At 31.7% G+C, this 61,609-nt stretch overlaps 2 protein-coding genes across 4 annotated transcripts; one reads left to right on the top strand and one right to left on the bottom strand.

Annotated features, from left to right (window-relative positions):
• Positions 1-2,811: 2,811 nt before the first annotated feature.
• Positions 2,812-6,482, top strand: islr2 (immunoglobulin superfamily containing leucine-rich repeat 2). The gene is made up of 2 exons (XM_051100299.1): positions 2,812-3,066; positions 3,518-6,482. Exon 2 carries the CDS (start codon positions 3,527-3,529, stop codon positions 5,663-5,665), a length of 2,139 nt encoding a protein of 712 aa, XP_050956256.1. The 5' UTR covers positions 2,812-3,066; positions 3,518-3,526; the 3' UTR covers positions 5,666-6,482.
• Positions 6,483-7,152: 670 nt separating this feature from the next.
• On the bottom strand, positions 7,153-44,015 carry stra6 (signaling receptor and transporter of retinol STRA6). 3 transcript variants are annotated; one of them, XM_051100380.1, is made up of 18 exons: positions 43,867-44,015; positions 36,308-36,396; positions 34,293-34,359; positions 31,568-31,650; positions 31,285-31,418; positions 27,745-27,911; positions 27,045-27,170; positions 24,959-25,029; positions 24,194-24,264; positions 21,385-21,446; positions 21,082-21,244; positions 20,657-20,732; positions 18,930-19,063; positions 16,335-16,452; positions 16,052-16,153; positions 13,872-14,035; positions 13,485-13,622; positions 7,153-8,080 (listed from the first exon to the last, which is right to left on the bottom strand). In XM_051100380.1, exons 2-18 carry the CDS (start codon positions 36,385-36,387, stop codon positions 7,827-7,829), a joined length of 2,010 nt encoding a protein of 669 aa, XP_050956337.1. In that variant the 5' UTR covers positions 36,388-36,396; positions 43,867-44,015; the 3' UTR covers positions 7,153-7,826. The 3 variants fall into 3 exon arrangements, with proteins under 3 accessions (XP_050956337.1, XP_050956339.1, XP_050956338.1); XM_051100382.1 differs by lacking the exon at positions 43,867-44,015 and adding an exon at positions 43,072-43,161; XM_051100381.1 differs by lacking the exon at positions 43,867-44,015 and adding an exon at positions 43,057-43,116.
• Positions 44,016-61,609: the final 17,594 nt, after the last annotated feature.

Raw genomic sequence — 61,609 nt, 5'->3', positions numbered from 1 at the left:
TATTTATTTATTTTTATTTTTATTTTTTTTTTTTTGCAAAAATTACAAATGTGATATTGATTTTACACAAGTTCAATAAACAAGAAGTTAATATGAAGAGACTTTGTTTTGCGTCTCTGAGTAACATGAGATGTTTCGAATGAATCAAGCGTTTAAATGATTCAGTTCAATCGCAATAACTCGATTAATAATATTGATTTGCTGCCACCCTCTGGCTGTTTTAATTCCCCACTTAAAGTACTTTTTCATTTTTTAAAATAATTTCAAATATCAGCATTCAACGTTTTGGGATTAAAATATAAAAACATTATTCTTGCATTTGTAACTGCAGGTTAAATGCATTCATGTACTGGGTAAATACATCTAAATGCCAATTCAGATGTTTGTGTTTCCTCTATATTGAAAAGATTAATTTTGTTAATAATTGTATTTGTGTCTTATTATTCTAAGTGACTTTATTGATTACATATAAGAATTTCAGGCAAAAGATAATGAACACTTTTTTTAGTGGCCACTAAAAAATGCCCATAAAAGGTAAAAATCACTTTAAACTTGTTTTCCTCGACTAGATATTTAATTAATAAAATACGTTTTTATCGTAGAATAAGGTTTTCTTAATGATAACAAGGACAAGACAAAATATGAATCATATTATATAAGGTTTATTTATTTATTCATTTATTTGTTTATTTATTTATTTATTTATTTTGGATGGGGTGGGGGGTCTGGTTAAAGGGGGCCCCCCAACAGCTTTGACACAATTCGAACACTGGGTAAATGTGTTCAAAAGTCTGAAAATCTGTGTGAATCATTAAGGAACACTTAACGTTCCAAAAATGTTATTCCATAACATTTAGTTTATTTATATGTGTACAACTGTTCAGAAATGTGCTAGCTAACCATGTGCTGATTAGCATGTTTGAACTAGGCTCAAAAGTATCTAAAACATTTTCTGAAACTTTGGTAGTGACATCCTTGTTTTTTGGGGTGTTATTCCCTAAAATTGTCAATAACAAACAGTCACAACCAAACCATGTCATCACTGTTTTGGTAGTGACAAAAAGGAACACATAATCCTTTATTTGGGGAAAATAAACTAGTACAGTTATGCAGATTTTTTGTATTTTAGTATGTTTTGGCAGTGTTTTGGTATGCAAGTTAAAATTCTGTAATGTGATGTGGTCACTACCAAAACATTACTGTCTACTACTGAAACATGGGATGTTTTGTCAAATATAAAGTATACTGAATTATCAACAAAGATGTTATGATACTGTTTGGTTCAATGTATATGCAAACTAATGAATCCATAAGATCAACTTTTTGCCTTTTACAATGAAAGAATTGGATTCAAAATCTCATAAATCACACTTCAAATATTGTTTAAATTGTAATTGATACTGTATTTTACTAGAAATGTGTACCTTGGATATTATAAAATGTGCATACATACAAAATTTGTGGGAAAAGACTTGTTTTTTTCAAGATGTTTCCAATTCTGACTTTGAACCAATTCTGTAGAATGGCATATTTATATGTGTGAATGTTCATGTTGCATGTTTTCTAGTTGATAAATGTATTACAGTGGTAAATTAAAAATTAAAAGTTAATGCTTTAGACTGTTTTTTCCCACATGCTGTAGGAGAATCAGAAATTATCCAAGAGTGCTGAAACTTTTTTTTCTTGTTGTGAAGTTGAAAGTTAACGATCCATGTGTTTATAGGCTACCAGACTTGACATTAAGCATTTAGTTGATGTGAAGTTGATGTCAACAAAATGCTTTCAAATGTGTCTGATGTTATGCATCATCACAATAAATGTAGCATAATTGATGCTACAACTCTAAATGACACAATGAATAGCATGCATTAAACAATGTTTAGTTATTATTGATTTAACGAATTAAAAGATAAATAAAATCATGATTTTTGGCATTAAAGAAAAAAACTTTTTATTTACAAAATTGCATTATGTTGTAGTTTTTTTCTGACGTGAAGGGAAGTTAAAAAAAAACGATCTGCTCAAATGAATAGCCTAACAACATCAAAAATGACACAAGTACATAAAATAACCACTAGATGGCAGCATATAAAAAGGTTTCGGGGTTCATCACAGCAAACCACAACAAAAAAAAAAAAGGCGATGAACAGACATAAACAAGGGTTGTGTGTCCTTCAGAGTTAAATGTATCCACATTTTCTTGTATTTCAGTCAGAAAAATCAGCTGTTTCTGAGCTCCATCATGTTGACATTGTTAATGCAGCTCAGTTTACTTGTTAATTTCTTTTTAATGGCCACTGGTTTGCTCATAGCGGCAAATATCACTTTAGGGACAACGGTAATGACAAAATATGCTGCACATTACAAATAACAATACAAAATAATAATATTATTTCAAATATCCAATCATTTATACGATTCTGTGTTCATTTTGAACAGAGGGTCACTAGACAAGAATAGCTGGACTTACTTTTAATGTCATTTTCATTTTTTAAAAGCTGAAATAAATTTAGAATTGTATGACCAATTTTTCTTTGTTGCTATTATGGATGAATTTTCATCTAAAAAGCTACTGACCTGTCAGATTTATACAGAAAATGCACAGTTAATACTGGGAAAAAGTATCATGTGGACATCGGTAATAATCGCGTCGAAAAGACAGACAAGGGCAAAGGTCATGTGATATAAATTATCAACTGTATCTAAATTATGAATAACCTTCATCTGGACTGCAAACTCCCTATGGCTTTAATGCGGAATTGAAGGGAGAGGCTGCGCGTTCACAATCCCTCCCCTTCCACTGTGGAGGCGGGAGCGCGCAGTGAATTCTGTCCGAACTCAAGCACAAGGAGAAAACAGCCTTTGGACTGCTCAGCTTCACACGGACACTAAAATGTATCATCTGCCGTCTGCTAACCAAAACAGCAGAGATTTCCAACGGGATATAAAATGCTGCATCATGTTTTGGGATAATTTTACGTCTGAGCATTAAATATATTGTCATTACATTTTATCAAGTGTCGTGTTGACTGAAATCCGCGGGAGTGTTAGGAATATCACTTACAGGTAAGGCGATATGAGAAAGTTAAATCTTTTAAGCTAAACTGTAAAAGTGTATTTCTTCTTGAAACTTTTAGCGAACGATTCGGCTTGTACGGTTAGGAAACACTGAAATGTCGAGAAGTTTAAAACATTCACAAAACACATTTTATGAAAACGCGTTTTCAGAACGCTGGACAGCGAACATGATCCAAGCGTTCCGTTCTCGAGTCTTTGCGGTAACACAGCAGAACGCTCGGGGACGTCCGATGTCTTTTTCGTTCTGCCTCATTCATCTCAGTCGATGAGAACTCGAAAAAACAGTCAAGAAATAATATAAAACCATACGGTTTTGGTAACTTTGTGCATGATGTCAGTTTGCGTTATCACTTTATGACTGCTACGTTTGTTTTTGAGCATGAAAAATATGTTTTAAAAATCATTCGTACTAATCTGCACCTTTGTGTGTGCTTGGCAGGTGCTGAAAATGGCAACCAAATACCTGATGCTTATTGCCTTGGGGACTGCAGTGTTTAGCGGTGCGCACTGTTGCCCTGAGCAGTGCAAATGCTCCGATAAAGTAAACCACCAGTTTACAGATTGTGCCTACAAAGACCTTCTGGAAGTACCCGTGGGCTTGCCATCCAATGTGACCACCCTGAGTCTTTCGGCGAACAAGATTAAAGCACTGAAATCCAAAAGCTTTATAAAGGTGACCCAGGTGACCTCTCTTTGGTTGGCTCACAATGAAATCGTCACCGTCGAGCGGGGCACCTTCGCTCCGTTGATCCAGCTGAAAAATTTGGATATTAGCTACAATAAAATTGTGCATTTTCCATGGGAGGACTTGACTAATCTCACCGCTCTGCAGTTGTTGAAGATGAACAATAATGAGATGGTCAGTATCTCCAAGGATACTTTCGCCAACCTGAAGGAACTGCGTTCGGTGCGTATTAACAATAACAAGTTTACCACCATTGTTCAGGGAACGTTTGATGCTTTGGTCTCCATGTCTCATCTTCAAATCTTCCACAACCCCTTCACCTGCTCATGCAACCTTGAGTGGCTTAGGGACTGGATCATCAATTCCTCAATCTCCATTCCTGAGCAAAACAACATCGTCTGCGAAGCTCCTTCTCACCTAAAAGGTACTCAGGTCACTAGCATGCCCAAATTGGACTGCAAAGCTCCAACGGTGTCCATCACATATCAGCCAAACATCGAAAAAACTGAACTTTATGAGGGATATATGGTCATGCTTTACTGTGAGACAAAAGGAACCCCTAAACCTGAGGTCATATGGGAGATATATGCTGGAAACCAGCTAATTACGTTTCCTTTACCGGCTGTTGTTGAAAAAATTGAGGTTCCGATTAACGGACCACCTACGAACACCAGGTTCCTTGTGTTTCAAAATGGGACCTTGATCATTCCTCACATAACCAAGAAGGAAGATGGAAACTACACCTGCTCTGCCATCAACGACATGGGGAAAGCAGAGCGCTCGGTGAGACTTGTTGTTGCGGCCGCCAAAAAGCACGCCATCAATTCCATGCTGGACCCAAAAGCGTCCAGCCATTTGCCAGAAGACAAACTTGGCTCAAAAGGCTCTAAAAATAGCGTAATTAGCATGTGGCCCAAATCTGAGGAGAAGACCAAGAGCCTTCCAACAGGAACATCTCTCATTACAGTGGATAAAGAGCAAGTGGAAGAAGGACCCGACACTTTGCCATTTGTTGGGAAATGCGGAATAAACGATGGCACGCAGTATATCTCCAACCATGCTTTCAACCTCAGCTTGGACGAACTCAAACAATACACGTTTGATTTCGGAGTTATTGCTTTGGAAGTTTCAGAAACTGAGGCGAAAGTTCAGCTGAACCCTTTCCAGATGGCTAACGCGAAGTCAAACATTCACCTCAGCCAACAGCAAGACCTCCAAACTGTGAATAAGGAGCCTTTTAGTCTTTACCAGACGTCCACCAAAAAGTCACCCCTGGATATGTTGTACCTTTGCGTCAGTACTGGCAATGGACATTCAGTGGTGCAGTGGTCCAAGATTGAGGAGGGCGTCAACGCCTACCGTTTCCAGGGCCTCAAGCCAGGCACTAATTACACACTGTGCCTCACCTATGGGGGCCAGGACTGTCAAGTCCAAGTGGTCTTCACAACTAGAAAGAAAATCCCATCTTTGCTAATTATAGTGGTCGTTAGCATTTTTTTGCTAGCGTTGGCAACCGTTCCCCTGCTGGGCGCCACCTGCTGCCATTTGCTCTACAAGTATCAAGGCAAGACCTACAAGTTGATTATGAAGACGCAAAACCCAGATCAGATGGAAAAGCAAATAGCGACGGATTTCGACCCTAGGGCGTCTTTTGTGGGATCCGAGAAGAACTTTAACCTGAGTGACCTTGGAGAAGGAGAAGGTGAGGCTGACGGCGAGGAGGGAGACGGAGAAGGTGAGGACGTCGAGGGAAGCGTGGTAACCGAGTCCATTCCCGAGTCGCAATCCAAAACACAGGAAGAGTTTGAAGTTGGATCCGAGTACAGCGATCGGTTGCCGCTCGGGGCTGAGGCGGTAAACATATCTGCAGAGATCAACGGTAATTACAAACAACCCCGTTGAGATGTTTGCCATTCGTTTGCTCTGAAACACAACACAAACCAGGTGAATACGGACTGTCATCTCACGTAATACAGACGCGCGAAAAACGCGCGCCCATTTTTACCTCAGTAAGTTAGCAGTGCATACGATGAGTGTTCATTATTACAAATAGGGTTTGTGAGATTTATCAAGTGGACTGGACTTAAATGGACAAATCTATCTTCAAAAAACCTCATAAAACAATTCACTTTAGCATAATCGTAAACGTAAATCGTCTCAAGTAGCATCGCGTTATTGTATAGTGGACATCGAGCGCTTCTGAGGGAAAAAAAAGTCACCCTGTTACTCTTTTCACAGCATGTGTGTGTCTGGAAAACCAACCAGGTCACCTTGAAAAAAAAATCGTTTGTTAAGTGTAATGTGGGATCCCAAAATGTGTGATTTTTGATCTCTTTGCGAACGGGTGCTTTGAAAATATCTCTCGCCTTTATGAACTGACTGAACGTCCTTTCTTCTCTTTGAGATAGCCTACTTGTTCGTGGCATGTCACACAAAAGTATTTTCCAGTGTGTTTTATTAGGATACTATAGAGTGTAGATATTAAATGTCGATTTGTGATGTAAGCCAAGTAACCTGAGAAGATGTTCTCTTTTTTTATATAAATATAAATGGTCCGTTTTTACCATCAGTCAAAAAAACATCGAGTGTCCAGTAAATTGACGCATAGTGGCTTGTTTCGTGTCCACCTGTCCAATGATGTTGTAAAAATACTCAGACCTTTTAAAGATTTTGATATGATTTTATGTACGTGACCTTAATAAAATATTGAACGAACAAATGTTTTGGACATTGTTTGAAAACGCAAAAAGGTGGTTATATAAATATGGACAAGTTCTCCAGCACAAACCACGGAGTTCAATAGCTGTAAAATCATAAAAAATATGAAATCCGTTCGCTGGACATTGAACGCCGGCAAGGGAACGTCTTGCAAAACGACGCCTGTAGGAAACTCAAAAGATTTGTTAGCTTTTATTTTGATTTGCAAAATTTACAAAGACCCGAATAATGTATGATTTATTTAGTTTTTTGTTTTTCTGAAACGAATATTTCAAAACAAATATATAAATAGTCTGAATCCATGATATTTCTTGAACATCTAAATTCACGAACTTGTGTTTTATACATTTATATACAATATAACGTGTAATAGTAGTGATTTTTCGTTATGGATATTCTTGAGAAAACTATTGTGTAGAACAAAGGAATGATGTGGTTGCGGAACAGTTGCGCTCTTTCAACATCTGTGCCGTCATATTTGTTTTAAACATTCGTAATAATCTTATAAATAATGCATTAGAGTTTTTTAAATCCCTGCATGGAAAAAAAAAATATTTTTTATTTATATGTACTGATTTAAACGGTTTTCATTTGGTTTCTTTAAAACGTAAAATCATGCGTCTTACGCAACGCAGGAAATGGAAACATTTCCCTTAATTTAACACAGTCGACATACCTTTATTTTTAATATTTATTTCATTTCAATCACAAATATGCCATAGGTAGCAGAACAAGACATAGAGGGAAATATCAAAATTAAGTGTCAATGTAACAGTGAGATAGATTGTATTCATATTTTGTCAAACAATTGTAATACAATTACAGCAGATGTTGTCTTAATGAAAACAGACACAGATCAACCCATAATGGACATTATTGGTTTTATCTATGATAAGAACATTCTCACCACTGAGTGCAAAAATGAAGATTCTGAGTGGAAATGAATAATTCATCAATTTGCAAAAGAGCAGAACCTGTACATTCATAAATAGTCACACATACTAACCTCGCATCAAGCAGTTAGATGGGAGTTCAGTGCCAAACTAAAATTCCTGATACGCTAAGTCCAAGACGGAGAGACGGTCTCACACACACATGCAACAAAAGACACAATCCATCCATCCATGCATTCACACACATGTGCAAAGGATCCGTTAACTACGACTGCATGAAGTTCTTCCTGAGGCACTGAGCTGTAAGTGCACTTAGCTAAAACACATGTGCTTCTCTGCTACACCAAAGCAAATAATACTATCATCGATATCTGGCCAGCAGCCATTAAGTATGAAGAGGCTGGGGGGGCAGGGAGGGCCGATCTCCTTCTCCGCATGGTGATTTTCAGTCCTCAGTTGTTGGTGGTGGCGCTTTCTGCCTCTTTGCTGGGCTCCTTGGTGCCGTCTTCCTTTTTGCTGCCCTCCTTGGAGGTCCGGTTGAGGGCTCCGTTGATGAAGCTTTCAGAACTCTGGCGTTGGAAATGTTTCCTGGTGCCCACCAGGGACGGGTTGTTGACCAGTGTGTAGAGGAGCTGCCAGTGCGCTCGTGCTCGCTTGGCGTTGGACACCTTGTTCTGTTTCTTCTCTTGCTGGACCAGTTGAATACCTTAAAATGTTGAACATGTAAAACGTTAAACCAACATGTAGCTTATGCAGTTTCACTCAATGTACCTGTAAATGGCAAGAAAAAATTATATCTATCTATACTGTACATATGTATTATTATAACATCATTATATATCACAACACACACACATATAATATATATATATATATATATATATATATATATATACACACACACACACATTATTATAATATTATATATAAACTTGCTATTCAAGTCACTGAATCAATCATCAGACTGAGAGGTAAGTCATCTTTTTGAGAAGTCATCCATTTATTAAAAGAACAGGATCATGGCTCATTCATTCAAAGTCGGTCTAGTTATGATTCACTACAAAGAACTGGCTCATTAGTGTCATTCGTTCGGAAGTTGAAATTCACTTGCACGCTCTGTTTATGATTCGCTACAAAGAACGACTCATAAGAGTCATTTGTTCGAAAGTCAAACTCCACTAGCACTCTGTTTACGATTCGTAAGAGTCATCCGTTCCAAAGTCGAACTCCACTTGCGCGCTCTGTTTACGATTCGCTACAAAGAACGATTCATAAGAGTCATTTGTTTGGAAGTTGAACTCCACTAGCACAGACTGTTTACGATTCACCACAAAGAAGTGACTGAGTCATTCGTTCAGAAATAAGAACCGGTTCATAAGAGTCATTCATTCTGAAGTCGAACTCCACTAGTGCTCTGTTTATGATTCGTAAGAGTCAATCGTTCCGAACTCAAACTCCACTAGCACGGTCTGTTTACGGTTCGCTACAAAGAACAACTCATAAAAGTAATTAGTTTGAAAGTTGAACTCCACTAGTGCTCTGTTTACGATTCGTAAGGATCATTAGTTCTGAAGTCGAACTCCACTAGCACTCTGTTTATGATTCGCTACAAAGAACGACTCATAAGAGTCATTCATTCTGAAGTTGAACTCCACTTGCGCTCTGTTTACGATTCGCTACAAAGAATGACGCATGAGAGTCATTTGTTCGAAAGTCGAATTCCACTAGCACACTCTGTTTACGATTCGTAAGAGTCATTCATTCCGAAATCGAACTCCACTAGCGCCCTTTGTTCACAATTTGCTACAAAGAACAACTCATGAGAGTCATTCGTTCGGAAGTTAAACTCCACTAGCGCAGTCTGTTTACGATTCACTACAAGAAACAGCTAAGAGTAATTTATTCGGAAATAAGAACTGGCTCATAAAAGTCATTCATTTGGAAGTCGAACTCCACTAGCGCGCTCTGTTTACGATTCGCTACAAAGAACGACTCATAAGAGTCATTTGTTCGAAAGTCAAACTCCACTAGCACTCTGTTTACGATTCGCTACAAAGAACGACTCATAAGAGTCATTTGTTCGAAAGTGGAACTCCACTAATGCTCTGTTTACGATTCGTAAGAGTCACTTGTTCGAAAGTTGAACTCCACTAGCGTGCTCTGTTTACGATTCGCTACAAAGATTGACTCATAAGAGTCATTCATTCAGAAGTCGAACTCCACTAGCGCCCTTTGTTCATGATTCGCTACAAAGAACAACTCATGAGAGTCATTCGTTCGGAAGTTAAACTCCACTAGCGCAGTCTGTTTACGATTCACTACAAGGAACAGCTAAGAGTAATTTATTCGGAAATAAGAACTGGCTCATAAAAGTCATTCATTTGGAAGTCAAACTCCACTAGCGCGCTCTGTTTATGATTCACTACAAAGAACGACTCATAAGAGTCATTTGTTTGAAAGTCGAACTCCACTAGTGCTCTGTTTACAATTCGTAAGAGTTATTCGTTCAGAAGTCATTCTCCACTTGCGCGCTCTGTTTACGAATCGCTACCAAGAAAGACTCATAAGAGTCTTTTGTTCGAAAGTTGAACTCCACTAGCACTCTGTTTACGATTCGCTACAAAGAACGACTCATAAGAGTCATTTGTTCGAAAGTCAAACTCCACTAGCACTCTGTTTACGATTCGCTACAAAGAACGACTCATAAGAGTCATTTGTTCGAAAGTGGAACTCCACTAATGCTCTGTTTACGATTCGTAAGAGTCACTTGTTCGAAAGTTGAACTCCACTAGCGTGCTCTGTTTGCGATTCGCTACAAAGATTGACTCATAAGAGTCATTCATTCAGAAGTCGAACTCCACTAGCGCCCTTTGTTCATGATTCGCTACAAAGAACAACTCATGAAAGTCATTCGCTCGGAAGTTAAACTCCACTAGCGCAGTCTGTTTATGATTCACTACAAGGAACCGACTCATAAGAGTAATTTGTTTGAGAATCAAACTACACTGATTGCGTGTACTGTTTCTGATTCACTAAAAAAACTCAAAACCGCAATTCGTTCGTGTTTGGGAGTCGTGAGAACAACACACTAAAAAACGTTTATTAGCACTGTCTTATATTTAATCAAATTACATGATTCAACAGAGACTGCAAATCCATAATGCATTTCTTTTGACGTGGCGCCGAAGAATCACAACCGGTGCAGTAATCTGTAGTCTGTCCTTAATATATTAAAATAAATATCATTTTTTAAATTAAATTAAAAAAAGACACAAAATAAAGGCACTTTATGTAAACAAATGTCATCCATAAACCACAATATTACAGCTGGAACATACACAATGTGCGATTACCATGTAATGTGTAATGTAAGTGTAAAAACTATGACTCACACATATGAAACAGTCAGTTACTAAGCTCATATGTGTAACCTAGCACATTCAACAATTCTTCTCAGATAATACTTAATATTGTATGCAAATACAAATGCAAATCAGGTTCCTCCAGTTTGTGAATGCAACAAGCATCAGTACTTCTGTAGGTGTAAAATCAACAAAAGACAGGGCTATTTAATGTTGAATATACACCTTCTGCTGCCTATCATCCTGTAAACACTGACTGATCTGACTTTGACTTGAGAAGACACACGCGTAAAGCTCTAATTTCATCTCCGCTCTGCTGTGTGAAAGCAGATGAGCAGTGTAAAATGTGAATGCACATAGGATGCTCACACTATGGACTCAGCCGTGTCTGTCTGACAGGTCTGATTGAGCAGCAGCAGGGCCGGGGTGAGTTATTGCACATCGGGGCCCAATTTCTCCTGACAAATGTAATGATTGCGGGAATGCTCGCCTGCTGCGTGCAGGGCAACATGATGAATCAATTATTCCAAAAACAAGACCAACCAACCGTCTGTGCATATAGACATGAATCACCCAAGAGAAATCACACATAGATCAATATGAATCTCAGTTTCAGTCAGAGATTTGACACAGATGATCTAACATCATTTTACACTGCTTTCTGTTTTGAAATGCATTAAACGTAAATGAATTTAATCTGATCCTTTTAAACTATACCGAGTACTGGGAGTTCAATCTGTTTGCGCAAAATATGGTGCACGGCACGTTATAAATAAGATTTTTGCTATATATCAATATTATAACAAGAATGTATTATTTAATATATAACAAAAATATTTTAAAAGGTTATTTATTAATCGTACATAACTGCAATCCAGCACTTTTTATGCATGGTCAATTTAAAATGATGTTTTGTAATTTTACAATATTATAATTAAATTTATTATATATATATATATATATATATATAATAAATTATAATTTTATATCTATATAATTTTTACATATTATATTATTTTTTTATTTTTTATTTTATTATTATTCATTTATGGTTTTTTATAGTTATGTAATTAGCTATGTTAGCTGCTATACAGTACTGTTGACAATATTACAATAAAATGTCATTTTTATAACAAAATAAACTGTTACTGTTTATTATTACAAATATTATTTTATATATGTAATTTTTAAATATAATTATTAATATTATTATTAATTTATTGCTTTTTATTTATTTTTTTAACAACAATCAATTTTTTTAAATGCACTACAATGTATTACTTTACAATGTATTCATGTATTTATAACAAAAAAACCTTTTTCCCCACATATAACATGGTTATTAATTATTATTTTATTATGTTATTACATTATGTTAATAATTATAATATTTCACAATTTTATATTGATATATGCTGATATAATTATCTATCTATCTATTATTATTATTATGTTATTAATAATTGATATTTTATTACATGTTTTACAATTACAATTTTTATAATTGTTTTTATAATTTATTATAATAAATATTGTGCCTAAAATGTCAGGGCTTTTTTGTTTGTTTGTTTGTTTGTTTTTTTTTTTTAGAATTTTTAGAATATTGTTTAATAAGAACAATCCATAAACTTTTTCAATGAATTACAATGCATTATTTTAATGTATTTAATATATATATATATATATATATATATATATATATTTATAATGTATTTATAACAAAAAATATAATATACTATAATATAATATAAAATATAAAAATATAATATATGTACACATAAAATCACTATGAATTTTTATTTATTTTATTATGTTATTAATTCATAATATCATATTTCACTATTTTATTTTGATATACATTTATATAATTGTAATTATATATATATATATATATATATATATACACATTTTATATATTATGCTATTATTATTATTAATTTATAGTTTTTATAATTATGCAATTAGCTGTGTAATAAATAATTTTTCTTAAAACTATTAAATAAATTTTACTTTATATAACAAAAATATTCCCAATTGTTTTTATTATTATTAATTTATTATAATAATAAAAAAATATATAGTTATACAATCAGCTGTGTTATGAATGTTTTTTAATGAAACAATATTATAAAAAGAAAGTACTGAATTAATTATAAAGAAAGTATTATTATATAATTGTGCTATGGATTATCCCTTACATATATACATATAATATCCATAATGTAGCAATTTTTCTATGTATGCCTGTTGCATATGTTGCATATATATATATATATATATATATATACACACACACACACATGTGCAATTATTAATTATGTTATTAATAATTGATATTTTATTACATGTTTTACAATGACAATTTTTATAATTATGTTTTTATTATTTATTTTAAAAATTATCGTGCCTGAAATGTCAGTTATTCTTTTTTAGAAATTTCATTTTTGATAACAACAATCAATCAAAAACATCCTCATACATATTTGAGATCTTTATTTTCAACAGGTAGACTCACAGCAGGAAACTGTCCTGAAATGCTCAGTTTCCACACACTCACTGATAAACTCACTGGACAAATTGAATGAGCGCAGCTTTAAAACACTAAACCGCGTCCTCAGTCTGAATTAATTCTGAAGACTAAAAGCTTTGAGTTTGAGACCAGACTGTGGAACAGGTCGCTCTCCAGCGAATTAAACGTAATCGCATTGTTGTCATGAACTGAAGTAATAAAGAAATAAAAGCACAGACCTTCTTCAGCGTCTCTCATCCTCTGGACGGAGAGATGATCCTGGCCTGAGGTTTGCAGCAGCAGCCCGCAGAAGGCCTTCATGACGGGGTGAGACTGGCTGACCTCAATCTTCAGGTAATGAGCGTAGCAGCGATATCCTGCAGAGACAAGCATACATACAAATAACAATCGCATCCAACATCTGACACTACACAGGCTTTCTGATATCTGTGATCACAACCGGATTTCAATTAGACACTTTTATTTGTGCAACTAAAAATCTGGCCTAAATCTGATTGGATGACTCTTGTGTGAAGAGTCATCCAATCAGATGAACAGAAATATCTAAAAATGATATACATATGAATGAATCTGAATTTAATGTGTCGCTCTGTCCAGCTGTATACCTGGGTCAAACGGCTCGAAGTTGCGGTTGAGAAGGCTGATGTCCAAGCGTCCTAAGTGGACTATGTTGAAAAGGGCAGTGATGACTACCCTCCAAATGCCCAGGATGACACCAACCATCACATTAACCAGGAAGAGCACATAGCTGAGAAGAAACAGACTTCCTCTGTGGAGAAAATAAAACAAACAAAAGCACATTCAACTTCTGGAAACAGCATGATTCTTCATACAAGCAAACATATAGTGCATTACTAAGATGAAATATTACATCCTCTTTTAAATAAAAATGGTAATACACATAGTAAACATAAATGGTGAACATAATAAAATTAATAAAATACGTTTTATGCATTTTCACTCTGTTATATTATTTAATGAGTTACAAAAACAATGAATGAAATAATGGGATGAAAGCAAAATAATAAATATAATAAGTTGTAATATCATTTCTATCCTTTTAAAGGTTACATATTTATATTATAGTTTTTTATTGAATTTTTAATTACTTTAAATTTTCATATTTTCTGTTATTTCAATTTTTTTAGTTTTTTTTTAGGTCAATTTTTAAATGTCTATATAGCCCTTAATTAGAAGAAAAAACAACTGAAAAAGACAAATGATTCAATATATATATATTTAATAATCTTTTATTTTATTTCAAGTAAAGATTTTAAATGGTTTAGTTAATAACCCTGGAAGTGAAAAAAAGGGTTAAAAATAAAATAAAATAATAATTATAAAAAAAAAAAAAACTAATTTTTTATTAAAATAAAATGTTAAACATTAAAAACAACTCTTAATTAAAAACAAGATCTTAATAAATGCTTCTGGTATTTTTTAAAATCTAAATAAAATTACTTTCTCCATCTATGATGGAATTTTATTTTCTGATAATGTACCAACTATGAATAATAATATTATATTTTGTAATAAATAGTTTAATAATTATGAGAATTGAAAAATTAAAAATACTATTTGCCATTTGACAATATTACAATAAAATGTAGTTTATTTAAATATTAATATAACACAAAATTCACTTTTTTAATATATATTTTTTTCTTTTTTAAAAATCTAAATAAAATAACTTTCTCCATCTATGATGGAATTTTATTTTCTGATAATGTACCAACTATGAATAATAATATTATATTTTTTAATAAATAGAAAAAATAAATGAAAACAACAAAGTAATAAAGAAATAAAAATAAATGTTATATTAATAATAATGAAAAAATGAAAACAGTAACATAATTAAGAAACAAAAATAAATATACAATATAATAAAATATATTAATTTATTAAAGACAGTCTGAAATCTATGTAATTAGTTGCTATAATTTTTTTTTCATATTTATAATTTTTTTAGATATATTATTTACAAGGTTATTAACAAGGTTATTAATTATTACACATATTTGTAACATTTGATATGTTTTGTTTAATAATTATGATAATTGAAAAATTAAAAATACTATTTGCCATTTGACAATATTATAATAAAATGTAGTACTTTATAAAATAAAAGTATACTTTTTTTTTTACACACTTTTTACACTTATTTATATTTATATATAATCTAAATGTGTTTATTTAAATATTAAAATAACACAAAATTTACTTTTTTAAAAATGTAAATAAAATAACTTTTTCTATCTATGATGGATTTCTATTATATGATAATTTACTAACTAAAAATAATATAATAATTAATAAATAATATAACAATTATAATAATTATTTTTTAATAAACATATATATATATACATGTATATATATATATATATATATATATATATATATATATAATGTAACATTATTTAATGAGTTACAGAAACAATGAATGAAATAATGGAATGAAAGAAAAATAATTAATAATAACTATATTTAAATATATTATTCATGTTTTCAATGTATATATATTATGTAATTGTAAAACTGTTATTAGTAACAATGGTGTTGCAAAAAACTGTTTACCATTTAATATCTGAAATGTCAGTTAATATGAAATTCTTTAGTACTGTTTACAAATTCAACAATGTATAGAAAATAAAAAAGTGTTTATTGTTGGCTGAACAATCATGGCCTACCAGATGGTGAATGCACATCAACATTAAAGCTAATATCCATTAAGAGGCAGAACAGATGTTTTGGCGGTAGTAATATTATGTATAATTGGCACCTGTTGTTCAGATCTCTTGTTCCTGCATCTTTTTTGATGAACAAAAACCTGGAGGTCACATGCTGGATCAGCACAGCCAGGAACAGCATCAACCAGAAGGGCCTTCAGAGAGAAAGACAGAGAGTGAGACGCATCTTAAGAGGCACTCGTCTAAACACTGGGCTTTATGGCTCATGATGAGAGATGACTGATAGGAGGCTTTAGCGGAGATTCGTGGCTCACGGGGTCACGACCCTGCGGTCACAGGGCATGTGATGAGGTCAGGCTCATCATCTAAACTCACCACATGTTGGCGATAATGTGGAAGAGCATGAGATTGGTTCCATACAGGATGGGGATGATGATGAGGAAGACACCGAACAAAATGCAGATGAAGAACACCAGAGTCTGGATCACCATGCCTGCACACAGACACAATCAGACATGCACGAGTAATCAAATGTGCTCATAATCACTTCACACTTGAGAAAACTAGAAATATTAACATGATATTATTTAAAAAAAAAAAAAAGAAAAAAAAAAAAAAAACAATGCATGAAATAATGAAATATAAAATAAAATAATTAATAAAGATATATAAAATTAAATATTAAAATACTATTATAAATTTATAATAATATATAATATAAATTCACTTTAAACAGAAAAAAATACATTAATAAACACAAATAAAAATTAAATAGAAAAAATTAAATGAAACAACAGTATAATTAATAAATAAAAATTAAGTATTTATTGAAAGCTCATCAGTATTTTTTGTATCCATTAATTCATTAAAATGTATTACAAAATAATTATATTATATTATATTATTTTATATTATAAATTAATATATTTATTTATAAAATAAAGCACAAAAAACACCTTATTTTCTTAGTAAATGCACTAACTATAAATAATAGCTTTGATAAAAATATATATATAAAAAAACAAACATTTAAAACACAAATTAATCAAACAGAAATACATTAATATAAATTTATACATAAAATACATTTATTAAAAACAGCACAAAAACCACCTTACTTATTTTCTTAATAAATGTAATGTACAAGCTATAAATAATAGTTTTAATATAGATATAAAAATAGACGTAAAAATAATGAAAACAAAATTATTACATTTAAAAATAAACTAAATAAACAAACACATAAAATTTATTTATTTATTAAAAACAGCACAAAAACACCTTATTTATTTCCTTATTAAACGTAATGTACTTACTATATATAATAGTGTTACTATAGATATAAAACATAATAAAAACAAAAAAAAAAAAAACCAACCTTGTTTATTTTTAAAATAAAATGTAATTTACTAACAATAAATAGATATAAAAATTATGAAAACAAAAATGTATAAAATAAAAACTAAATCATAAATAAATAAATAAATAAATAAATAAATACATACAATTATTTAAAAAAACAAAACAGAACAAAATGTAAACTATAAATAATATTTGAATATATATATATACACTACCGTTCAAAAGTTTGGGGTCAGTACATTTTTATTGTTTCTTTTTTTCTTTTTTTTTTTTTTTTTTAAGAAATTAATACTTTTATTCACCAAGGATGTATTAAGTTAATAATTAAAAGTTTATTAAAAGTTAATAATAAATAATTTACATTGTTATAAAATATTTATATTTTGAATAAACACTGAACTTTTTAAACTTGTTATTCATGAAAGAATCGTGAAAAAAAAAAAAAAATCACAGGTTCCAAAAAAAAATTTTGCAACACAACTGTTGATATTATCCAACATTGATCATTCTAATAATAAATCCGCATATTAGAATGATTTCTGAAGGATCATGTGACACTTAAGACTGGAGTAACAGCTGATAAAAATTCAGCTTTTCATCACAGGAATAAATTCTATTTTAAAGTATGTTAAAATAAAAAACATTATTTTATATTGTAAAAACATTTTGCAATATTACTGTTTTTTTTTCAATATTTTTAATCAAATAAATGCAGCCTTGATGAGCATAAGAGACTTCTTTAAAGACTATTACAAGTCTTACTGACCCCAAACTTTTGAATGGTAGTGTATATATATAAAGCAAAAAATATAAAAAATATTTAAAAAATGTTAATGTTAATATAAATAAATGTACTAACTGTAAATTATAATAATAAATTGTAATAACATTTTAAAAAATATTTAGACAATATTATTATAATATAAAATATTTTAAAATACAAATAAAATAAATGAACAAAATATAAATAAATAAATATTTAAATAAATATAAATATAATATATAAATAATTCAATAAAATATCTACATTTATTATAATAATTATTATTATTATTAAATATATTATTAATAATATATTATTTAATGTACTATTGTGTGTGTACACAGAATACACATATTCATAATTAAATAAATATAAATACATATTTCTTATTATTTTTCTTATTAGTTTTTGTTTGTTTGTTTTTTTTTAACCAGAACAAACTTCATCCTACTTACTTTCCTAATAAATGTTCCTAGTCATATTATGAGGTATATTATTCTAAACATTTAAAAAAAATAAAAACATAATAATATCCATGATGGATTTGTATTGTCTTCTAACGTACTATTCCATAACGTACTATAGAAATTCCAGAATGACCCAGAACTCTGCTACATTAAATGAATGAATGAATTAATTATTATTAATTAAAAAAAAAGAGTTTATTATAGTACATAAATTCAGGCTCCATTTAGCAGGTAAAAACAAAATTATTGTATTTTGTTTAAGTGTTAAAAATGCTACAGACTGTTTTCTCACACTTCTGCAGAGGTCTGCGGTGAGAATGAGGGGCTTTTCGAACAGAAGGGTCTCACATGGCATACAGTGAATAAACATGCTCTCACCGAGACAGATAAAGGCAGCTTGGCAGCTGGTGTAGCCCATCCAGCAGACCAGCGCGGGACGGGACGGTCTGATGCTCCTGTGGCAGTTATACACATTAAACACGTCTCCTCTGTACAGTCCCTTCAGATTAGACCTGAGTGAACACAGACACAGCCTTCAGTGCACTAACACACACACACACACACACACACACACACACACACACAGAGCGTCTGCAGACATACAGTAGATGTACTGGGGGCGTCTCTTTACGAACAACAAACTGAGATGGAATTGCAGGTCACAGAGTCAAACTGTCATTAATGACATTTAAAAACTCAATTTGAAAAGTCATTATTTTTAATCTGCTATTCCTGACTGTAATTACCTCATTCTCATTAGCCGTATAAATGATTTTTTTCCTGTTTCACCTCTGGCTAACTCTTATTCATAATAGGAGCAGTCAGTTATGATGAAGAGAAAATTATTAATAATGCTTTCACATATGTGCATGAATGATGTGTAAATGTACAAGTCTGGAGACATGAGGAGACCAATAAAAAGGAAGAAATGTGTCAAATCCTGGGGAAAACTACAATTGCTTTATTTTGTTAAAATAATTTTTTAAAGTTTTAGTTTTAGTTTGAATTTTAGGCAACAATAATAAACCTGGAAGTGAAACAAAAGATAAACGCAGTAAAATAATACTATAAAATACATTATACATAATACATTAAAAATAATAAATAAATAAATACATTTAGATTAAAATATAAAAAATAAACTTGAAAATTACCGTTACAGTACAATTGCTTTATTTTGGTAAGATAATTTTCAAGGTTTTAGTTTTGGTATTAATTTTAGGCAACAATAATAACCCTGGAAGTGAAACAAAAGATAAACACAATAAAATAATATAATAAAATACATTATAAATAAAAACTAAATAAATAAGCATTTTGATTAAAATATAAAAAATTAAACTGAAAATTACAGTTGTTACAGTACAATTGCTTAAAAAAGATTCTTTTTTAAGTTTTTAGTTTTTGTTTTAATTTTAGGTAACAATAATAACCCTTGATGTGAAAAAAAGATAAATGCAATAAAATAATATAATTATAAATAATAATTATAAATAAATAAATATATTTTAATTAAAATATTAAAATTTTAATTGAAAATTACAGTTACAGTACTTTTTTTTTTTTAGGGTTTAGTTTTAGTTTTAATTTAAGGCAACAATAATAACCCTGGAAGTTTAAATAAATAAATAAAAGATAAAAAATAAAAAATAAAAAATAAAACTGAAAATGACAGTTACAGTACAACTTTATTTTGTAAATTTGTTTTAGTTTTTAATTTTAGGTAACAATAATAACCCTGGAAGTGAAAAAATGTATTTTATAAATACATTATAATTACAATATACAAAATAAAACAGAACATTACAGTTTCAGTACAACTGTTTTAATGTTTGCTAAATAAATACATTTTTACTTAGAATATTTAATTTTTTTTTTTTTAATATTCTTTCATTCTGTATTAATATTTGGCAATCTGTTTAATGCACATTTGTTGTTGTATTTAAAAAGTTGTAGTTAATAAAAACAAAATATGAAAATATAAAATAATTTATATGTAAAAAAATAACATGAAAGATCTTTGCTGTGCTGTGTATAAACTCTATTTGTGAAGAGCAGTTTTAAAAACAGGTTTATCTGACTGATTTTGAGGTTGTCAGTCTCACCTGTGCAGGACCATGGACCTCATGAGCATGAGCAGGTTGATCAGGCAGGACAGGGTCACCGCTGACACATAGCAAACTGAAACAAACACAATCAAATGAGCTGGAAAGGTCAATGTCAGGTGCACAAACACACTCTCACAGCCTCAGCACTTTCCCTCAGTTCAGCAGCCGGCTTTGCTGACCACTTCATTATTCGTCTGCTGATTTACATGGCTGTTTAAAGCTGAGTGAAAGTGGATGTGTGCGATTCGGGCTCTGCACTGATGCATGCAAACCTCCAGCAGTCTGGATCAATGCAAGCTCACATTTGCATGGCTGTGCTGGCATACGTTTGCTTATCAGAGACCATTATTAAACCTGCACTAATCCAGATGACTCCACAATGACTTTAAGAACTGAAGCAGTATGAGAATGAACTGACTCACTTTCCACACACCACAGATAGTAGATTACAATCTTGACCACCTCCTGACGGTCGTCTGACAGGATGATATTGAAACCGGCCAACAGGAAGGCGATGTTTTCGTCCACTCCTCTACGGACGATGTGTAGGGTGGGCAGCACGCCTGACACCAGCAGGAGCGCCATCTAACAGATCACAAACAATGGAGAACGTCGTGAAATGCTATCATGCTTTTGCCAAGTTTTATGCATTAAAAGCATATTACTAAATCATTTCAAACTGAAAAAACTCAAAAACAGGCTCATTTGTTGAAGTGTTTGTTTACCTGATAGAGAGCAATGAACGCCACAACCACAGAGATCGCTAGTTTCAAAGGGAACCTAAAAACTGATGGAAAATAAACACATTAAATGAATACATTACTGTTCAAAAGTTTTGGTAATTTGGTAAGTATTTTATGCTCAACAAGGCTGCATTTATTTGATTAAAAATGCAGTAAAATAAGAAATATTATTACAATTTGCACTGACTGTTTTATATTTAAATAAGTTTTTAAATGTAATTTATTCCAGTGATGCAAAGCTGAATTTTCAGCATCATTATTCCAGTGTCACAAGATTCTTCAGAAATCATTCTAATATGCTAATTTGATGCTCAAGAAATATAACAACATGTTAACAACATGCTAGCGACATGCCAATCATGTTAACATGTTCATGCTAACAATATGCTAAAACAACATGCAAAAAATGTGTTAAATAATGTTAAAACGTTAACAATGTGTTAAAACATGCTAGCAACATGTTAATCATGCTAAAACATACATGCTAGCATTATGCTAATCATACTAACAACATATTAATCATGCTAAACCATGGTAGCAAAACAGTAATCATGCTAGCAACATGCTAACAACATGTTAACGACATGCTAATTACATGCTAATCATGCTAGAAACAAGCTAGCAACATGTTAATCATGCTAGCAATGCCTTAAATCATGCTAACATGCTAATCATATTAAAACACGCTATCAAAATGCTAATCATCCTAGAAACATGCTAGCAAACATGCCAGTCATGTTAAAAAAAACGCTACTAAAATGTTAATCATAATAACATGCTAACATGCCAATCATGCTAAAAACACACTATCAACATGCCTTCTACATGCTAATCATGTTATAAACATGTTATCAACATGCTAATCATGCTAGAAACAAGCTAGCAACATGTTAATCATGATAGCAATGTGTCAAATCATGTTGAAACATGCGAACAATGTGCTAATTCATGCTAACACTCTAGCAACATGTTAACATGCTGATTATATTAAAACATGCTAGTAAAATGCTAATCATGTTATAGCTGCTACCAAAATGTTAATCATAATAACATGCTAGCAACATGCCAATCATGCTAAAACACGCTATCAACATCCCATCAACATGCTAATCATGCTAGAAACATGCTAGCAACATGTTAATCATGATAACAGTGCTAAAACATGCAGTTTGTAAAATCATATTAAAACATGCTAAAAATGAGTTAAAACATGCTGAAACATGATAATCGTGCTAACAACATGCTAGCAAAATGCTAATCATGCTTGCAACATGGTAACAACTTGCTAATTACATGCTAATCATGTTAAAATATAACAACATGCTAATCATGCAAAAAAAAGCTACCAACATGTTAACAATATGCAAAAACATGTTAACAATGTGCTAGATCATATCATGCTAACAACATATTAAACACATTAGCAATGTGTTATATTCTACTAGAAACATGCTATCAACATGTTAGAAACAAGCTAGCAACATGCTAGCAACAAGCTAGAAACATGCTAACATTGTTAAAAACATGCTATCAACATATTAATCATACTAACAATATGTTAAATCATGTTAAAACAAGATAACACAATGTGCTAAATCATGCTAACAACATGTTAAATCATGCTAAAACACGCTATCATAATGCTATAAACAAGCTAACAACGTTATTCATGTTAACAACATGTTAATCATGCTAAAACGTGCTAGCAACATGCTAATCATGCTAGTAACACACTAACAACATGTTAATGACATGCTATTTACATGCTAATCATGTTAGAAAACATGGTATCATCATGTTAATTGTTAAAAACATGCTATCAACATGCTAGAAACAAGCTATTAACAGTTTATTATGTTAACAATATGTTAAAACATGCTAACAATGAGATAAATCATGTTAAGAAATTAAAACAACATTAAAATATGCTAACGACATGCTAATCATGTTAAAAACATGCTATCAACATGTTAATCAGGCTACCAATGTGTTATATCATTCTACAAACATGCTAATCATGTTAACAACATGTTAACAACATGCTAATCATGCTAGAAACAAGATATAAACATGTTAATCATAAAAACGATGTGCTAAAACATGCTAGCAACGTGTTAAAGTCATGTTAAAACATAATAACAATGTACTAAATCACCCTAACGTGTTAAAACATGCTAGCAATGTTATCATGTAATCATACTAGAGACAAGCTAGCAACATGTTAGAAATATGCTAATGACATGCTAATCATGTTAAAACATGCTATCAACATGTTAATCAGGCTACCAATGTGTTAAATCATGTTAAAATATACTAGCAAAGGGTTAAATCATTCTAGAAACATGCTAATCATGTTAACAACATGCTAATCATGCTAAATATGCTAGCAACATGCTAATCATGTTAGAAACAAGATGTTAAATCAAATCTGTGTTAAATAAATAAATGAACCTTTTCAAACTTTAAGCTTATACAGCTGCTTCAAACTTTCAGGCTGGGCTTTCTCAAGCCAACAAGTTTGTCTTGACCACTTTTTAACTAGTTAATCAACAACACTATTTATTATCAATATCAGTTTTTTCTTGACTCCTTGATGAATAGAAAGTTTTAAAAGAACAGAACTTTCTAACTTGTCCAACTTTTGTAACAAAAAATGTCTTCACTGTAACTTTCCATTAATTTAACGCATTCCACGCTGAATAAAAGAAGCTTACTCATCCCAGACTTTTGGACATGTTACTTTTACTTTTTATCTTTAGGTTTGTCAGAAACATTAACATGTAATAGTTACCATCCTCGGGTGTGTAGATGTACGACTTAGCAGCATCTCTGAGTCTTTCAAACAGTTTGGGTTTTGATGCGCTGGAGCAGCAAAAGAAAGAGACAACAGCCATTAACAACAAGAAGAAAACACAATATAGTTGTAAAACAACACCACTTTATATTCTTTTAAAAGCACAATTACACATTTAATAGATGCTTTTCTTTATAGTAGATGTGTTACAGGTTCAGACACTCTTTACACAATAGCTTTTAATAGGATTCAACCAACAACCTTTGGACATCCAGTCTAAACCTCACAATATTTGAAGCATATCTGAAGTTTGTCTAAATATTCCTTCCTACACATAACTGTCACTCTTATCAATGGATATTTCCCTTCGTTAAGTTGTGTTCCTATGTCATACTGACACAAAGGAGTTTCCACGCAACAGGAAACATTTCCTCACATGGCTCACGCGACTATACTCAATGACATTTCAGACACTCAGTATATCTTTGCATAAAAAAAGATGAGTATCTGTACAGTACAGACAGGTTGAATGACATTAGCTAACAATTCAGACTCCAGGACAGTGGCGGATCACTATCTACCAATCTTTGCATAAGTGAATTTACAGTAGATGTGATTCACTGCCTGTCAATGGAAATGAGGAAGGAAGTAGTCTATAGACAATATCCCATCCGACTGGCTATTATACAGTAGACATACAGTTGCTATATTACCTTTGGGTTAATAAATAACAGTGTCCATCTAAGTGTAAGCGTGCATCACCTGATTTTGGTGGGCTTTTTCTTCTGGAGAATTTTCTTCACATAATCTCGATAATAACTGCTACTGAGGTCCTGCAAGAAAGTTTTGTTTTGTTAATAAAAAATATCTAGTTTACTCGCATGGGCATCGTTCCTCTTATTTCATCCGAACTTATTCGTCATAGCGATTATAGCTGAATAACACTGGCATTGTGCGTTTCCTATGGGAAAACAACACTTTGTTTGTGTAAAGTGCTCTGTGAGTCAAACATAACCCAATCCCACTGAGCTGCTTACGATGATTAGAGCTCTGGAATGCAGGTGCCGAGTTTACAAACTCCCCTCTTGCATTTCCATGCTGCTAAGACCCTTCATTATGAATTAACACAGCGGTGCTTAACTGGCGGGTCGTGACCCGAAAATGGGTCACAGGTCTGTTGTAACAGGGTCGCATACAGTGCAGCAGAGGAAAACAATGCTAAAGACAAACTGATCAAAGACAAATAAAAGGAAAAATAGTTTAAAAATCTAGCTTAAATGCCAAGCGAACATAATGGTTTAATGTGACTTTCGCTTTTGAATTTGAAGATCACGGTAAATTTTGTCTTCTGGGAAACATGTAAGAATCTTCTATAGTTTCTGAAGGGCAGTACTAAGTGAAAAATATATTATATTTAGGGACAATATGAAAAATGTACACATTTTCATTTTGTTCAAAAGTTTTCACCGCCTGTTCCTAATGCATTGTGTTTCCTTCTAAAGCATCTGTGAGGGTTTGAACGCTCTGTAATAGTTGCATATGAGTCTCTCAGTTGTCCTCAGTGTGAAAAGATGGATCTCAAAATCATACAGTCATTGTTAGAAAGGGTTCAAATACAAAAAATAGCTGAGAAACCAAAGAATTTATGGGACTTGAAGGATTTTTCTTTTGTAAACTATATGTAAACATTTTTTATGTCAACTCTTATTTATCTTATCTTATTTAGGTCAGTACTAAATTAAAAAATAACATGCGTTATGCATGATCCATCTTATTTTGGTAAAATAACATTTTGCAGATTCTGCAAGGTGTATGTAAACTTTTGACTTCAACTGTATGTAATTCTCAGTAGCAATCTACATATTTATTATGATATCAGAATAGATGTATAATATTGTATGACATTTTAGACATATTGCCTTGACAGTATTACATCAAAAGACATTGGTTACAAATATCATTAATCATTAATTCATAATTTTCATTCATTTTGGGGGAAGCTGACATTTTACAACCTGAACTAACCTTTCAAATATTAATAAGTGAAGCAGTCTCTAAGTCATATATAAATTTACATACATAAATACATGGGTCAAAGATAAGATTTTGGTGTTCACATCAAATGAAATTTACAAAAGTGATTTTATATGCATATATTAAATGCAACTAAAGTGTGTACTTTAATGTTTCAAATATGGGTAAAAAAATGTTTCATTGCCATTCAGCATAACTAGATATATTTCTGTAAAAATAAAACATACTTTTATATACATATATATATATATATATATATATATATATTTGTATGTTTGTACATTTATATATACCACAGATATGACCCAAGTTTCTTTTATGCCAAAAATCATTAGTATATTAAGTAAAGATAATGTTCCATGAAGACATTTTGTAAATATTCTACTGTAATTATACCAAAACTTAATTTTTGATTAGTAATATGCATTGCTAAGAACTTCATTTGGACAACTTTAAAGGTAATTTTCTACATATTTAGATTTTTTTGCACCCTCAGATTCCAGATGTATCTTGGACAAATATTGTCCTATCCTAACAAACCATAAATCAACTGAATGCTTATTTATTCAGCTTTCCGATGTATAACTCTCAATTTCAAACAACTGACCCTTATGACTGGTTTTGCGGTCCAGTGTCACAAATGGGTAAAACTTTTTTTTTTATTGTTTTAATGCTTCAAACCCACTATTCATCTTTGAATCTTTGACCCATATAATATATATTTTATTAAGAATTTTATCTAGAACTTTTTTTAATATAGTCTTTTCCTCTTTATTACACTCTCACGACAGTTGTATCACGCTGACAGTCTCACCTCAGAGGCGTTGCTCGTCTCTGTATTCTGTAAGCCCTTGAACAGAAGCAGCGGATACTGGAAACTAAGAAAAGCCAGACAGGCAATCTGAGGAAGGCTGCTGAACAGCGCATAGTACTTATAGATCTGCAGACAAGGAGAAAAACAGACAAATCAATGTCAAATAACATCAAATGCTTGCAGTCGTTTGTCTGGCTATATTACCCACCCATATTCTGTGCAAATCAATCTCAAACCTAACAAGGCTTTCTTTATTGTGCCCTAAAAATAATCAAATGGCTTTCAGCATGAACCCAGTCAGCCAGTTTGAACAGTTTGATTTTTTTGTTTTTGTTTGTACCAGGCAGTGCAGTCAAACTAAACTAGAGTATTTCATTTTATTGTGTATTTTGTGCAACATATTACTTTTCTCTTTAGCTCTGACAGAAACTAAAATGATTAACTGAAGCAAAGCTCCATGGTGAGATCCTAAGAAGCAGAACAAATTGTTTTGAGGTTTGACCATTCATTTAGCAGACGTGAGGACAATGGGAACAAAACAGAGGACTGATGGGATGTGGTTAATGAACTTAAGTTCCAACAGAAGGATCTGAAAAACTTACTCAACAAACAGCAGAGAAGTGAAGTAAAAGCTAAAATAAACTCAGCTTATACTCTACAGATGATGTCTTAGATTCATATATCCACAGTTAAGTAGTACCTGTGGTGTTTTGGGACAGTCCACCTTCTGCCAAACCAGAACTCCAAAGTGTGTCCAGGACAGCAGGCTACCCAAGACGTAACCCACTTTGTTATGCAGCGTACCGCAGGCCAAAAGGGGGTAGTACAACGCGGGGTAGTACAACAGAGCCAGGATCAGCCAGAACTCTAGATATAAAGAACAAATGAATACAGTCCAGTTCAGAGATTGCCTTAGACTTTAACAGTGTCCTAAAAATTGCGTCATTACCTATTATTACCCGTCATCTTAATTTTCACATTTGAATTATAATCCATTTAATTGCTTTTATTTTTGTTCACATTTTCATTTTTAATTATGAACTTCTCATGTTCAACACCACATCCCGCAGTGACAGCGATTTTAGTATATTCTCATTTTTAAGAACCAATTTTGATTCATAAATCCCAATCATCTTTTGGTCTATGCTGTTTTCAATCGATGAATGAACGTTACATAGCGCGCCTCCTGTCCAATAAATCGCAATAGGCTAAGCTTTGTGTTACTTTTGATATGAAACAAAGTCTCAGATTTCAAATTCTATCCATTTCGTTAGGAAATTCAAGCAATAAATACTGTTTTGGTGCTCTTTAGTGCCGTGATAGATCGTTGCAGCTTCTGAGTACTCGCGTGTGTGTAATCAAAGCTAAACGCATAGCAAAACATTCGTGACAGTTTCGTTTTTGTTCTGTATCCCGTGCTCTGCTGCTACACTGGAGCGCACTCGCAACCAACTGGACAGGGGTAGGAATTACACTTACAAGTTAGGATAGATCACCCTCAGCGTAATCTGTCAAAGTGACGGGCGGCCTTGATTTTTCACTTGTACTTGGTCAGTGATTTTTCCGTCACTGTCAATGACGGACAATTTTCGGTTAACGCGACCTCTGAGTCCAGTTAAAGGGGTCCTATTATGCTCTTTTTCAAAGTCTTGATTTTGTTTTGGGGGTGTACTAGAACATGCTCTCACGCTTGGTGGTTCAAAAACGCACTATTTTTCTCATAATTTACATTACATTACAATACCTTTCTCCCGGCCTGGCATAAACAGCTCGATTAGTTCTGGGTTTAATGAAGGCCCGCCTTCCGAAAAAAGGAAATGTGTTATGATTGGTTAGCTATCTCAGTGCGTTGCGATTGGCGAACAGATTAGACTGTGTTTTAGTACTGCTACGCCCCTTGTCAAAGCAGTAAGTGCAAGCTAGATTAATAGTGAATCTTACGTTTTAAATATGGATATTTTTCTTACAAAAATGCATCGATTTGCTACAGGAGACTCCCGGGAACCGTGTGAGGCATTTTTTATTATGGATGGATGCACTAGACTTTGTTAGACTTTGATTGCATTTGTCTGAAAGAAGGAAGTCATATACACCTAGGATGCATGGAGGGTGAGTAAATAATACGCTATGGTAGTGTTGAGTCCCATTCTCAGCCTGCGAGATCACCAATACTTATACCAATACTAATAATATTATTGTGCTAATTTATTTAATTATTTTACATACTTAGTTTCATTGCCCCAAACCAGCTCCAGCATAAGGCTAAAAGCAGCCTAACATTATCAAAGAACTGATCAGCCTAGACTATTCTAGTGCAAGTTCGTGCTATAAGTGAAACTATCTACACTGTATGATGAATAAATCTCTTATCGCACACTGCACACGGCGCGTTACGGCTCCGACACAGCAACCAGAGTAGATCGCGGCTTCGGTATGTGTTTCGACCCCTGTACTGCACATGTCTGTGTGCTGCATCGCTAAAGATAGGCTAATCCCCCACCTCGTCCCTACACCCCCCCAACAGGATTTAATCGGGATTTAATTTAATTTAATTTAGTCGGGATTTAATTTAATAATAGTCTAATGGACTGCGTTGTGACATCATTGCATGCAGAAAACAAACGTTGTAGTCCAAAGGAGCCATTCGTTGTAGTTTTTGAAAAGGTTTTTTAAAAACGAAATATCTCCGTTTTGGAGTGGACTTCAAAATTGCGTTGTTTTACCTTTTTTGTTAAGGGTGTTTGATCTTCTTTGCATGTTCACTTTGCAAAGACTGGGTCGGTACTTCTGCAGCGATGTAGGATGATTTTGAAATGATTTTTGAAGTTTGAGGGAGAAAATACGATTGGAGCTTTTTGACATACCCTAACTGTCTTGAACCAGAATACACAGAGTTCAGGGAGAGCAAGACAAGCGTTTGAGATATTTAAATAGTATTTTTTTTAATGAAAATAACTGATCGTTACGCTAGATAAGACTCTTCTTCCTCGGCTGGGATCATTTACAACTGCATTTGCGATTGTTTGAAGCTGCATTTAAACTGTATTTTGGAAGTTCATACTCGGGGCACCATATCAGTCCATTATATGGAGAAAAATCCTGAAATGTTTTCCTCAAAAAACACAATTTCTTTACGACTGAAGAAAGAAAGACATGAACATCTTGGATGACAAGGGGGTGAGTACATTATATGTAAATTTTTGTTCTGGAAGTGGACTTCTCCTTTAAAAATTATGGTGGTTTTTGGCAATTGTTTGAGCCTGACAGTCTCAAAAAATTATCTGTCTCTTTTTTAACTGTTTGACATTAATGCTGCTTTTTTTTTTTAGCCTGACACTCCAAGTCTCCTTTCGCTTTCATAGTTCTTTAGCATTTCTTCTTTTATGTTCAAACACAAGATAAATTTAATTTTAGGTGCACTTTTTCTGTTATTTTTCCAATTGCAGATATGCAGGATTGTCCCTGAAATGTATTGTAAGTTACTTTCAGTAAAATGCTTTCTAGTTGACCATATGATTTTTAAACTGTGGAAAGAACAAAAAATGTCATATGATCCAGAATGAGAAGGGTAACAATAGTGGCTCACCAACACTAACTCACTTATTAACACACCAAACAGTTACATAATGCAAACACAGCCTTTCCTAAGACCCTGTTTGCTTAAGAAAAAAGCATGCATGCAATAATCCAATTACAAAGCCCAGCTAAGAAGGACCAGCAGTTCAGAGAGAGAAAAAAAGGATCAGTCAGGGTGCTACTTTTCATCCACTTGTGTGAACTGAGTCTAGCCTGGATAGATGCCATCTTGTGAATAGAGAGAGCGTTCATTTGATAGCACCGGTGAAGGGTGAACCACTGTATCCCTCCAAACCGGTGAATTTCCCAAACTCTTTGGTGGCCTGAAATCTCTACAGTCTCTATTAAAATCTATTTTAACAATGTCCTTACTACCTTTCTGGGCCTTGAACATTAGTTGCATTGCTGTCTATGCAGGGTCAGAAAGCTCTCAAATTTCATCAAAAATATCTTGTTTTGTGTTTTGAAGATGAACGAAAGTCTTACGAGTTTAAAACGACATGAGGGTGAATAATTAACAACAGAATTTTCATTTTTGGTTGAACTGTCCCTTTAAGTGCACAATGGTGGTGACTGATAGTTCGTTCCTTGCGGGAATCGAACCAACAACCTTCTGTTTGCTAGTCCTGAGTCTTAACCAAATATAGAAATATAGTCACCGTACCTTTGTTCACGACGTCTTTAGTGAAAGGAAGTGGATGGTGACTGAGGACCATTCCAACCAGCTTGCAGAAGAGAACGCCGTACACCGCTACGGCAAGACCCTTGTGTTGTGTGTGGTCTAAAAAGTTTACTGGGCTAAAGAAAGGAATAGAAAAAATAATCATAAATACTTAGAAAGTGAGTGGTTTAGCTCATGTAAAACTAACTTGAGCTGCTACGTGGTATCTAAATTGGTCTGAAATTGAGATTCTGGGTTGTTGTTTATTGGCAGATGTCAAACTGACCTGAGTAAACCTGTAAGTCCTCTCTGATTGTCACCCAGCTTCTGTCGTCTGGCCAGGATGGCGAGAATCAGCATGACCACCAGCTTTGGACATAAAGAGAGGACAATTTGTCAGACTTAGAACCTCTAAAGGCCCACCGGAGGCTGGTGCAGCTGGGATTTTGACCCTTTATTAACCCCTTCTGCTTCACAGCTTCTCGGTTCAAATGAAACCACAGACCCCTATGAAACAAGGGCAGAACCCATCTCCAAAGACGCTGGCTGTGTTTCTGGTATTAGTAAGTGCGCTACCAGAGAGCACAGGCCTGGGATCAGTGACCTGTAGTGACCTCTAACACTTTTAGGAAATGTCATGACCAAAGGTGACATCTGGGTCCACATGGGTCCATCATAGTCAATTAGCATGTGGCTTTATGAGGAAATATCAAAGAAAGGAAAGGGCCAGGAACTCAGTGGGAGTTACAAGATGAGTGATGACAAATGGTATGAGTGAAATGTTTTTCTAATTTTATACAAAATTGTCAGTGAATGTCAGAACCGTGATATCTGGTGGAAACACTATGGTATTTTGCAGTGGTCAGTGTAGAGATTAGCATGGGTATTAAAGTTAATTAAAACTAAAATCATAAAAAAACAAATAAATCAAATCAAAATAATCTTTAACAGAAATAAAATATTAAACAAATGATTTTATTTCAGCTCGTTGCCAAGACAATTAAAACTTACATAAAAATTCATTTAAAAAATATACAGACATATAAAAAGAAACCTAATAAAACTATGAAATATTAAAACTGACTAAAATTACAATGGAAACAGAAAATACAAAAATAAAAACATATTCAAAATATTAATAAAAACTATAATAGTACATCAGTGATATTAAAAGAACACTGAATGAATGAATGAATGAATGAAGGAATACTACAGTAACACTGTAGATATTGCTACGGGATTTTTCCACGTCTTAAAATGAATATTACAAAAATAAAGATAATAATATTATTAATAATAAATATAAATATATATAAATATAAATAAATAAAATTAATGAATGAACGAATAGATACATAAATGAATAAATAAATAAATAAATAAATAAATTAATTAAATAAATAAATAATACTAAAAAGTAACACTAGAGACTGGGATTTTTAGACATTGGTATGGGATTTTTCCACGTCTTAAAATAATAAATAAGAATAAATAAATAAATACATGCTAAAATTATACTGAAGTAATACTGAAGACTGGGATTTTTAGATAATGATATGGGATTATACCACTACTTAAAATAAAATAAAATAAAATAAAATAAAATAAAATAAAATAAAATAAAATAAAATAAAATAAAATAAATAAATGAATGAATGAATGAATAAATAAATAAATAATACTAAAAAGTAACACTAGAGAATGGGATTTTTAGATATTGCTATGATATTTAGATATTGCTATTTTTCCACGTCTTAAAATAATAAATAAGAATAAATAAATACATGCTAAAATTATACTAAATTAATGCTGAAGACTGGGATTTTTAGATATTGATATGGGATGTCTTAAAAAAACAAACAAACAAATAAATAAATAAATAATACTAAAGTAACACTCAAGACTGGGATATTGCTATGGGATTTTTCCGCATGTCTTAAAATAAAAATTAAGATAATAATAATAATAATAATAATAGTATTATTTTAATGATCCATAATAACTTCAAAATTCAAAACAGTCTGAAAACATAAACAGTTTATTTTCCATTGACATTGCTATTTCTAGATATCTGGGTTTTGACACAAAGGTGTTTCTTATAATATCCAAATATTATATGCACTGTAAAAAACAATTGGTTGAGTCAACTTAAAATAATCTGTAACCTGGCTGCCTTAAAATTTTAAGTTCAGTCAACTCAAAAAAAGTTTATTCAACTTGAAATGTTAAATTATACTAAGTGACAACTTAGATATTTGAGTTGAATCAACTTAAAATTTTAAGGCAGCTGGGTTACTTACCCATCTGTTAAGTTTAGCAAACACAAATATCTAAGTTGTTACTTAGTACAACTTAACATTTCAAGTTGAATAAACTTATTTTAGTTGACTGAACTTAAAATTTTAAGGCAGCAGGGTAACAAATTAGTTTAGGTTGACTCAACAAATTGTGTTTTTTGTTTTTTACAGTGCATTGGTCAGAACAGTTAAGCACACTGTAAAAAATAAAAAACACAATTTGTTGAGTCAGCTTAAAATAATTTGTTACCCTGCTGCCTTAAAATTTTAAGTTCAGTCAACTAAAATAAGTTTATTCAACTTGAAATGTTAAGTTGTACTAAGTAACAACTTAGATATTTATGTCGGTTAAACTTAAAAGCTGGGTAAGTAACCCAGCTGCCTTAAAATTTTAAGTTGAAACAACTCACATATCTAAGTTGCCACTTAATATAACTTAACATTTCAAGTTGAACAAACTTTGACTGAAAAAAGTTTGACTGAAAAAAGTTGACTGAACTTAAAATTTTAAGTCAGCTGGGTAACAAATTATTTTAAGTTGACTCATCAAATTGTTTTTACAGTGTACTAGTACTTTAGCATAGTACTGACCGATTGCAATACTCCAAGGACTCCAACATGCTGAATTATGAACAAACCAAGAAAGTATAGAAGATAAAGACAGAAAAGAGTAAATTGAAAGAAACCAGTATGTATCATTGGAAGGGAACTCACAGATATTGCAGCAATGCATATGTGGAAGAGGCATTCATCAGCTGTGGGGTCACATGGTGGGATAACTCTGAAAATTTCACAAACACAGAGTATTTATGATAAGCTGCTGAGATCCAGGCCGATTACTCAGCCTGCACACGCTCCCTTCCTCCCCTCCGTTCCCAAGCAATAGAGCATTACTAACAAGAGCACTTCTACTGAACCTTTTCAAGTGCAGATTATTCATTTAAAGCGATTGTTGGAGGTAATGTGACTGACGTGAAACGCCAGCACACGACCCCGCTTACACTTCTGAGTAAACTGAAATGCTGCGATGGATTTAGGGCTACTAAAGTCCATGATAAAAGAAACTCTGAGATGAATGAAAAGATCCTGATTGTGTTTAGTTTGAGGAAGTCTTGGACGAGGCTAACATGTGACGCATTGAAGTAACCCTAGATTCACAGTTTGGTGTCTTGTTACCTAAAATCCAGCCGAAAAGTCTCTTGCATATGTGAAAAGAATCAAAGATGAGATCAAAGTCAGAAAATCTCAGCATGAATCACAGTGATGGATGTGCATATCACGTTCAGCAGAAATATAATCAGATGTGTTTGCACACCTGTAGACTTGGAACCATATAAATGTTCTAGGTGGTGCATTATGGGATAGCAACAGACTATATGATGAGCAGCAATAAAGATAATATCTAATGAATATCTGATGACCTTAACTATATTATCTAGCTGAAATCACAGAAGTTAATGACTAAACCCAGAGAACCTATAAATGCATTTATTTATCATGTAATTAAAAAAAATAAACTAAATTCTAATAATACAAATACATAATTTTATATATTAAAATACTATATTTTATATATGTGTGTGTGTGTGTGTCTAAATATATACACACACTTTTTATGTATTTTTTTCATTCATTTTTTTTTCATTTACAATGAATCCCAAGAGTTTTGATTTTTAAGTTATAAAATGTATTAATTTTGTACATTTTTTGAATTACAATAAATTCCAACAGTTTTCATTTAATTTTAAAAATGTTTTTATATATTTATATATTTTTCAATGTTAAATATAGATTTAAAAAAAATAATAAACAAATGAATAAATAAAGAATAAATGTAAATTCATATTTTAAATATAAAAATAAATTTAATATGTAAAATAAAATAAAATGTATCCTGGTGTTATTACACAAGATTGTAAGTGTAAACATTTAAACACATAAACTATAAAATTACTCAATTTATATATGTAGTTTGTCAAGTTATAAAATATATTATAAAATGTATTAATTTTATAATTATATAATACACACACACACACACACACACACATATATATATATATATATATATATATATATATATATATTTTATATTATATATTAAAATATTATATATATATATATATATATATATATATATGTAAACAAATACATAAATACACATTTTAAACATACATAAAAATAAATGTAATATGTATATAAAATAAAAATAAATATGTACGTTTGTGTTATTATACAAGATTGTAAGTGTAGCTAGTGCAGATATATGGTGTTATAGTGTAATTTATGAATTAACATTCAAAATATATATAAACATTTATATTGATTTTAATATTAATTTTCTATAGTTTGTCATGTTATAATATTTATTTTACATTTAACATGTTTAATTATCATGATACAAAATATACTACAAATCTAAGCAATTTTTTTTACTATTTTTGTTTTACTTACAATGTTTCGATTGAATTTGATAACTAATATAATTAATGTTTAGCTACTTAATATTAATATAAAAATTCAGATACTTATAAATTAAAGTACATATTTGCAATATATATAAACATTTATACTATTTTTAATATTTGTTTATTGTTCGCCATGTTACAGAGGTGATACATTTTACATGTTCAATTATGAGTGATTTTTTTTTTTCAAACAAAGTTTTGATTACATTTTAAAATTTACCACAAAGAAACATTCATAAAACACAAACTGAGAGTACTTACTCGACAGGAGCTTTGGTTGGCACTGCATTTTCATACCAGTCTGAGTAGTCGTAGTCGTCTTTTACCGTTTCAGCACTCATGGTGCCAACCTACAGATGAAACACAAGTTTCAATGAACTCCAACAACTTCGAGAGCAGCCGAAATCAGTCCTGTTTGTTTTTTCTCCCTAAAGTCTTTTTCTCTCCTCCTTTCTCGCCCCCTTGTACAGATGCCCTGTTACCACTTCGCCTGAGAGCTGTGAGGAGCAACGTGACGGGTCCCTTTCTGTAGCATGCCAACCTAAAACGTCTTTACTTCAGCTTGGATCTCCTTTTCAGATGGGGGATTACCACCTCTCTGGAAACCAGGAGAGAGAGAAAAGCAATGGAGAGAGAGAAAAGAAGGGGGTGTGAAAGCAATCCAAGGAGAAGTTTTCCAGATAGGGCCGGCCGATCTCTCCTGCCACCTGTAGTTCAGAAAGATTAGGTGGACTCCAAGGCCAGTCCTGTGGCTGGGATTGCGAGTCTGAATGAAAGCCGGACTTATAAAACTGAGTCAAACAGGCTGGAACTGTGTGGGGGCCGAACGCTGACATATTCCACTGTGATAACAGGGAAATTCATGTGTGTGAGTGCCGTTCGGTTATCAGGTGGAGATTCCCAATGGTGACTCAAGGTGTGAGGTATAAGGAAGTCATTTCCATGAACCACACACACGTATTGACACACACATGATGAATCAAGCCAGACGCACTACAGGTTACACTTTCTACAGTGTTTTTTTATTTTGTTACGACTGCAGAATTTTATCTTCAAAAGATAAAATGATTAAGATAAAGTTTTCAACCTGATAGTCTAACACTATCTCAGATATTTTGAACCTAAACAGAGTTTTTAAAATGCATAAACCCACTAATAAGATCGATGTTGTTTGGAACCACATTTATGAAATTAAACAAGCAGAACAGCCTTGCAACACACTTAAAATCACTCTAAACAACTGGTAACTTGCCAAGGTGTTCATACAAACACACAGCTTTTCACTTTACAAGTTGTTAATTGATGGACTTGAGTGGTGTGGATTACTTGCGGATTATTGTGAGGTTTTTATCAGCTGTTTGGACTGACGGCACCCATTCACTAGAGAGGACCCATTGGTAAGCAAGTGATTTTATGTGTATGTGTATATTAAGTAATTTTTCTGAAATGTAATCTAGACTCTGTTTTAATGGTTAAATTAATTTTTATTTATTGGAAAGCATGCTGAATTATTTGAAATCATGAAACTTACTATATTAAACAACAATTTAGCAAAAGTTTAACATTTTTAAGACTATATGACATTTTATTTTTTCTTAAATTCTGTAAGCTTAAACATTTAAATATATAATAAACTTTAAATTATAAAAACGAAACGTTACATTTATAGAATAAATAATGATAAATGTGTGTGTGTGTGTGTGTGTGTGTGTGTGTAGCTGTTATAAATTAACTTAAAAAATTGTATATATATATATATATATATATATATATATATATATATATATATATTATTACATACTGTTTCTAATATTTGTTATTTATGGTTTGTCATGTTATAGAATTTATACATTGTACACGTTAAATTATTATGATGCAAAATATATTACTAATCTAAGTAATTTTTTATTCATTTTTATAATTACAATGAATCACAACAAGAATTATATAAAATTTTAACATTTTATATAATTAATAAATAAAAATACACATTTTAAATACATAAAATACTTAAAATAAATATTTGTTTGTGTTTATTTTTATGTGTTAATGATGGTACGCTTACATGTTTAAATATATAAACTAAAAAGAGCAGTCAATTATAAAAACAAATTTTATAATTAACTATATATACACACACACACACACACACACATATATGTAAGAACTGCGAGAAAAATCTGACAATAAACTCGCAATTGTGAGAAATAAACTTGCAATTGCTCCAAAAAAGTCAAAATTGCGAGATAAAAAGTCATAATTGTCCAGAAAAAAGCCAGAAATTGTGAGACAAAATATATATCATAATTTATACTATATATATATAGTTAATGTGTAGCTATTTATAAATTAACATACATATTTATATGTAAATATATATAAACTTATACTGATTTTTATTGTATACATTTATACTGTTTCTAATATTTTTATTTATTTTTTGAAATGCTTTATATTTTTATGTAATAATTTAGTTTTTTTTCACAAAGTCAGTTTTACTTTTACCAAATTCAGTTTTTTATTCATTTTCTAGATTCAATTTTAATGGTTTCATTAAATATTAAAAATCAAAATCATCTCTAATTAATTGATTTTATTAAAACAAACAAACAAACAAAAAACATTATTATTTTATTTAATTATTTTTTTCCAGATATATTTAAATTTTTCTGCTAATTAAATTCTGGCAAATATTCTTTTAAAAATAATGATTTAATAATAATTTCAGTAGTAGCAGTAGTACTATAATTACATTAAGTAACATTTCTGTCAACATTTCTTCAAGTTAAACCAAGCTTTTATTTTGACAGGTTGCTGTGAAGACCTGTGAGTTTCTGTTCGTATTTGATACGACAATAGTTTTTCTCAAAAGAAACGGTCAGATGCTCATAATGTGCCTCTCAGAGGAGTTCTAGAAATTATGTCTGTGTTCATGTACTCATATATTGAGACAGAAGAGGCTGAAAACACTGTAAGTGTCATGCACGCTTCATTATGTGTGTAATAAACAACCATTTATTCACACAGAGACACACAGAACATGCAGGATTCATATTTAAATGTTATTTTTGCATCTTAATATTCACAGACACTAGTCCATATTGCGTTCTAAGTGAACATACTTTTGATGTATCCATAAAAAATGTGGCAAATTCCATGACATTCTGCATTATACAGTAAATTCCATTTTTATGTCTGGATTCTGCAATTCCATCTATGTAATGTAAATTTATCCAAATCTGTTCCTATTTACAAATAAACTCACCTACATCTTGGATGGCCTGAAGGCATATCATTTTTCTACTGAACTGTTCCTTTAAGATGTATTGCCACACCCCTTGCTACACCCACCCACTGACCACACCCCCTTCATAAGTTTGCGTAAACCTGGAGGTTTTTGCAACCTTCAGCTTCATTGTTGCCCTCATTATGAAGGGATTACATCCAAAGATGGTTAAGAAAAGTTACAAAAATCCATTCATAACAATGCCTTGGGAAACTTGGGAAAAAGCAAAAAAAAAAAAAAATCCGGAGACAAAGCAAAGCAGGATTTACAACTAAAGGCCACAGAACAAAGAATGCTTTGAAGAGCTCTGATTACATCATGGAAATGTGCCTGAAAGTTTGCTTATATCTGGTTTGTAGAAGGTCAACGGTTAGTTCCATCAAACACCTTTGTGTGGAAGCCTCTGACGCATCTAATTTCCAAATAACTTTGACAATGAATTATGAAACATACCAGGATCTACCCAGGCTTTGACTATCCTATCTTTCCTCTCCAATTTCAAACCAAAAACAGATACAGCGCACCATTCACCTCAGACATGAAACCATCCTACCGCTCTATTTATTTTCATGATGAGTCAGGCTGACACATGCAGAAGCTTGATCTGTGTAATATCCCTCCTACAGCTACATTCACACATTTTAACACACTGGACTGAGCTTTCATAACAAAGACCCCAACAGAAGTACACTGCGAATCCACCATTGTGGGTGGCCTTTGAAACCATGTAGATTCATTCTGGCAGGTTAAACCTAAATGGGATCCTGTCAGCGTCCACAGGAGCTTTCGACAAGGATGAAACTGATTAAGGAGGCAACACCATTAAGCACACAGCCCAAGATGGATGCTGCCTGTAATGACTTCATATGAGCCACCATCACTCAAGGGCTCTGGGGATGACCTCCAGTCACCATTTACCGAGAAAACATCTCCATGGTGCCGTGCCATTGACAGTAAGGCTTTTAGTGGAGGATAAAGAAGGTCAGGTGACAACAGAGACTGCCATTGCATTAGCTGACAGTGAATTTCTAAGTATACATGGAGAAGAGACGCAGTTGGAGTTCATGAAGATAAAGTATGTGAAATATGAATGATGAAAACTGAAAATGGCACATCTAAACGCAATCATTACTCCCATATTCCACGCTGATAGGACATGCAATACAATAATAAAAACAACAAAAACATGGTGAATGCATTCATTTTCTAAAGAACATAGGTCACTTTTTTAGAAAAATTAGTAGTTAAATAAGTATGCGATTTCAGACGCAGCCAGCCAGCATTGATATTCGTTAAAATGTATTAAATTAATATAGACACTTGGTTTTCATTTACAATAAAGCTGGCTAAATTGCATGTACAAAAAAGTATTGTACAATTATGATAAAATATGTAACAACGCTTACAGCATTTTTATAAATTGAGCAAAAACACACCTGATGCACATTGTTATTGGTCATTTTGTAGATATAGTTAAAAAATCGTTCTTGTTTTTCTTGCACTGATCAAAGTGATTTTATAAAGGCCTTCTGAAGTGAACTAATGCATTTGTGTAAGAAAAATATCCATGTTTAAAACTTAATAAACCGTAATCTATAGCTTCCGCTAACTGTCGTTTTAAATATTGATATTTTTCTTACACAAATGCATTAATTTGTTTCAGAAGGCCTTTATTAACCCCCTGGAGCTGTGTGGAGTACTTTTTATGATGGATGTGTGCACTTTATTGGACTTTCAAATCTCAACAGCCATTCACTGCTATTATAAAGCTTGGAAGAGCCAGGACATTTTTTTTTATATAACTCGGAATATATCTATTTGTCGGAAAGAAGAAAGTCATATACACTTAGGTGAGTTAATCATGGGGTAATTTTCATTTTTGGCTGACCTGTTCCTTTAAAGCTAAATATTATATGGGTCATTTTACAGAACTGGTGCAAACTGCTGTCCCACAACCAAAAAAAAACACATTTAAAAAACATTTGATGCATCTGAATCTTAGATGTTTACTAAGATCTTTTTATTATCTATTGAAACCCAAAATAATATTTAAAATATCAGTAAGCTTAATATATATAAAATCAACATTTAATGGGTACTCGCAATTGGGAGGTGGCTTTCCCAAACCCTAACCCCTAAATTTCAACTTATAAAAAATTATATTTATATAATTTTTGCATTTTATTCCATTGTTGTTTTTAAAAATGTATTTTGAAGTAATAAATAAATAAAAATAAAATAAAATAAAATACAATCTGTGTGTAACTTTAAAGACAGTCACTACCAAACACCATTTTTCTATTTAAACACACTTTTTTGGGAGTTATTTCATAATATTTAGTTTTTATATGTTTACAACTGTTCATAACTGTGCTAGCTAACCATGTGCTCATTAGCATCTTTGAGCTAGGCTCAAAAGTAGCTAAAATTGAAACAGTCACGTCTGAAACGTGTCATCATAATTGGGAAAAATAAACAAAATTTTAGTACAGTTATGCCTTTTTTATTATTTTAGTATGTTTTAGTATGTGGGTACCAAGACATTAGTTACTACTGAAAATTTGCAGTCACGACCAAACATGGGATGTTTTGGCAAAAATAAAGAATACTGAATTATCAGCTATGATTTTATGATAGTGTTTGGTTTAATGTATATTCAGACTAATGAATCATTGACTTTGAAATCAATATGATCAACTCTATGCCTTTTACAAAGAAAAATTTGATTCAAAATACAAAAATCTCATAAATCACACTTGAGATATTGTTAAAATTGTCATTGTTATTGATTTACCTCTGAGAACATTTTTAAAAAATACAAAAATGTATTTATAAAAATACAAAAATATATTTACAAAGGTGTAAGCAAAATCAATTTAACCATTCTTATTAAATTAATGTATTACTGTGTTTTGGTAGTGACAAATTTGGGGACAAATATCCCCAAAATTTCTGAAAATACAATGAGAATTAACTGCACAGTTACTAGAATTGTGTACCTTGGATATTATATTGTTTTCATAAATTTGTGGAAAACGGCTTTGAACCAGTTTTGTAGAATGGCCCACATAGCAAATCTCAGCAAATTGTGACTTAACTATATGTGTCAAAGCACATTACAGTTAAATTTGTGACTCATTCTGAACAAAATATGTGTGATATAGCCTAAACTAAAAACTAAAATATATCTACTTTTATTACGGTTTTTTGTTTCGTGTCAAAACGCAATTTTCAATGCTAAACTAGTTGGCGCCATTGCGCCAGGGCGTTGCTAAGGCTTTCTGAGAGACTTTTATCATGTTGCTAAGGTGTACTGGCCTGAGCGCCCAAAAAAATCGTCCACCCCATCAGGTCTGGAGATTTCCTCACCATTTTCTCGACGAAAATCGTAAGTGTGGTCGCTTTTAGCGAAGTACCAGTTCTCAATCGTCATGTTTATATCACAGTGAGTGAGTTTAGCCGTGTATAAGCTTTAAGAGGTTTGTTCAGAGTGTGTGAACTAGTCAAGCGCCACTAACTAGTTCTTCCTGAGACGCTTGCAAGGTGCAAGTGGTTTATTACACTCATAAATGATGTTAATTTGCTCTGGTGTATTAATAGCAAGTGTTTGAGGATGTAAACATTGATATTGTGTTGGTTAGCTATGTTAAATAGCATCACTGGATTTTTATGAATGAAGTGTTTTAACTAAATTGTGTAAACGCAAATTATTTTGACAACTCACCGTTTTCTGACTTACGATAAAAACGCTGGCATGACTTACGCACACACCTGACCTTCAGGAATAATTATAGATGATTGTGTGAACTGATCCATCACACTGTGCATTTTTAGTCATGACTCTAGTCCAATTATACACAAGACAATCGATAATTTAATCATGCAACTGGTTTATTGACGTTTATGATGTATAAGGACATGCTTGTCTGTTAAATATGTGCATATTTGCATTGCATTACTTTTTTTTCAATATCCTGTTCCATTTACTTGTTTTCTGTAATTTATTTATTATTTATTTTTTATATTTCCCAGTAGTTTCCAAAAGTAGTTTGTTTTAGCATTGTGCTAATAAAAAATACAATTACGTCACAAAAAATGGAAACAATTGAATCGTATGTGACCCTGGACCACAAAACCAGTCATAAGGGTCCATTGAGCTTTATACATTATATGAAAGCTGAATAAATTAGCTTTCCATTGATGTATGGTTTGTTAGGATAGGACAATATTTGGCCGAGATATGACTATTTGAACATATGGAATCTGAGGGTGCAAAAAAATCTAAATATTGAGAAAATCACCTTTAAAGTTGTCCAAATGAAGCTCTTACTAATGCATATTACTAATCAAAAATTAAGTTTTGATATATTTGCAGTAGGAATTTTACAAAATATCTTCATGGAACATGATCTTTACTTAATTTTCTAATGATTTTTGGCATAAAAGAAAAATCAATAATTTTGACCCATATAATGTAAAGCGACTTAAGACTGGTTTTGTGGTCCAGGGTCACATATTATGAATGACTCCTTACCTTGATTCCAAGAGATCCCAAAGTTCGGTCCCACCTTGAGACACTTTGCAGTGTGCAAATTCCTCTATAGTCAGTATGTTTCTTCAGCAAAGTTGATTTTAGGTATTGCACACTTGGGTTTCCTACTTCACAGCTTTGCACTAACCATATGTTCAGTGTTTTGAATGAGGTTATGAACGCTGCATGCTGCCTCTGCAGACTTTGACCCTTTTTTGCAGTGGCCACAATATCTTGGTAACGAACTTCGGAAGAAAAAAGACACAAGGAAAGTGCTGTTGTAAGATAGGACAGCTCCTGGCTGAAGTTCAAAGCAGTGGCCTTTGATCACTGATACGAGACATCAAGGGAAATTGATACATGTTTTGCTGTGCATTCACATAGTAAAGGAGCAAAGTGTTCTGTAATGGAATGCAAACAATACAAATACTTTTGTATTTTATTGCTGAACACACCAATGCACATATGCATTGTATGCATATCACAGAAACATGTGGGATGATGCTTTATAATGCCTTTAATTGTTTGTGGGAACCAGTAACCTTCAGACTGCAGCTATAGCAACAAAAATGTATATATGCGCTATATGTTCCATATGCAGTAAAAACCAGCTGCAATGCTATAATTGAATTCTAATTAACAGATGTTTTCTCACCACATTTGTTTTTGTTTTTCTTCTCTCATTATGCAGTGAGAATGGATCATGATTGAAGACAAGGAGGATGGTTGTCTACTAGAAGGTTCTGCTTCCCGGGTCCACCTGAGACTTGAAGATAGAGATGTTTTGGAGGGAAATTAAGTCTGTTCTGATACCATCACACAGGCCAGTTTGGATGAGGGTTATTATTTCATACACAACATGTTTGTCTTCTCTTTACTCAGTAGTAGGCCAGCGTTTTAGAGCCCCAATTGTCTTGATGATAACATGATGATAACATTTATGGGTCAATGACATTATGCTGTTTTTTGGCCTGTTTATTAATTTGTTTTCAAATACATTAACAATTACATTTGTACATAGAATTAATTACATGCACAATTTATATGTTTTTAATTTCTGAATTAAAATTAATTTTAGTATATATACACTACCAGTCAAAAGTTTTTGAAAAGTAAGATTTTTAATGTTTTTTTTTTTAAAGAAGTCTCTTCTGCTCACCAAGCCTGCATTAATTTGATCAGCAAAAACAGTAAAAGTTTGAAATGTTTTTACTATTTAAAATAACTGTTTTCTATTTGAATATATTTTAAAATGTAATTTATTCCTGAGATCAAAGCTAAATTTTCAGCATCATTACTCCAGGCTTCAGTGTCACATGATCCTTCAGAAATCATTCTAATATGTTGATTTACTGTTCAAGAAACATTTTTTATATTATTATTATTATCAGTATTTAAAAACAGTTTTTTTCAGGGTTCTTTGCTGAACAGAAAGATCCAAACATCAGCATTTATTCGAAATAAAAAGCTTTTGTAAAATTATACACTATACCATTTTTTTTTTTAAAAAAGAAATTATAGAAATTAATACTTTTATTTAGCAAGGATGCTTTAAATTGATCAAAAGTGATGAAGATGATTACATTTATAATGTTACAGAAGATTTCTGTTTCAGATAATTGCTGTTTTTCTGAAATTTCTATTCATCAAACACCTGAAAAAATCTGCTCAGCTGTTTTCAACATAATAAAAATATTAATAAATGTTTTTTTTCTGAAGGACCATATGACTGGAGAAATTATGCTACAAATTCAGCTTTAAAATCACAGGAATAAATTACATTTTAAAATATATTCAAATAAAAATCATTCATTTTAAATGGTAAAAATATTTCAAAATGTGACTGTTTTTGCTGCACTTTGGATCAAATAAATGCAGGTTGGTGAGCAGAAGAGACTTCTTTAAAAAACATTAAAAATCTTACTTTTCAAAAACTTTTGACTGCTAGTGTATATATGTAATTTTTTCTGGTGCATAAAGTAAAAAATGTCAGGGTGGTACAGCTGTGCTGTTATGCTAATGAAGAAACAAAACTCATTAAAAGAATACATTTTTGAAAAGAAAATCTTAAAAAGTAGTTTGTCATATTTTTTTATTTATTTCTTAGAAAAATATCCACCAAATCAAAGTCATGTGGTACGACCAATATGCAAATACATGCAAAAAAAAAAAAAAAAAAAGGAAACACGGAAGTGATGTCATAGCGAGGACACCTGACAGACCTTATAATGACAGGACAAAGTTGGTTTAGGTTGCAAAATTCCTAGAAAATTTAACTATATTTTTGAATTAATAATTCATGATATTTATAAAATATATATATATTTAAAAAAAAAGATGTGTACACTCACATGCATCCACAGTTATTTCTTTTTACTTGGTTACACCGCATGACATTTTTGCATCATTAAATTTTAAATTCCGAAAGTATGCAAGCATATGAAACCTACATTAAATGGATAGTTCACCCCAAAATTAAAATTACCCCATGATTTACTCACCCTCAAGCCATCCTACAGTAGGTGTATATGACTTTCTTCTTTCAGAGCAATACAATCAAAGTTATCTAAAAATATCTTTGCTCTTCCAAGCTTTATAATGGCAGTGAATGGGTGTTGAGATTTTGAAGTCCAATAAAGTGCATCTATTCATCATAAAAAGTGCTCCACACAGCTCCGGGGGTTTAATAAAGGCCTTCTGAAGCAAATCAATGCATTTGTATAATAAAAAAAAATATCAATATTTAAAGCTTTTTAAACTGTAATCTTTAGCTTCTGCTAACTGGAGCCGAGGAATCTTTTAAGGAAGAGATTGAAGAGATGGTAGTACCACCACTTCAAGACAAGTGCATCAAATGGTGAGACCTTTTCAGATTATAATTCAGGTTTATTAGCTAAGAGGATTACACTTGCATGTATTTGAGTCAGTATGCATGCATTATTAATAATCAAGTCACTCCTTATTGATGATAGTCCTCGTTTTTCTCCTCAAGGTGAAATTGTTTTGTCAACAAAACAACTAGGGATCATTTCCAACTTCTTTTGGCAAGTGGCAAGACAATCTTTCCAACAGATGAGACTCCAACGCCTAGTCCAGAGGCACTTTTACACACCCGTGTATCATTCTGTGTCCTCTGTCATATGTAGCTTAACAACATCTATTTTCTGAAAGCACTTCTCTGTGTGACATTGAATGATTGTGGAGTCTGACAGAAGAAAGCAATCAGAGTCTCCAAAGCAGATTCACCCTCATTGGCCTCGACATTACGTTCTGACACCCTGAAACCTCCCGGGTCGCGTGCCTAATTTCTGAGGTCGTCTCGCCGCTTGCTCGTTCTATTACTCAGAGGCAGTTGTAATCAATGGACCTTGCAACACTCAATTAGGGCTTAATTGGATTGGTGTGTGTTCCTGGTGAAACTGTCAGGCTGCTGTTCAATTGAGGAGACAGAGCTGATTATTACTGTCGACAAGTGTAACACACAGAGCTTGACGCAGCTGCTGCTGCTTGTGTCAGGATAAACACCACTTACACACACATTCGTTGTACTAGCGCTCTCATACAGTATGTCTCATTACACTCCGCTTTCAGAATCAGAAAAATAATTTTTACTTTTGTTTTATAATTTTTTGCTTTTGTATATGTAGTACTTTCCTAAAGAGGATTTATAACCGATATTCTACATAATAATTTTAGTGTAATTAAAATTTGTGAGATTATTTTCAATGTTTAATTAACTCACAAATCTGTAATGTAAGCCCACCCCAACAAAAATATATCAAAATATACATTTTTTTATATGTATTTTAGAGCATAATATTATTATATTATATATTATATAATATAGTTATACTATATGTAATATTTTATGATGTTCTCTATTATGGATGTCAATATATACAAACATAATTGCAATATTAGAATTTGTTAATTTTACATATATATTTTAGAGCATAAAATAATATAATATAATATAATTATATGTAATATTTTATGAAGTTATATTAAGGTAGATGTCGATAATAATAATAATTGCAATATCAGAAATAGTTATTTTTACATATATAATATAATATAATATAATGCAGCTTCAAAGGGCTCTAAATGATCCCAGCCGAGGAAGAAGGGTCTTATCTAGTGAAACGATCAAGAACAAGTACACACACACAAACACGTTTGTTTTTGTGAATTGTGGGGACTTTCCATAGACTTCTATAGTTTTTATACTGACCAAACGATTTTGTCTATCCCCTCACCCAACCCTAACCCTAAACCTACCCCTCACAGAAAACATGTTTGCATTCTTAAATTTTCAGATAAACATCATTTACTATTTTTAATCATTTTTTTACATTGTGGGGACCACCATGTCAAAAATTTCAGGTTTTACTATCCTTGTAGCAATGTAGCAATATTTGCAATATTAGAATTTTATAGCATAATATAATATAATATAATATAATATAATATAATATAATATAATGTAATGTTTTATAATGTTATACAAACCTAGATGTCCCTGTATACAAAAATAATTGCAATATTAGAAATTGTTATTTGTAGATGTATTTTAGATTATATATTATAATATAATATAATAATTTATATGTGGTGTTTTATGATGTTATATAAAGTCATTTTTTTGTCTTTTATGTCTTTTATGATTCTCTATAAAGCTTGATGTGAATGTATATACAATTTTTTTTTTACAAAATTAGAAATGTATTTTAGAGATAATATAATATAATTTATATATAATATAATATAATGTAATATAATATAATGTGTTTATATGTAATATTGTATACTGTTAATTAAAGCTGGATGTATATATTGATTAAAAATGCAATACTAGAAATTATGTATAAATTAATAATAATGCAATATTTTTATATGTATTTTAAAGTCTATATAATATAAAATAATGTATTTATAAATAATATTTAATGTTTTATAAAGCTTGATGTAAATATGTATACAAAAAAATGAAAATATGTATACAAATTTCTATTTGGATTTTAGAGCCTATAGTATAATATTCATAACTGCGAATCAGCCTTGGCAACTGTAAACTGTAGGCTTATGAGCAGTATTACTTTTCTGAATATTATTATTTTTTTAATAACTATTAAGCAATGTAATTAAAGATGAGTGTGTTTTATCATATATTCATTCATTTAAAAGCAGTATGTTTGTTATTTATTGTTTAAATATATGAATGAAAAGTGCATCAGTGAATATATAAATACATTAAAGGGGTCATCGGATGCTAAGTTCACTTTTACATGTTGTTTGAACATTAATGTGTGTTGGCAGTGTATGTACAAATCTACACTATAATGATAAAAATCCATGCAGTGGTTTTTAATTAATCTGTAAAAATAATATCCCCTTTTTCAAATCAAGCCATTCTCAGACGCCTGTCATTGTGGCGTCACACCAACAGAGGCCGCTCCCACGATAGTTGATTGACATGAGCGTCTTACCTCAGATCAGCTGTAACAGTCCGACCTCTTTTGTTTTCGATGCCGGAGCAGGGATGTAAGTTAGTCAAGAATATCTCTGATTGAGCGATTGAGGTGTTGTGTTGCTGGATGTAATAATGAACGTAGTGGTCGTCATTTACTCCCAACATCTGAGCCGCTGAAGATGCAGTGGATTACGTTTGTGAAGGGAATGCGCCTCCAGATCTACATATATCCGTCTATGTTCGCGCGAATCATTCATGATCCAGCTTCACTTACAGCAGAAGTGAGTATAAGGTTTTTTTTTTTATGAATCTTTGCGATCACCTTTCCTAATAATGTGCTAATTAGCAAGTTTAACGGCTAAATGTGACTAAAGTAAACAGGCTCGTCACTCCACAGAGAGAAGAGAGGGGCGGGGCGAGCAGAGCTCATTTGCATTTTCAGAATGGGATGATTTTTGCAGAGCTGATTTTGTCAAGGTAAAAAGGGTGTTGTTTTACACAACCATTGATAATTTTTAACCAAAGTATATTATAGACTTTTCATTAAGACCCTAAAGAATCATATCAACTTGTGGAAAATGGGCATCTGATGACCCCTGTAATGTTCTAGTCGATGTCTTAACAGTGATGTATAAGATATTACATCTATATATGGTTGTTTTTGCTTAAACCTGCATGATGTTGCCAGTGCATAGAGACATTTTCAGACATGATCTAGCTGCCTTGACAGCCGAGGTTGATTAGATTTTTAAAATGGTCTCTAGACATAAAAGAGGGGAAATCAATTTCAGTCAGCGGGGATGATTTGTTCTGTGATTTAGCATTGTTACGGAGGGCGCGAGCGTAGATTTATCGCACCGCTGTGTAATGAAGCCTGAGCTGGGTCAGGATCTACAGACTAGACTCTCTGACATGTACAAATCACTCACTGCTTATTAAAACAGCAGCAGTCTGCGTTCACAGAGACACACGCATGCGATCGCTCTCGCTCGCGGACGTGTGACAGCGCAGATCCTCGCCGTCAGAGTCTGACAGCTGTTTTTACTAACTCTGTCTAACTAGACTTTGATTTGTGCTTATAGATATGTCAGACTCATTTTCATTCAGCTTGTGGTGTTGATGCATTTTTGGGGAATTTATGCCACTTTGGCTAGAAATATTGGTGCGAGAAATCAGATTTGGATGTGTTGCATGCAGGATTCAAACCTGGTTTTCCCAAATGAGCACCAAAGCTCAATGCATGTGGTTCATATGACCTCTACAGGCCTTCATATGTCATTTAGAAACAAAATTTGCTTTAAAATGAGGTTTTAAAAATTTGTAATGCTCTAAAACAAACACAGATTGTGATTTGATTACCGAGCTGTAAATACCAATTTAATAGCGTTAACCTGCAGGGAAGTGTTTTTCCTCGTGCACTTGAGTAGTCAGAGTGTGAGGTTAAGGCTTCGTAATGAGGAGAGGCTGAAGAACATTGAAATTGACGTTTTCTTTAATTACTCTTTGTTCTTGGCTGTGTGTTTGGGCCCCTGTAGAGGCACAGCTCTCGTCTGTAATACATTGGTGAGCTGTGTGACACATCACGCCGTCTGCTGTGCCAAGACTTACTGGCAGGAAACAGACCATGATGACACTGTGACAGGAACAAGCTGAATTTAATTAAAAACGGTGGCGTGTTACACAGATACTCTATCACTTCATTAAACCATGTCGAGTCTCAAAGAAATCATTTTACTTATGTAGTATATATTTTGTAACATTTCTTAAATTCAGTTTAGTTTTTTTATTTAATATAATTTAATTGCATTTTTTTTATTTTAAAAAAAGTTAACTGAAATAAAATATTAAAATATTAAAAGCTAAACTAAAACTAATTTAATTTGATGTACTAAAATAACCAAAACTGAAACTAATATAATTAATATCTATATAACTATATATAACTATATTTTTTCCCAAAAACTATATAGACATATAAAAACTAAAAAGCAAAATTTTAATTTTATTTAATTTAACTTGATGTACTAAAATAACTAAAATTAAAATGACTTATAACAAATATAACTAGTATATAAATGAAAAAAACCTACATAAAAAAATAAAATTAAATTAAAAACTAAACTAAAACAACAAATGTTCATTTAATGTTCATTCAGTTTAATAATACTAAAATAACTAAAACTAATATAACATAACTAATTTATCTGCTTAATAGACATTAAATAAGACATATAGACATTAAAATATAGACATTTTATAGACATTAAAAATACAGACATTTATATAGACATTAAAAAAACAAAAATTTGTCATTTAATTTAATTTAATATACTAAAACCAAAACTGAAACTAATTTAACTATAATTTACATTTCCAAGAACGACGTAGACATATAAAAACTAAAAACTAAAATGTTTAATTTTATTTAATTTAACTTGATGTACTAAAATAACTAAATTTAACTTATAATAAATATAACTGACATATAAATGAACACAAACTATATATTTAAAAAAAAAATGTAAAAACTAAACTAAAACTAAAAATTCATTGAAGTTAATTTGATGTGCTAAAATAACTAAAACCTATATAACATAACTAATATATCTATTTATTTAAGTTAACAAAAACTATATAGATGCTAAAAAAACCCTAAAATTTGTCATTTAATTTAAATTTGATGTACTAAAATAACCAAAACTGAAACTAATAGAACTATAATTTACAAATGACTTGTAACAAATATAACTGACATATAAATGAACAAAAAACTACATATTAAAACAAATAATAAAAAATGAACTAAAGCTGTTCATTTCATTTCATTTGATGTACTAAAATAACTATAACTAATATAACTATAATTTAAATGAACAAAATATAATTTTAATGTACTAAAATAACCAAAACTAAAACTAATATAGCTATAATTTAAATTAACAAAAACTATAGAGACATATAAAAAAAACTAAAACTAAATTTTTTAAATTGAATTGAATTTCATTTCATTTCATTTGAAGTACTAAAATAACTAAAACTTATATAACTAATAACTAATATAATTATAATTTAAATAATAGCTTAACTAATTTAAATAAAGTATATAGACATAAAAAAACTCATTTTTTTTTTATTTAATTTAATTTGATGGACTAATAATTAAAACTTCTATAACTAATAACTAATATAAATACATTTTTTTTTAATTTAATTTCATTTGATGTACTATTAACTAAAACTAAAACTTGTATAACTAATAACTAATTTAAATAATAACTTAAAAATAAATTAAATTAAATAAACAAAAACAAAAACTATCATTTTTTATTTAATTTAATGATTGAATTAATTTAATTCAATTTAATTTAATGTTTAACTTATATAACATAACTAATATAACTATAAACGATGACATATTTAAAAAACTGAAAATGGTAAAACTAACAGTTGTTTTTAGTATGTAAATTATTCTAAAATAAAGATGAAAATGATTTTATTTACTGTATATATTACTGTATTTTATTATATTTTAGAAGTTATATTGCCTAATGTATTGACTAACATGGACAAAAAAATGAATACATTTATTACACTGTTTATTGATTTTTTTTTTTTTTTTTTTAATGTTAGTTAATAAAAATAGAGTCGTTCTTTGTTTGTTCATGTTAGTTCAAAGTGCATTAACTAATGTTAACCATCACAACTTGTGATTTTAATAATGCATTAGTAAATGCTGAAATTAACTAAGATTAATAAATACCTTAGAGGTATTATTTATTCTTAGTTCGTGTTAACTAATGAACCTTATTGGAAAGAGCTACCATTTATTTATGATAATATCTATTGTGACTAAGCCAAATTCATACTTGCAGCATATATTCACAAAATAAAAGTATAAAAGTATCATTTTCATCATTTTCATGTCATTTACACGTTTTTTTTTTTTTTTTTTTTTTTTTTTACCATGTTGGTTCCTCTGAGGGAGGTGTGTAAGGTGATTGTCCGTCTCTTGCTGTGTTTTCACGGTCGTCTCGACCTTGGCCTGTGCTCTTCTTTCTAAGCTCTTTCAAACACAGCTTGCGGCCATTTTAATAAGATCTTTCCTAAGCAGAATAAGATCTATAGGCGTTTCTGTGAAGCTCTGTGCCTGCATATATATACACAGGCTATAAAGATGTACTCCAGCAAATTAGTGCTGTAATTAATGGTCAAAATTGATGGCAGCCCAGGGAGTGTTTTGTGTGAAAGCTGTGCCGCGGACTGATTGTGTGTGGCTTTGCCATTAGCGCATTTGGCTTTAAACCGATGATGGATGGGTGGATTTGGCTTTTATAGTGAACGTGAGACACAGAGATTTGGGGGTCAATCTGTAGTCATTTTAGCTCATTTATTACATTAGAAAAATGATGAAAAGTGACTCAGTATCATTATAAAAAAAAAAAAAAACTGTTATTTTATATGTAATATTTTGCATACCAGTGTTATTGTAGGTAATTAAAACCATAAAAGCATTGTTGCTGCTTAAAATAAAATAAAGAAAAAGAAAATAGTAAATGGAAACATTTTTCTTTTTTATTCTATCTTGATATACTGAAATAACTAAAACTGAATAATTTGATAAAAACAATGTACATATAAAAAAGACTAAAAATGACAATAAAACGATAAATCTTTAACTAAAATTAAAATGAAAACAAATTTAAAGTACTGTAAAGTACTATAAAATTATAAAATATTAACTGTTATAACTGTACTTATTTTAGCTAGTTGCCCAAGCAACATTTTTTTATTTATTTATCTTGATGTACTAAAATAACTAAAACTAATATAATTAATAATTAATATAACTGTAACTAATACAAACAAACAAAAATATGCACACATTTGAAAAACTGAAAGCTAAAAATTTTTCGATTTAATTTATTTTGATGTACTAAAATTACAACTTAACTATAACTAATAACAAATATAACTAGAATATAAATTAACAACTTTATAAGCATATAAAAAATGGACAAAAATGACAATAATGCAATAAAACAAAAATTAAAATGAAAACAAATTTAAAGTACAAGTATAATGTATAAACATAATTACAATATAATATTCTAGTGATAGTAAAATAACATAACACTGATGCATATATATATATATATATATATATATATATATATATATATATATACATATACATATATATATATATATATATATATATATATATGTATGTATGTATATGTGTGTGTGTGTTAAAATAAAGTCAAAATTATTTTACATATTTAATGTATAATTTATCTATATATGAAATATTTAATGTTTCATATATTTTAAAATTAAAATATTTATTTTAATTGTTTTAATTTATTTTATTATATTATATATAAAAGAATTTGTCAAAGAAAAAGTTGAAAATACAATATTTTGTGAAAAAGAAAACCCTACAAAACATTTTAGTTAACAAAAAATATTTACTAGAAAAACAACAACAAGAACAACAACAAAACAGTTATGGACCCAAATAGGTTTAGAAAAATTGACAATATTGGACAAAAAAATGTATCATTCACCTCTTTAATGTAGTACTTTGACTAGTAAATATAATTTTCATAAAATATTTTGGATTTTTAATAATACTAAGTTTACTGCTATGCACCTCTGCTAATTTTCATAAAAGAAAGTAAACATGCATGATATTAAAAATGGCAAATCAATTTGCAAAAATCAAGATATGACATTTGGGGATATTCTGCTCACATTTAAACTAATGAACAGTCATTCGACATCAGCGTAATTAGTCGCAATGATGTTTCTCTAGTACAGCACCAACAAAATCCTTACTTGTTTATGCAAATATTCCACATTATGCATGCACACATTGGGACAATTATGAATATTGATTTTCCTGCCTGTTCCACATGGGGAAAACTCAACTGTAATTTTTTTCCACTAAGATTTGCTTCGTGCAGTGTGTCTAATATAATTGCTTTTAGATTAAAGACTCATCTTAAAAGATGGTATGATAATTAGCCCAATATTTTTGTATATATTTCTGTATGTATATGATCTGTAGGATATTAATGTCCGACTGGGCTTTTCATCACAAATCTTAAAGGGAATCCAAACACTAATCGTTTCTGACAGCATAAATCTGACCTTTGATTAAACATCAAGCTTTGCTGCCGTTTTTGAGATTCACTGTGTTTCTGTACCAAGGGAATTGCTTTTTAAATCAGATCATATTTTAATCAGTAAAGTTATGGAATATCAAGGTTTGCATGGGTGCCATCTTTTGTTTCTGAAGCTCTTAGCGTTGAGGAAAGGCAGAGAGCGAGAAGGCAATAGTGAGCCGTGGTAACCTGATTTCTGTAGGGATCGTTCAGAAACTCACCAGGGAGACTGAAGCGTGGTTGCAGTATTTGGAGTATGTTCACTAATTACGTTTTGCCCTGTCTGCACCAGAGCCTTACAAAGCAGCCTGTTTTATTGTGCTGAAAAATACCTGGTTTTATAACGAGCTTTTCCAACATTTTTTCTTGGATTTTAAGGGCAAATACTTGTAAAAAAGTTAATGGGGTCCAGTGTTGTTTTGGGACGCATTTTTATTTATATTGGACATACAAAAACAGTTGAGACTCTCTTTAAAGGAGAAGTCCACTTCCAGAACAACAGTTTACAAATAATTTACTCATCCCCTTTGTCATTCAAGATGTTCATGTCTTTCTGTCTTCAGTCATAAAGAAGTTATGGTTTTTGAAGAAAAACATTTCAGGATTTTTCTTTATATAATGGACTTCATTGGTGCCCCAATTTTAAACTTCCAAAATGTAGTTTAAATGCAGCTTCAAGAGGCTCTAAATGATCCCAGCCGAGGAAGAAGGGTCTTATCTAGCGTAAACGATCAGTCATTTTTTTTCGAAAAATAAAAAATTGTATATTTTTTTAAGCACAAAAGCTTGTGTAACACAGGCTCTGGGATGCACGTTCATGATGCTACGAATTAGTGATGGGTCGTTTTTGAACAATTCTTTCATTTTGAACGGATCTTTAATGTGACTCGGGAAGAACGAGTCGTCTCGGCGAGTGATTCGTTCAGTCGCGCATGTGCAACATCCTATTAGGTTCTGTACTGGAATTAGTTCACCTGTTTCGAGTCTTCGGGTTTTTCGAGTCGTTCATTCATCTTACGGAGCTGTCACGTGATGAACGAACGTCTCTAACCCGAAAACTTGTCAGATAAGAGGTGAGGTGAGCTAATCATAGACTAAAGACCCAGGTAAACATTGAATTAATCTTTTCTGTTTCTTTTAGCATTATAGTTTTGTCTTGTTTGTAGTGTGATCAACATTTGTGTAAGCAGTAGATGTGTTAGGGAAGTAACACATAACATTTTAATTCTATTTTGCTAAAATGAATGAAATGACTCGCAAAGAGATTCGTTCATTTTGCTGAACGAGACTCAAAGGTCCGAGTCAGTAAATTGATCTGAACTTCCCATCACTACTGTGAATCATGTCTAAATTCATTGTCTGTGTACTCTGGCTCAAAAAGGTAGAGTATGGCGAAAAACTCCATCTTATTTTTCCTACACTTTGAAAATCGTTGCTGCGTCGCTTACGCTCGCTTTCAGTGGCAATGTATTGATTATGGCCAAAATACACAGGAAAAAGTAGCAGTTTTACCCCAAAAAGTACATTGATGATATCTACCGTGTTGTAAACACAGTATTAGATAAAAAAAAATATCTTTTTTTCTGAACTTCCAAAACAAGTTTAATAAATTTATACTGTTTTTTTTTTCTGACATTACTGATTAAATGTAATTATTATATTAGCCTATATACAGTCATGTGAAAAAGTTAGGACACCCTATTGAATTTCATGGTTTTCTGTATCCGGACATAATAAAAAAATTGTCTGGTCCTTGGCAGGTCTTAAAATTTGGAAATTAAATCCTCAGATAAACATCATCACATGACATATCACACAGTGTCATTATTTATTTAAGAAAAATACAGCCAAGATGGAAAGGCCAAGTGTGACAGTGTTAGGACACCCTATAATTCAACTGCCTGTAGATCCACTTTTAGTAGCAATAACTTGAAGCATTCATTTTCTGTGTGACTTTATCAGTCTCTCACATTGTTCTGGAGGAATTTGGACCACTCTTCTTTTCAATGTTGCTCCAGTTTATTAAGGTTTGTGGGCATTTGCGTATGCACAGCTCTCACCACAGCATTTGAGTCAGGATGAGCTCTGGACTTTGACTGGGCTATTGCAACACCTTGATTCTTTTCTTTTCAGCCATTCTGTTGTAGATTTGCTGGTGTGCTTGGGATCATCGTCCTGTTGCATGACCCAATTTTGGCCCAACTTTAGATGTCGGACAGATGCCCTCACATTTGACTCTAGAATACTTTGATGTACAGAGGAGTTCATGGCAAACTCAATGACTGTGAGGTGCCCAGGTCCTGTGGCTACAAATCAAGCCCAAAATCATCAGCCCTCCTCCAGTATGTTTGTCTTTTGGTATGAGGTGTTTGTGCTGATATGCTCTTTAGGTTTTCACCAAACTTGGCGCTGTGCATTATGGCCAAACATCTCCACTTCGGTCTCGTCTGTTCAAAGGACATTATTCTAGAAAACTTGTGTTTTGTTCAGATGCAATTTTGCAGACCTAAACTGTGCTGCAGTGTTTTTTTTTTTAGATAGAAGAGGCTTTCTTCTGCCAAGCCTTCCAAACATGCATTTGTGTCCCGTATTTTTCTAATGGTATTGTCATGAACTTTATAATTTAGCATGTTAACTGAGGCCTGTAGAGTCTGAGGTGTAGTTCTTGGGTTGTCTGCCATTTCTCTGAGCTTTACACGGTCTGATCTTGGGGTGAATTTTCTGGGACGTCCAATCCTGGAAGGAGAGGTGTCTGTTTTAAATGTCTCCCACTTGTGAATGAACTTCAGATTGTTTGGAAATGGCTGTATTACTCTTCTCAGATTGATGGCAGCAACAATTGCTTCTCTAAGATGATTGCTGATGTCTTACCTCCTTGGCATTGTGTTAACACACACCTGAAGGCTCCAGACCAGGAAACTGTCAAAGCTTATACTTTTATAGAGGCGCTCAGACTTGCTGATGATCAGTTAATCAAAGGTATTTGATTAGCAGTGCTTGACTGTTATTTACCCTCTTAATTCCAGTGTTAACAGTAAGGGTGTCCTAACTTTGTCACACATGGCTTTTCCATTTTGGCTTTATTTTTGTTCAGTAAATAATGACACAGTGCAATTTCCCATGTGTTTTTGTTTACTGAGATTTTATTTTCAAAATTTTAAGACCAGCCAAGCACCAGTTTTTTTTTAATGATGTCCTGATACGGAAAACCATGGAATTCAACAGGGTGTCCTAACTTTTTCACATGACTGTATATAGCCTATATTTATGTTGCCATAAGAACAGGTGTCATGCTGACATCATGATGACACTTGTAAACAAATGCACGTGTCACAGGCGAGTAGTTTTCAGAGGGCAACTGCCAAGAAGACCATCCTTTTTCGTAGTCTTCTTAATAACATATATATCGCGATTGCCTTTCTTCTGTCAACTCTCACTACATGCAAAACAAAGTCAACAAAAACACAGTCAAACCTAAGTTGAAAAAAATAATTTAGTAATAAAATAAGCTTCTTGACCTCAATTACATGGAAATAAAGCAATGCCAACTACCCATTATAGCGAAGTCTGTACAAAAGACGCGGTTCAGGTGCGTGCTGCAAACACTGCCGGTGTGAAAGGAAAATGGCTGCACGCTGCTTCTGCTCTGCTTACATGCTGCGCACGTACGTCCTGCTTACGCGTGCAGTGTGAAACCGGCGTTAGTCTTTGCGCGTTTGCTTTGTAAACACTGGGTCTGTAGTTCCCAGCGTGTACTTTCAACGTGATTCAATAGTACGTGGACGCGCATCCCAGAACCTGTGCTACATAAGCTTTTGTGCGTAAAAAGTATACAAATTTTTATTTTCCGAAAAAAATGACAGATCGTTTCGCTAGATAAGACCCTTCTTCCTCGGCTGGAATCGTTTAGAGCCCTTTTAAGCTGCATTTAAACTACATTTTGGAAGTTCAAAATCGGGGCACCAGTGAAGTCCATTATATGGAGAAAAATCCTGAAATGTTTTCCTCAAAAACCATAATTTCTTTACGACTGAAGACAGAAAGACATGAACGTCTTGGATGACAAGGGTGTGAGTAAATTATTTGTGAATTGTTCTGGAAGTGGACTTCTCCTTTAAAAGATCTTTAAAGCGGTTTAAAGTCATACAGGCACAATTTTTGACTGAACTCTCCCTTTAAATGAAGTTTATTGTGTGATTTTTTTTTTTTTTTTTTTTTTTTTTTTTTTAACTGCATTTGTTTTTATTTGGTTTAGTCGGGATCCATTTACTGTACTGTCATCAGCAAAACAGCAAGACTAAGGTAAATGAAATATTCTCAATATTTAGTTTTTGTGAATTTCATTTACGCCGCAGACTGAACATATGACTGCTATATGATTGATTTGGCGCAATATTGTGGACTCTGTTTTGGCCATCTGGGATGGTCAGAATTAAATCTTGGCATCGGTTTGCTGGGAGTTTATTGTCAGTGTTTGAAGAAGACCCAATTTCGCAGTGATATAAGGCTGTGTGAGTCTTATCTCTGTGGGATTTCGACACTGGCCATAAAGCTGTGATGTTGTGTAGTTCATAGAGCTGGTGTTGTGAAAGTCTTTTCTTGTGGAAGAGGCTTATCGTCTTCAGAGAGACAAAGGTTAGACGGCAGGAGCAATTGATTGAAACGGTATAATTCTGTAAATAATTCTTTCCCATGGACTTTACATAGAACAGACCAAAGATAAAGTCATTATAAAATTATTAATTCACCTCAAAATTTTAATTGTCAGCATTTGCTCTTGTTGCAAATCTGACTTTCTTTTTTCTGTGGAACACACAAGAAAATATTTTGAAAAATGTTCAGTCTGCTCTTTTACATACTGCAAAAATATATGCTGTAGTCATAGTTCTTCTAATGAAATATTTTTTTTATTTAGTCAATATTTTGTGATGTTACAGCCAAAACTTAACATTAAAATGAAGAAACAATTAATGTTTTTTATATATATATATTTTTGAAAGAATGCAAACTATTTGACTGCATTTATTTGTTAAAAAAGTAAAACACTGAAATTTGAAATATTATTAAAATTTAAAATAATATATTTTACAATGTTTGCAAAGGCTTTTTTTTTTTTTTTTTCTCCGAATGTTTTTGGTAAGTACGATAATATGGGGTAGTATAATTAATAAATAAGCACCAATAATAACTAATAATAATTGAGCAGCAAATAAGCATATTACAGTGATTTCTAAAGGATGATGTCACACTAAATACTGGAGTAATGATGCTGAAAATTTAGCTTTACATGTATTACAACATAAATTAAATTTTAATTAGTACTTTCAAAAACATTAAAAAATCTGAACTGACCAGTATGATTTGATAATTTATTAGTCAATTTTATTCAAGCTAAAATTTAACCTAATTTTAGTCTTCAATCAATCAGTCAATCAATCAATCAATTGATCAATAGATAATCTTAACTGACCAGTATTGTTTTTGTTAATTTATTAGTCAATTTTATTTGAACTATATTGGCAGCTAATTTTAATCTGGAAAAAATAATAGATAGATAGATAGATAGATAGATAGATAGATAGATAGATAGATAGATAGATAGATAGATAGATAGATAGATAGATAGATAAAAGTCTTTACCGACCAGTATTGTTTATTTGTTCATTTATTAGTACATGTTATTCGAACTAAAATGACATCTAATTTTAGTTTGGAAAAAATATATATATAATAATAATAATAATAATAATAATAAAATAAATATATAAATAATCTTAACTGACCAGTATTGTTAATTTGTTAGTCAATTTTATTAAACTAAAATAGCATCTAATTTTAATCTGCACTAAATAAATAAATAAATAATCTTAACTGACCAGTGTTGTTTATTTGTTAATTTATTAGTCAATTAAAATAAATAAATAAATACATACATACATACATACATGCATACATACATAATTTAACTGACCAGTTTTGTTAATTTATTAGTCAATTTTTTTCAAAATAAAACAGCATCTAATTTTAGTCTGGAAAAAAAAATAATGCTAATAATAATACTAATAATAAAAATAAAAATAAAATAAATAAATATATAAATAGTCTTAAG

The sequence above is a fragment of the Labeo rohita genome, chromosome 25, assembly GCF_022985175.1.
Source record: "Labeo rohita strain BAU-BD-2019 chromosome 25, IGBB_LRoh.1.0, whole genome shotgun sequence".
Classification (NCBI taxonomy): Eukaryota; Metazoa; Chordata; class Actinopteri; order Cypriniformes; family Cyprinidae; genus Labeo; species Labeo rohita.
Note: the sequence above shows the minus strand (reverse complement) of the source record. Positions and strands in the feature narration are given on the sequence as shown.

Excerpts from the sequence above, each read along its gene's own strand:
- stra6 (XM_051100380.1), bottom strand. The coding sequence starts at position 36,387 with ATGAGTGCTGAAACGGTAAAAGACGACTACGACTACTCAGACTGGTAT. Across the intron at positions 27,912-31,284 it reads TAAAGACGTCGTGAACAAAG|AGTTCTGGCTGATCCTGGCT; the intron begins GTACGGTGACTA and ends CTTTATATCTAG. Across the intron at positions 13,623-13,871 it reads CTTCGAGCCGTTTGACCCAG|GATATCGCTGCTACGCTCAT; the intron begins GTATACAGCTGG and ends TTGTCTCTGCAG.
- islr2 (XM_051100299.1), top strand. The coding sequence starts at position 3,527 with ATGGCAACCAAATACCTGATGCTTATTGCCTTGGGGACTGCAGTGTTT.